At 42.9% G+C, this 71,656-nt stretch overlaps 3 protein-coding genes across 4 annotated transcripts; all 3 read right to left on the reverse strand.

The window, feature by feature from the left end:
* Positions 1–34,273: 34,273 nt before the first annotated feature.
* LOC148002877 (ral guanine nucleotide dissociation stimulator-like) lies at positions 34,274–36,220 on the reverse strand. Of its 2 annotated transcripts, XM_087575104.1 has the most exons (3): positions 35,998–36,220; positions 35,730–35,881; positions 34,274–35,031 (listed from the first exon to the last, which is right to left on the reverse strand). In XM_087575104.1, exons 2-3 carry the CDS (start codon positions 35,849–35,851, stop codon positions 34,728–34,730), a joined length of 426 nt encoding a protein of 141 aa, XP_087431230.1. In that variant the 5' UTR covers positions 35,852–35,881; positions 35,998–36,220; the 3' UTR covers positions 34,274–34,727. The 2 variants fall into 2 exon arrangements, with proteins under 2 accessions (XP_087431230.1, XP_087431229.1); XM_087575103.1 differs by having other exon boundaries at positions 35,730–36,196.
* Positions 36,221–39,559: 3,339 nt separating this feature from the next.
* On the reverse strand, positions 39,560–41,640 carry Ralgdsl7 (ral guanine nucleotide dissociation stimulator like 7). The gene is made up of 3 exons (XM_087575105.1): positions 41,375–41,640; positions 41,089–41,243; positions 39,560–40,316 (listed from the first exon to the last, which is right to left on the reverse strand). The coding sequence occupies exons 2-3, from the start codon at positions 41,217–41,219 to the stop codon at positions 40,025–40,027; spliced, it is 423 nt and encodes a 140-aa protein (XP_087431231.1). The 5' UTR covers positions 41,220–41,243; positions 41,375–41,640; the 3' UTR covers positions 39,560–40,024.
* A 9,652-nt stretch (positions 41,641–51,292) lies between these two features.
* LOC120095104 (ral guanine nucleotide dissociation stimulator-like) lies at positions 51,293–53,507 on the reverse strand. The gene is made up of 3 exons (XM_087575106.1): positions 53,241–53,507; positions 52,955–53,109; positions 51,293–52,051 (listed from the first exon to the last, which is right to left on the reverse strand). The coding sequence occupies exons 1-3, from the start codon at positions 53,409–53,411 to the stop codon at positions 51,748–51,750; spliced, it is 630 nt and encodes a 209-aa protein (XP_087431232.1). The 5' UTR covers positions 53,412–53,507; the 3' UTR covers positions 51,293–51,747.
* Between the last annotated feature and the right edge of the window lie 18,149 nt (positions 53,508–71,656).

The raw sequence follows: 71,656 nt of genomic DNA on the forward strand, positions 1-71,656 counted from the left end.
CTGAATGTTGGGAATCAACAGTTCACACAGTCAGGAAGATGGTTAGAAAACTGAACTAAGCTGATTGAAAGACACAGGGGAGTCTGAGTGCTTGGGCAGTGAGTTATTCCTGCAGGTCAGTATGCTACGGTTTAGAACGAGGCTGCTATCTCTATCCCACTTGCATTGTGGCTGGCAGGTGACTCACTCATCTTGGAAAAGTAAAAGACATAATCCCTGGCTGGACTAGAAGAGACATAGGAAGGGCATCTTAGTCTCTGTGTGTATCTGTGTAGAGATTATTACATTTTTTTGCAATTGGCTTTCCTTTTGTGAGCCACCATCCATCCTGGCCACGAGTTAGTATGGGGGAAGATGCTCAACAAAGGTATTTGGGTAAATGGACAAAGAGGAACCTGCTGCTGATATTACCCAGACTGCATGGATGCAAAGACTTGGAATCAACCTTGATTAGCAAACCTGCTTCTTCAGTCCAGTTGGGGTTATTTACTGCACTCTATGTCTTCAGAGTGTACATCTGCATTGTTAGAGGAAGATACCAACCTTGATATGCTATTCAAATAAGAATATGAACCAACAATAAATTCCCTTAAATCTATGCAGGGATCTATTTCCCAAACCCGGTGGTATTTATTTAATGGAAAAAATTAGTGGAAAGTCAGGAACTTAAAGGGATGGAAATGTTTACTTAGTGTTACTCACTGTCAATACTAGTTATTGTAAAGAATATTTAACTGTCAAGTAGGGTGCTTCCTAAGCCGGTAGTTCTCTCCCATCCTCAAGAAAACAGACAGACCATTCATAAAGTCAGTATGCAAGAGAAGAGCTTTTGCAAGTGTGCTGGATAGAGCCATTCAATGGCTTAGCCTAATGCCTAGCAGTGAAGATGACAGCTTAGGCTGTGACTACTCTGCCTTTATGATGCTCAAGCTATTTCCCGCTCAGAACCTGTACCCAGGAAGAAAACGAATCCAGGCAGAACACAGGGTGATAAAGGCGTCACAGCCCGGAGTTTAAAAACTATAAAGATTAAAAGCAGATTAGATGAGGTTTATAGCCAGGCATCAGCACAGCTCTGCCTTCTTTTGTTCTTTAAATTGCTTCCAGTAGCAATTTCTCATGTGCTCGAACAGAGTGGCGCAGGCACATCACATCAGAACTCTTACAGGAAGGCCTACTGTAGCTGTGCCTCCCGGATCTGTGCATGGACAGGTGAGAGGCTACAGAGACAGCAGCTGCTTATGAGATCTGTGCAAGCCCAGCTCAGGATGGATGAGAAGCCAATCCCGGGAGCTCCTGGTTCACAAAGAGATCGTCCCTGAATGGCTGTAGGACAGGACAGTAAGGACTGTATCCTGTGTTCTCAGTGGGGCAGAAAGCCCGCTGCAAGCTTTGAAGGCTGGCCTCAGCCAGGCGTTTAGTTCCTGTTCTAAGGATCACATGGCATTTATACGTGAAGAAAATGAGAGAGTCACTATGGAGAGGAAGAGCAGGAGCTCAGCCATTGACTTCTGGTGTCTGAGGGAAATAACTCATTTTCCATTTATTCTGAAAGGTCTTGCCCCCACTTCTGTTCCTGTAAGGGTCCAGGTCTCAAATGAGTATATTTTTCTTTCCTTTTCTTCTTTAGTGCCTTAAAATTCTATGTCACCTTGATTCTCAGAACGGATTCTGAAAAGCTCTCCCCCAGCCCGCCCCTTTGGAGTGAGGGACTAAAGTCTTGAGGTTTTTCCAGTTGCTCACTTTTATCGCCTTAACAGCTTTCCTCTAGGGTGGAAATATTTCAATTTTGGGGGTGCAGGATTCTACACAACGATCTCCGACAATTTTCACTTTAAATTTCTAGAGGCTGAATAGTGAGTAGCCTGCCCCCCTCTCCAGACAGAGCTAACGTGATAGATATAGACATGGATATAGGTGTATTGAGTGCAACCATGGTGGAGATGATGCTTGCGGGACTGGATATCTAGTGGGCTCTTGGATACATTTAGTGGAAGGAGCTTCCACTAAAGTCATGTGTGTACCATGGATCACTGAGGACTAACCACACCCCCTGAATACTGTGTTTAATTAGCAAGATTACTGTGCCTGGTGGCACTTTCTGAGATAAAGATGCTCAGTTATTTTGACAGAAGGATGGAGAGGGGTAGATGAACCAAGTGCTTCTAAGAAGGAAGGGGGAAGCATCCTAAGGGGTACAGGGGATGGCTGCCATCTTCCCAGCGGGGACAAGAATCTTTGTGCAGAGCGGGTTTGCAGAGGAGAGGGTGCAAGAATCCAGTCTGGTTAAAGGTTATGACTTCCCTTCATTATACTGGTGACAGTGCCCAGGGCAGCTTATGAATGGGAAGGGCTGCGTGCCTCACAGACCTGACATTTCTGCCCTCAGGAACTTGACTTATCGGTTCATTTTCAAAAAGCCACATCATGTTACTTAGCTGTTTAAGGACATGCATTTTTCTGAGTGATCAACTGCACATCTCCTGTAAGACTGATTTGAAGTGAAGTATACGTGACAGATTTAATTTATGTGTAGCTAAATATTTCTATCCATCAAGCAGCTGCATCAAAATCTTTGATATTGGGCTAGGGAAATGGCTCAGTCGATAAGGCTTCTGCCAAAAAAAAAAAAAAAAAAAAAAAAAAGAGAATGAGGACTTCAGTTTGGACCTCCAGCATCTATGTAAATGCTGACATGATTAACAGCCCACTTGTAATCCCAGCACTTAGTGGGCAAAGACAAGGGACTCTTGTAGCAATCTGGCAAATTAGGCCAGCTAGGTACAAGTGAAAGACCTTGTCTTAACATATAATGAAAGCAGCAGAGGGAGACACCAGACATGAACCTTTGGCTTCTATACATGCTCATGCTTGGGCAATATATGCTCATGTACATGCATGTATGTGTGTACTCATACACACACACATGCATGCAAAAATATTTATAATTTTGTTCTACTTAAATATCCCTAATCTGATACAGCTAACCTCTGTTCTGGCTTTAGTTATGTATCTATATCAGTAAAATGCATCTCTTACACGCGTTTCATAGGCATAGTACATACGAATAACAAGAAACATCATTCTATGAAGAGATTTGTCATACATAGAGCAGAGAAAAAGATAGTTTTGATAAAACAAAAACAAAACAAAAAAGCCTTTGTGGAAGATGGGTTTCTTCCCTCTCCTCTGGCCCAGACTTAGGGAACTCTGAGGAGATGATCATGTTATGTTTGGTGATGTTGAGTGCATCGTGTCACTGGGTTGGTCTAGGACAAGAAAAGTAGGGCGTTCCATGTGGCAGCAGAGTTGTGCTCTCACGTGCTTGCATGCAAAGTCTCAGAAGGAGTAAACGCTACTAGGCTAGCGGTTGGGGTTTTTCAGCTGAGTCAGTTCAGGACTCAAGAATGATTTCACCTCACACCAGTGAGAATGGCTAAGATCAAAAACTCAGGTGACAGCAAATGCTGGCGAGGATGTGGAGAAAGAGGAACACTCCTCCATTGTTGGTGGGATTGCAGACTGGTACAACCATTCTGGAAATCAGTCTGGAGGTTCCTCAGAAAATTGGACATTGAACTGCCTGAGGATCCAGCTATACCTCTCTTGGGCATATACCCAAAAGATGCCCCAACATATAAAAAAGACACATGCTCCACTATGTTCATTGCAGTCTTATTTATAATAGCCAGAAGCTGGAAAGAACCCAGATGCCCTTCAACAGAGGAATGGATACAGAAAATGTGGTACATCTACACAATGGAATATTACTCAGCTATCAAAAACAATGACTTTATGAAATTCATAGGCAAATGGTTGGAACTGGAAAATATCATCCTGAGTGAGGTAACCCAATCACAGAAAAACACACATGGTATGCACTCATTGATAAGTGGCTATTAGCCCAAATGCTTGAATTACCTTAGATGCCTAGAACACATGAAACTCAAGACGGATGATCAAAGTGTGAATGCTTCAGTCCTTCTTTAAAAGGGGAACAAGAATACCCTTGGCAAGGAATAGAGAGGAAAAGATTAAAACAGACACAGAAGGAACACCCATTCAGAGCCTGCCCCACATGTGGCCCATACATATACAGCCATCCAATTAGACAAGATGGATGAAGCAAAGAAGGGCAGGCTGACAGGAACCGGATCTCTCCTGAGAGACACAGCCAGAATACAGCAAATACAGAGGCGAATGCCAGCAACAAACCACTGAACTGAGAACAGGACCCCCGTTGAAGGAATCAGAGAAAGAACTGGAAAGCTTGAAGGGGCTCGAGACCCCATATGAACAACAATGCCAAGCAACCAGAGCTTCCAGGGACTAAGCCACTACCTAAAGACTATACATGGACTGACCCTGGACTCTGACCTCATAGGTAGCATTGAATATCCTAGTAAGATCACCAGTGTAAGGAGAAGCCCTGGGTCCTGCTAAGACTGAACCGCCAGTGAACGTGATTGTTGGGGGGAGGGCGGCAATGGGGGGAGGATGGGGAGGGGAACACCCATAAAGAAGGAAAGGGGAGAGGTTAGGGGGATGTTGGCCCGTAAACCAGGAAAGGGAATAACACTCGAAATGTAAATAAGAAATACTCAAGTTAATAATAATAATAAAAAAAGAATGGGCAACTTATTGGACAGCATGGATGTGCCAGATCTAATTCCCCGAGTCCTAAAAGATGTAAACCTTTCTGGCTGTGGCTGGAAAGAACTATGGTAAGGCAAGTGAGAACCAGGGACGTGGAGTCTCAGGAAGGATTATGCAGAGGACTTGTGGCCATGAATAGAGACACCTGGAACAGCTTCTAATTGGGAGCCTCAGGAAAGGACACAGAGCCAGGTGAGAACCGTTTTGACTTTGGGCATAATCATCTGCAAAGTAAGTTTTCTGTGTTGTTCAAGTCACCAGCTTTATGGTCATTGATCGTGCTCATAGGAAACTGTCATCCACTGTGCTGGGGCAGGGCTAAGGATTTCTTCTGGAAAAAGTCTCCACTTAGGAGCTTCTCTGGTCCTTGAATTGCTGTTCCGTAGAGCAAGCTGGTTAGCCACGTTAGCCAAATTGGCCAGTTCTTGCTTCATATAAGAGGTCCCGCCTCAACACGAGGTGGACGGTGACACCTGATGTCAGACTCTGGTTTCAACACACATATGCACGTATACCCTTGTGCACTTATGCTTATACAGGGGATCACATTTGTACTACACAAGAGGCAAAAAGAGAACAGTGTCGTTTCTTGTGGCATAGAAGAAGCAAGAGCAACCAGGGGATGTTGCTAGTACTGTCCCTTAGTTCTCAGGTCTGGGTGAGCTTGTGAATAGCACGTGGGGGTGGGGCAGGGGCGGGTGGGAGGTGTTTGAAGGAGGGCATATTCTGATGATCAGTCATAAGCATGCTGAAACTGTTAGAATGAATCTCCATTGTCTGCCTAGCAGCAGTAGCTCATTAACGGGCTTATTAGGTATGGGTAGCCACTTAGCCTGTAAATGAAAGCCATGGGGAGGGAGCAAAGCAGTAGGCAGCATCCCTCCATGGCATCTCCATTGTTCCTTCCTTCAGGTTTCTGCTTGAATTCCTTCCCTGGCTTTTCCTTAGTGATGGGCTGTGATGTGGAAGTGTAAGTTGCCATAAATCCTTTCCTCCCCAACTCACTTTTGCTCATGTTGTTTTATCACCTAGAAAACCTTACCATGCAAGTTTTTGTTTTTTGAAGTAAAAAATGGTAGAAGGGAGGGGTGGTACTTGATTACAGATGGTAAGAGTCCTATTAGAGCCAGGCACTTTAAACTTTAACCTTCCAGTGACTTGGAATGTTCAGGAGATTGTTGCTTCAATGGATGGATAGATTTGCTCATGAATACAGCTGCAGTTCAGGGGTACCTGGTGAAGCATGGGTGCAGGTACCAGGAGTGTGTGATTGTGTGTGTATGTGTGTGTGTGTGTGTGTGTGTGTGTGTGTGTGTGTGAATGCATGTGTGAGCATGTGTGTGTATGAGTGTGAATGCATATGTGAGTATGTGTGTGAGTGCATGTGTGTGTGTTTGTGTGTGAATGTGTGAGTGAGTGTATGTGAGTGAGTGTGCACACATGTGTGTGAGTGTGTGTGAAAGCATGTGTGAGTGCCTGTGTGTGTATGTGTGTATGTGTGTGTGAATATGTGTGAGTATGTGTAAGTGCATGAGTGTGAGTGTGGGAGTGCATATGAGTGTCTGTGTGTGAAAGTGTGTGTGAGTGCCTGTGTGTGTGTGTATGTGTGAAAGCATGTGTGAGTGCACGTGTGTGAGTGCGCGCACGCGTGTGTGTGTGTGTGTTTCTGGCTAGGTTCTAATTGGATTTTATTCCATTGTGAGAGATTCCCCCACAACCTCCTCAGGGTGTCCTTGGTCCAGACATTCTTTCTGATATTGTGCCCTGCTACAGTTCTTTCAAATTCAGGCCCAAAGGAGTCTGAGATGTTGGAGCATTAACATTTAGATTAATTTCTCCTGGCTGTTATGTTATTGGATGGCTCCCTCCTGCTTCCTCACTTTAAGTTGCTGCAGCTACTGCGGTCTCCTGTGAACCTCTGAGGCATAAAGCATGGTATAATAATGTCGTCTGAAAAGGATCGCATCAATTCAGACTGTCCATACCACCCCGCACAAACCCTAGCCATGCTCAGCCGAACCAGAATACATCTGTAAAGATGTTGGTATTTATGTACCTGGGACCTTTGAAGATCATTTGGTCCTTCCAGGTCCCAGGGCAGAACAATTGCATGGCCCAGTCAGAGATATAATTGTCATGATATATGTGAGACAAAATTTTCTCATTTCTGCCTCAGCCCCTTCTGTTGAAATCAAATACATATGCCATTGCCCAGATAAAACCTTTTAAGGGTGAGGGTTGGAGAGACTTAGGGACTTGGACTTTTACTGTTAGATGAACCATTTGGAAATGTGTAATTGAACAGAGATTTGTTTCTAATGTTTAAATGTATACCACATCGTCAAATGTCTCTGTATCAGATTGAGTCTTCATTTTCTAGATGCTCGGATTAGAGATAGCCTTCACTTGCCTTCTTTTCTCAATGATCAAGATATCCTCTGTGGAGACATGCCTAAAGGATGATCAGAAAGTCCAACTAATCTCAGTGCTCACTGTCCAAACTCTCGGTTCATTTGGAGACGTTGAGTTTATTTTTGACAATCTAGTGTAAGCCTGGCCTCCTTTGGGGCATCTTCCAAGCATCGAGGGAAGCCATGATAGTGCTAACCCCAAAGTACACTCTTTCTCTGAGCTCATCTGATGTTTTTGATTCTCACATCTATAACCCAGTATGAGGCGGCTTGAGCAGGTGGTGACATAGGATGCAGCAGCACAGGAACTTCAAAGCACAGTGAGGGTGAGGCTGGGGAGTGATCATCCGGTGACTTTTTTGTATTCCCATGTCCTGTGCTATTTCCTCAGATATGTAACATTCCCTCCTAGAGGGAGGCCCTTAAGATCCAAGAAACAACTAGATAGAAGGCTTGGGAAGCATAGAAAGGTTCACGATACCCACAACACGGGCAAACAAGCTTGCATAGGTATAACAATCACTGGGATGATGTGACTCTCTGGCGGAACTGCCTGCAAGTTGGGTACCAGAGCTGCAGGGACTCAGCGAGTCCTCACCTTTGCTGGAGTGGGCTTCTCAGCGGCCCACTTCCACTTCACTTCCTTTGAGTCAGTCTAGAAGTTAGCCCCTGTTCACTGAGTTAGTTATGTTTCTATTGTTGTGAGGAAACATCACAAGCAAAACAACTGAGGGAAGAGAGGTTTTATTTTAGGAAGGGCAGAGCCCATCCTAGTGAGGGAGGCGTGGCAATGCCCAGAGAAAGCATAGTGGCAGCTTGCTGACTGACAGCACTTAATCCACTCACAAGAGCAGGAGCAAGGAGCAGGAGGAGGAGGAGGGAGAAAAGGAAGTGGGGAGAGGCTCTAAATCCTGAAAAGTCTACCCCCTAGTGGTATACTTCCTCTAGGCTCCACTTCATGAAGGGCCCCCAACCTATCCAAATAGCACCACCAACCTCAGATCAAATCAACCTGTAGGGGAACATTTCTCATTCAGACCATCGCACCCCTGCTCCTGTAACCCCAGTACATACTGATGGGGTGTTTTTCTTGGTATGCGGTTAGTGTCCTATGTAGAAAGAATACAGACTTCTTCCCTTAGAAAAAAACCAGACAAGCAGAGACTGCTACTCTCCCTCATTTTCTGTCGTCTGAGGGCCTCTTCTCCCTTAGTGTGCCAGAGTATTGATTCTCTTAATTGAAGCCAATATGTTTCATGATTATGCCAGTTTCCTGGCATACTGACAAGGCTTTGTAAAATGTCAACTGCCTCAAAACATCTCTCTCTCTCTCTCTCTCTCTCTCTCTCTCTCTCTCTCTGTGTGTGTGTGTGTGTGTGTGTCTGTCTGTCTGTCTGTTTCTGTCTTTTTTTGCCTCTCTGTCTCCCTCCCCCACCGTGTGTGTGTGTGTGTGTGTGTGTGTGTGTGTGTGTGTGTGTGTGTGTGTGTGTCTGTATCTCTGCAATTAGGGACATTTCTGGTTACCTTCATTGTTCTATTTTGAGAAAAAATTGAATGTTACAGAAATTGTGGTGGCATTTGAAGCTGAAGGCCAGGAACTAGGGTATTTATTCTACTGAATTTAGAAACTTCCATGTGTATTTATGCACTGCCTTGAGTGTACTTCTTCCCTGTACTGTAAAGGATGCTGGAATTCTGTAACCTTTCAGTATCTTTTGGGGGACACAGAAACATAAAGAAATATACTTCAAAATAGTAGCTGTCATCAGTAAAATGACATCAACTGAGATATAACAACAACAACATCATCTCCTGTGAGCCAATTAGAAAGAAAAAACTGAGGTCTAAGATCCTGTTTCCACCATTATGATGGAAAGACAGGCTTAAACCAACCATTTTATCACGGTGTATATAAAGAGATCTGCATCAAAGATCTGGACATACAGCGCTCTAAAGTAGTGCTGTAGAATGAGGAACAAAATCCCTCAACCACAGAAGTGTCCGAGACACGAGGAGTGGAGCCCAGAGTAGAGAGGACCAATCAAGCTGGGTTGTCTCTGCTAGGTGTATTCATTTTCTAATGCAGTTGACAAGTCACAAGGCACACCTGTAAATGCCTAGAACAATGCTTCTTGATCCTGGCTTCTTCAGTGGGTGAGAGCTCAGAGTTCCAGGAATGCCTTCTCAGCAGGCCCTCACCAGGCTTCAGAAGGATGCAGCCTCCAGAGTCCTTTAAATCCCTTCTAAGCATAGGGATGGTGGGTTGAGTGTCCTCTTTTGTACGACTGAGGCTTCACTTCCAGCTGACTGTCTGCAGTAGCCAGTCTCACCTCCTAGAGGCCTCAAGGCTCCTTTCCTCAGGATCCTCTCCAGGGGGTGTGTCAGGTTAGTCTTTTTTAAAAGCCCTTTTAATAATATTTGTAATTATTACTTGACAATTTCACATGTGTATACGATGAAATATGATCATGCTCACTCTAGGTTTCTTCCCTCCAATCCTCTCAAGGTCCCTCTAACATGTCCACCCCTCCCAACTTCATGTCCCTTCCTTTTTGTCTTTATTTTTAATGATTCACTAAGTCCATTAGTACTGCCTGGACGAACATAGACATGGAACCTTTCACTGGACTGAGCAATCCTGTGGCCACACCTGCCCAAAATAACAACATTTGAGGAGGGTGGGTCACTTCCATTCATCTTTTAAAATTCTGCTGTGAAACCAGGCATGGTGGCACATGTCCACAATCTCACCACTTGGGAGGTAGAAGCACGAGGATCAGGAGTTCAAAGCCAGCCTCAGCTACACAGCTATTGCGAGGTCAGCCTGGTCTCTATGAGACCCCTGTCATAGAACAAACAAATTAAAACCAAACAGAAGACCTGCTTTGTGTTTCGTTTTCTAAGCTGTTATTTATTTATTTTTCTGTTTCGTTTATATCTGACCCTTTGCATTTGTGTGTGTGTGTGTGTGTGTGTGTGTGTGTGTGTGTGTGTGTGTGTGTGTGTGGTTGAGTTTAATTTGTCTATATTCCTATCATTTCTCTGGCTCGAGCTAATGCTACGCATTATTGATACCTCTCTCCTTTTGCTATAGTGATTTCGGTCCGTGTGTCTCTCAGTAGCCACTGTTTGAGTTGTCTTCATCACATTTCACTGTCAACTTATTCACATTTCTCTGAGGTTTCTTTGAACTCCTGAGCTATTTCCCTGTGTCCTGTTTCCCCAGATAGAGTGAGCTTTTAAGTAACAATCTGCTGATTTTTCATTCTATTCCACTCTGGTCCGACCGTACATTCATTGATAGAGACATTTTTTAAAACTTAAAAAAAATTAAAAAGTGCATTTGTTTGTTTATTTTGTGTGTTGGGGTGTACGGATATGGAGGTCAGAAGACAACTTGAGAAAATCATTTCTTTCTTTCTACCATATGAGTCCCAGGGATTGAACTCAGATCACTGGTTTAGTGGCCATCATGTTCCCACTGAGCCGTTCTTCACGTGCTGGGGAATATTTAAAAGTTACATTTGCATTACTGGCCTCCTTGGAAACTTTTGGTGAACTTGAACTTGAACCTGAGAAGAATGTAACCCTGCAGTAGTCGGCTGTGGAGGGCTGTCAGTGTTACCTAGGTTGGAGCAGCTGTGATGCTCCTGCTCTCTTCCTAATGCCTTTATTTGGTTGTCCTGAGAGTTACACGTAAAGGCCCATAAAAGTTGCTGACAGGTGTTGTCTACTGGTCTATTTTTCCATAGGCCTTTCCACTTTAAAAGATTTTAAAATAGTCACGTGCATTTATAATTTATCTTGCCAAAAAAACAACAGTTCTATCATGACGAAACATTTATCGTGATTTCTTGTATCCCTTGACTTAAATCCGATTTTCTTTGTGTCCTTATAGTAAATCTGGTTTGTGTTTTTATTGCATGAATATCAGTTGGGGGTTCTCAGCTTCTCTCCTTTTATTTTAGATTGCCCTTGCCTTTAAATGGCATTGACTATAGACACAGCATAATTGCTTTTACTTTTAATAGCCAGTCTGATAATCTTTGACCTTTAATGGGAACATTCAGCCCATTTTTTTGCTTAATGTCCTGCTGATACATTGGTTGTAAGCTGAACTAATTTTGTTCTTTGTTGTCACTTGTTTGGGCCGTCTGCCGTGAACATAGTTTTGGTAATCATCCACATGCATTTTAAACTTACTATAATCTACTTAATGGCTTACCAGTCCTTGTCAAATAATAGGAATGTCAACGGCGTCCCGGTTTCTTCGCTACCTAGGACAGGATGCTGAGGGCAGAGCTCAAGTGTGAAAGGCATCCTGTAATTAACTCTCCGTGTCTCTAAAAGCAGAGGGAACCATTGGATTTTCATCATTTACCCATCTCTGTAATTTATAGAGCTCTGCCTTTGTTTCCGGAGTCCTGACTGTCAACCTCACAAGCGTCTTCCTCAGTCTGAACACGACACTTAAGAGATTCCCAAGAAGCTGATCTGCTGGCCGTAAATGACCACAACTCTACTTAACTTGAAACATCCCTCTCTTGCCTTCTACTCAATGGCTGTTTTCACTGGGTGTGGTGTTTTGCCTAGAATTCCTTTCCTTCCAGCAGTTTGGTTGCTGTTCCCACACCTCCAACCTCTTTTGTTTCCAGTGATGAATTAGCTATCTCTAGCACTAGAGGTAGCATAGCTTTGCTCTGTTTCTCTGCTGCGTTTGGAACGGTCTGTCTCTCTCTGATTCCCAGAAGTTAGACTTCGATGTTCTAGGTGTGGCTTTCTTTGTAGTCATCATGCCTCAGGTTTAGTGAGCTTCTTAGAATTGTAAAGTGTTGTTGTATTTTTTTTTCTCCTCATTTTTCTCTTCACATTTCACAGCCATTTATGCTATGAACTCTTTTGGCTTCTATTGTCTCTATAATAAATACCATTGGTTATTTAAAATATTCTTCTCATATGTTGACATTATGAGTTTTAAAATATATTTTTAGCTAGCCTATAAAGTAATCGGCATTAATATGACATATTAATACATATATATCATTATACTTGCTCATGTAGAAACCTTGAGTATTAAGATAAGGGGGTGTGTGACACAAAAGATCAAGTCCTCCCTGGATGGAATCCAAGCCCTTAGACAGTTGGACTCAGCCTTACCTCATCCCACACTGAGTCAGACATCTGATAACAATATGTTGCTACAGCCAACATGCACACCAAGGGGAATCTGTGCAGCTTCATTCTCTACTCAATGTCAGGAAATTTGTCCACACAAATGATTTGCTTTTGTTGATAGTCACAAGACCTGAAAGGATACCCACTCCTTGGCCTACATCTGGCCCTGGTCCCTTCCTCATAGGCTGTATAGAATAGTGTGTGATAGAGTCTGCTTAATCTGAACTCTATAGTAGAATGATGAGCCCCCTATTGACCATAACTAGAGAAGGCTGCAGGTCCCTTCTTTTCTTGTATGCTTCCTTTCTTTAGAGAATAAACTTTATCTCTTAGATTTACCCTTTGGGCTACATCTTCAATGACTCAGCCAAAATTAGTTCTTAGTCCTTTTACAGGAAAGGATAACATCACATACACACACACACACACACACACACACACACACACACACACACACACAAAGAGAGAGAGAGAGGGAGAGAGAGAGAGAGAGAGAGAGAGAGAGAGAGAGAGAGAGAGATGCATGCATGCACAGGATCCAGTCTCTCTTTCTTTGTAACTCAGCTTGGCAGAAGCATAAGCTGAGTGATGAACAGGGCCAGTCCTAGAACCAGAATTTAGTTTAGCACTATCCTCTAAATTGTCTCTTCCTGGGACATGGGCAAACGGATGGAGGTCCCTGTCCTCAGACCTTTATGGCCTTTACAGACAATGACTATTAAACTAGATGCTGTCAATTGTGCCCTGTTTAGCTGATCCATTCTTATATGCAGATTTCCTTTAACTTTTATACTGTTTGCCTTAGGTCAGTTTCTGTGTGGAATGAAAGTAAGGGCAATTTGATCTTATTGTAAAATGGAGTTTTATATACTCTGAAGAATGTCAGACCAAGACCTCTTTTTTTGGTAGTTTTACATGGGGTGGGGGACATGGTTTCTAGAAGAGGAGATTGAAACATACAATTGAACAACCTAATATCAGGTTACGTCCCAGGTCCTTGACTCTCATGAAATACCTAGATTTCAGTTGCTCTGAACTAGGGGCGAGTACTTGTGTTGTGACTACAGTTTAAAACTCATTCCTTCTGACTCTCTACTATAGAGAGGACAGATGATCTGAGCCCAGCCTTCTTTTACTAGAGCAGTGAGTCTCACATCTAAGCTCATGACAGGACTCCCTATCTTTGCCTGAATGCCATTATAACTTCCTACTTATGGCCTACATACACAACAACAATGTTTGTACAGGAGTCTCTGGTAAACTGGATGAACATGTGTCAGTTTTCAGGTACCCAACACCATTGAAGAGGAGAAATAAAGATGTTGGTGGGAGATTATACAAGTGAGCGTGGGTGGCAGCAGAGAAAGAAAGGTACAGAGAGCAGAGGTTGCAAAGTGGTATCTAAAAGGAGACACTGGCCATCTAAATATATTTCGGATCTACAGATGTGATCATAGATGAGACAACTTCTGAGAGTTGGTTAATCATAACAATGTCACACACAGATATCTCTTCTGCCTCTGCTGAGGATGAGAGTGGCTTAGGACACTGGACCGTTTTGTCCATAGGCTAATCTCCCCTTGGGCAAGTCTTTATGTGTCTATCAAAAAGGATATGAAAATTTCTGATGAGTTTTCTGTCTTCAGCACCTAAGCTGCTCATGGGTCTTAGAAAACAAAGGAGTAAATAGACCAAAGTAGCCACACGGTGGGTCAATCTAGCGAGTCTTTCTTCGAACTCAGCATTCAGCTTCAAGTGGCTGTCCAGGTAAAGTACTGGACCACCCCTTCCAGACCAGACTGTAAGATATCACACTCCATTTAGATCAAGTAAAACATAATTTCTATGGTGAACTATAGCCAGTAAGATTAGCTGCTATTCATACCAACTTAATCCTTTCCTCGGCTTATCAGCCCTGATTCACCCACCAACATACAGAACAAGGATGTTGGGCTCATAGATTAGGTTTACAGGCTAATTTTTATGTCAACTTGACTCAAACTAGAGTCATCTAGACAGAAGGAATCTCAACTGACAAAATGTCCCCATAGGCTTGGCCTCTAGGCAAGTCTGTAAGGCGTTTTCTGAAGTGCTGATTGATGTAAGCAGTCACTGTGGTTGGTGACATCCCTACACAGGTGGCCCTGGGGCTTATAAGAAAGTAGACTGAACAAACCATGAGGAGCAAGCCTATAAGCAGTACTCTTCCATGACCTCTGCTTCAGCACCTATATCCAGACCCTGCCCCTACTTCCCTTAGTGATAATGTGACCTAATAGTTGTAAGCTTAAACTCTCTTCTCCCCAAGTTGTTTTGGTTGTGGTCTTTATCACAGCAATAGAAACCCAACTAAGTAATGGGAGCTGCCTCTTTCCTTAGTCAAAAGAACTTACTAAAGAAAGAGATAGCCCTGCCCCATTGCAACTTTTATTACATTATAAGTCCATATTCTTCAAGTAGAATGAAACCAGTTAGGCAAAAAGTTAGATATGATGTAATGAAAGAAAACTGCAGCTTCATCTCCTGTGTGTGTGTGTGTGTGTGTGTGTGTGTGTGTGTGTGTGTGTGTGTGATATGTACATTCATGTATGTGCATCCAAAAGGTCATACCTGTAAATGCAAGCATGTCTGTTTCACATCTTGTGTTTGGCAATTGGAGGACAGTGTCAGCTGTTGGGCTTAGCCTTCCAACTTGTTTGGAGACAGAGCTTGTTTTCACTGCACACACGGAGCTCACTGTGATCCTCTATCTCTCCTTTCTTCTAGCAGGAGTGCAGGAATCTCAGATGTTTGTGCTTAATACACACATATAAATGTTTCAACCCAGAACCCCATGCTTGCATGGCAAGTACTTTCAACCACTGAGCTTTCTCCCTAGCCCTCCAGGTTCATCTTGGTGGCTGTGTGTCTTGGTTAGTCAAGGAGTAAAGTAAGACACGAGGGAACCAAGGAAACTGCAGGTGTAGCTTGGAGCTGTGTCTTCTTAGCGTCAAATGCCCCTTTACAGTTAAGAATTCTTGAGGCCAACATTGAGTGGTGCTTGCTGGATCAGGGACTCACACACCGGGGTACTCTCCTAATTGTTACATGCCTACTAATAAAGAACCCATGCCCTCAATGATCTTGGCTTCACTATTATATCATTTGCATCATGGTTTTGACCTTTCCTCTGTGCTGTTTTTAGACAATCATGGGAAGGAGCAACTCTAAGAGGGAGATGCAATCCCCCAACACATGGACGAGGAAAGGCTCACCTTACCCTCAGGAATATACCACTACCCTTCTTCATAAAAATCCACAGTGCACAACACACTGTGTTGCTACCGCTCTCCTTGGAGCAGCCATTCTGATTTCTTCTTGGGATATGTGCTTGTTTTGATAACAAACTTTTTTTGACTTTCTGTACCTCTTAGTTGAATTCTTTCCTTGGAGAAGATAGGACCAGGGAGAAGGCTTCACTCCATTTTGCTGGAATCTTAAGTTTAACTTCAAAGGAATTAAAGGCAATTTGGATGGAACTACTTTTATTTTGGAGCAGTAGAAGAAATGGATGCTTCGTTTTAATATTTTCGAAGTTATGAAAAGAATATTTCTAAACTTTTCACCAAAGATCTCGTTAATGGCGAAGGCAGATTGGCTCACAAGCTGTGCATCATGTGTGTGCTGAATCTGTCAGCATATTACTAATTTTAATAGGACACTTTGTTCCTTCTTCTATGAACTTGTCCTTTTGGGATTCGTATTTAATAATATCCAGTTATGAAAGCCCAGGACTTTGAAGAGTTCTTTTTGTTGACTAAATAATTACACTAACAATGCTGCTGGTTTGAAAAGCATCTTTTGGTATTGTGATTATAATTGCCTGCATTCCCAAGACAGAAATGTGTCTGTACTGGCTTATCTAAAGCCACAGCTCTGTGACACAGTGGGGCTCTCATAAACCATGACTGTACTGGTAGAAAATGTATCCTGAACCCGAGCTTCCTTGGCACCCTGTTGGAGTGGGTGTTATGTTGACAGCCTGTCAACTCCAGAGACTCATCCAAGTGTTCTAGAGTCTTGAAGCTGTGTCTGATTGATCCTACTTGTGCTTAATTACATCCATGAGAAAACAAAGAACGAAGGAAGAGGAGGAGGGAGAGAGGGAGAAAAAGCTGTGGGGGGAAAGGAAGGGGAGGAGAGAGTGGAGAAGGAGGGGGAGGAGGAGGAAGAAGAAAAGGGAAAGGAGGATGGGAGGAGGAAAAGGGAGAGGAGAAGGAGGAGAAGGAGAAGGGAGGAAGAGGAGGGAAAGAGAAGGAGAAGAGGAAATAGAATTATCGTCAATTGCTTAACCTGCAAAGTTCTACAATTCCAGAACTGTAAGTCAAGAAACTTTAACAAGGATGACCAAGGATAGTGATGCAGTTTGTATGTTCTTGGTGGGGCTGAATGTCACGCACATGCTATAGATGTGGCTAAATAACACAATAGCAGGAGAAAGGGTAGACAAAATAGTTAAAGCAGCGACATGGTCCCTTAATCCATGTGTCAAAATAGGGATCACATAATCAGGGAAGAAGTCCAAACTTAGCTCCAGTAGTGCTGACTCTGCAGACCCCAGGGAATGGGACATCATTTATCTGCTATATCTCTCCCACTCACTTCATTTACTGTGTAACATGAAGAGATCATGTTTTGTGAATACAGTTGAACGCACTAATTGAAAGCCCTTTCCTCAAATAAGAGGGCACTGGCTAAAAAGCCAGGCGAAGGGTAAGCATTTAAATCTATTTTCCTGACTACTTGTAAGGAAGCAAATGTGAGGCCTAGAAAGTGGCTTCCTGGACTCTACCTGAAAGCATGAGGTAGGGTAGATGTCACCAATCTGATGTAGTGTTAAGTACTGTGGTAAGTGCCCAACAAGGGGTCATCTCTTGGCTGCCTGTGAATTGTCTTCTGTTCACATGTCAAATAGAACAGGTAGACTTTAACAGCCGCAATAGCAGCCCATTTACAGACCAACAGTTAAAGAAAATGAGCCCATGGAGCTAAGAGATGAAAGATTATGACTTTAAAGTAAAGTGTCTACATTTCAAGTTGACAAGGTGTGGGCTCGAGCTGGCTTGTGTTGATTGACAGCTTGACTGGATCTAGAATCACCAAGGAGACATGTCTGGGAAAGAGTTTCCAGGTCGGATTAATAGAGCACCCTATATGTGGGCAGTGCCATTCCATGGGCTGCTGTTCTTGGTAAGCTTGTGTGTGTGTGTGTGTGTGTGTGTGTGTGTGTGTGTGTGTGTGTGTGTGTGTGTGTGCATGCTACAGCTCTCTGTGTCAGACTGGATACAATGCAGACATGCCTTAGGCTCTTGATTCTATGCCTTTCTTCATGGATGTCTGTGTCACTTTGAACAAGTGAGTAAGCTAAAGTAAACCCTTCCCCTTTAAGTTGCTTTTTGTCATAGGCAATGCACAATGAGGTATCATTTGACCACAAAGGCATGGAACTTTGTTGCTTTCAGGGAAGCTGACAGAGGAGGTTAAAAAGAAGCCATTCTCAGAAAGACAAGCATAGGGTGCTTTCTTTCAGGAGTAGAATCTAGGCTTAAACCACCCTCTCTCTCTCTCTCTCTCTCTCAGACACACACACACACACACACACACAAACACACACACACACACACACGATTATTATTTAGGGAAAGGGATTTTAGAGAAGAAGTAGCTAAGCAAGTGTGTGTGTAGGGGGTTGGCCAGTAAGACTGCAGCATGCACACATAGAAAAGGTCACAGAAAAGGCCATTATTTTAAACAAGTGATTTGTACCAAGAAAGCCCCTGATCCGTGCATTCATGGCTCTGCTGCTACAATGGAAAATTAGTTTTATTGCTCACAGACTGTACTGCCTCCGTCTAACGCAATGCTCTGACTTCAGAATTCCCGAGGCACGTTCTGTCTTCCACACCTGAGACTTCAGTAGTTTTAGGCTTGTACAGGTTGTTTAAGGAGTGTATTATTTTAAATATTGAGGATTTTAGATAAAATGATCTGAGCCCAGAGGAAGGGAGGGAATGATCTAGATGCCAGTAGGTACCATGATCCCTTCCCCCTTTAGATATTAGTCATTTCTTTCCATCAGACTCCATTGGCTTTGTAGAGGCCCCATCCCCTCTCTCTATAGCTCCAACTGAGCGACTCTTACTGGGGAAACAGGCTTGGCAGAACTTTAGAGTCTGTATCAAGTCAGGATGCCAGAAAGTTCTGAACTGTCCTGCAGGTGTGGAGTGGAAAGTTCTGAACGAGCGGAGATTACCCAGGGGCCTGTGCAGATTACCATCAAATTGCCATCTGGCCTGGGTAGGGTGGGGGACTGGCCAGGCTAGCTTTCCGTGTTAGCCATCATTTTTCATTAAGTATCAGGCTCAGACGCTGCTGGAGGGAAATTAATATTTCAGAATCACAGACCTGCAGGGCTTTTTAGTGTGCCTATCTTCTTCCCCAGATAATAAATAAACCCCACTTCAATATCCTGACAAATAGGGCCAGCTAGAGTCTCTTCCGGGAGACTTTCCCTGCATCCTCTCTCCTACTGTTTGTTATGACACTAAATAAAACTGAAGACAACTCCCCTTTGCAAAGGACGGCTTGGTTCGTGGATGGAGAGAGACATATTACTGGGAATAACGAGAATCAGACTCTCTTTCTTGTACAGTTTTGCTGCCTACTCTCGGTTCAGGAAACTCACCACTGCCCTCTCATGGCAGGAAATGCATTAGATCCCGGAATATTCCAGAATCTCTGTGGGTTAATGATGATAAATCTCTTCCTTCCGCGGTATTAGAATTTGTTCCTCTTGTGCTTCTGCAAACCTGTTCCCCATTATGTCTTTGCAGTATGTGGGTGCAAATGAGACTATTCCCACACACCAGACTTCGCAAAGGATGGAAAGAACTTCCCCTGTCATGTCTACTTCCTCTCTTCCTCCAATTGCATGTCCCCATTTCTCTCTATCACTGTCTCCAAGGAGGCATCACACTGCAAACGAATCTCAAAGTGAGGCTGTGGACTGAGGACCTGGCTCAGTGGGGAAGGCATTTGCGTGAGTCCTGGAGTTTAGATCCGCAGCATTTATATAATATATAAACGCCTGGGATCCCACCTCTGGGGAGATAGAGACAGAGACTTTCCAAAGCAAGCTGTTGTAGCTAAGCTAATGAAATTGGTGAGCCCTGGGTTCAAGCAAGAGACTTTCTCCCAAATACATAAAGTGAAGAGCAGCCAAGGAGGACCCTTGACATCAGCCTCCCACCTCCACATACATGCAAAGGTTCCCACACATGCATACATGTACACCACACATACAAACGAGCGTGCATATGCACACACACCATACCCAAGCATGCACATGCTGAAAGAAGTGTGAGATTTGTATTTCACTGAAATCGGAGATTGGGTGGAATGTCTTATTTAGGGACAAAAGACTCCAGTACTGTGGTTTGGGTAACAGCTTCCTGCTGCATGTGGAGTTACAGGCAGTGTAGAGAGGCTGACAGCCCTGCTCTGGGTCTTCAGCACAGGCTCATGGGGCCTCCATCATCCTCACGTCTAGCCTGCAGAGTGAAAGCCCATATCATCTGTGTAAAGTAGCCCAGTCTCCACAGACATGCTTGGAAGCTTGTACATCACTTCTAATCTTGTTCAGGTGACCCACTAGCTAAAAAGAAGATAAGAAGTGTCACCTCACCCTGTGTGGTCACAAAAACAGGAAGCCCCCAAGAGCCCCCACTACTGGAAGGGTGATGAAGAGAGATGGCTTCTAGAGAGAAGAGTAGACTCTGTCACATGAAGTAAGGAAGACTTAAAGAACAAATGTCAAGGAGACAGACCTCATTAACCAGAGGACAAGAACAGTAAGCGTCAGGTCCCTGAATGACTTCACCTCCATCAAGCCACTTCATAAATGGTGTTTACAGTTAGTTTCTTTCTCCCTTCAGCACAGAGATACGGTGCTTCAGTTACAAGGGATCACATTTATCAAACCAGATGGCTTTGCAGTGTGACTAGAGCCGATGTGGTTACCTCTGAAGCTTAAGATATTTACATTTTCATTATCTGTCTCAGGTAGATGGACTGTGAGTAAAAAGAAAATCATATTATTCCCTACTGGGGCCTTCTTAACCATTTCAAACTATTGTCCTCTTTATCCCTGAGAGAAACAGGTTGTGACATGGAACTATGGGCAAAACAAACCCTTTCTCCCCCAAGTTACTTTTGTCAGAGTCTTTTGTCACGATACCAAGGCAGCTGGGCAACACAATGACATTTTAGTTACTCTTGCTACACTGTCTGGGACCTCTTGCTCGTCTCTTGACATCCAGTCCACCGGGAGGATTCTGGGAGGACTCTGATGGAGCATTAAGTTTTGCTGTTGCCCTCAGCTGGGCTCTGTTATTGGCTAAGTACTTTAGGGTGTGTGGAAGGGGCTGAGACTGACCGTCCTTACTGTGCTGTGTCTCACCAATTAAGTTGGGGAGTCTATGGGGAGGTTTGCTCTATTAATACATAGGAACCTCAGGATAAGACCACGTGTTGGTCTGCAGAGCTGGTGGTGACACTAGGAGAGAAGCCTGAAACAAGAATCAAATTTACTATTAAACTTTCACTCTGAATAAGTGAGCCACAATGGCTCTTCGGGTCTCGGGATATCTGCCTTAATCTACCTGTGTCCTCCAGCTCTCAGAAGAACAGAACAGTCTTTACCCAGCTCTTGGCATGCAAACTCCTATCTGGGAACATGGTCAGGACGTGTGATTTCCCACTGGGATGCTCAATTACATTGCTGCTCAGATACAGTGTGTTACTGCAGCTAGAACACAGTGGCCAGGTACCGGAGCTGTCTGCTGACTGGGAAAGTGGGCCGGGTGTCCTTTCTACAGTCCCGTGCTGCCCCCTGGTGTCCAGACTTGGCTATTGCTCTTGGCTCTCATCTCCCACAGCTTCTTAGATAACACAGACTTGCCAATGTTTCTGCCACTGACAGTCAACCAGAGACGCTCATGATCTGTAGAAAATTCTGGTGATCCTTCATGGCTCTCTGGTGACTCTTGATGGCTCATTCTTCACCCACAGAAACTTCTCTGAGCTTTTCTGAGTAATACATCCGGTAGGTTGTTTTTCTAATCCCTATTCTAATATTAGAAACTGTCTGGGTAACCACTTCCTAAGCCCTTTGACAGCATGATCCAGTTTTCCAAGTCTGACATCTAACTCCGATATAATTACTTCACTTACTGCTGGCCATTTGTCTAAGCTTCTGTGAGTGAGAACAATTGATCCTTTTCCAGAATCTTAAATCTTGCTTAAAAAGAGTGTCCTATGCCAGCAAGAACTCCCTCAACCATCCTTGATCCAGGACTAGGATTGTTTCTCTGGCATATTCTCCAGGTTTCTGACATCATATATAGCCTCGATTTGCAGAGACATCGACATGAAGCCTCCTGTCTCTGAAGGAATCCTTCCCTGTACCCTTACCCTGTGGCATCTGTTTTTGTTCATCTCTGTAGTCCTTCCTTCTTCCTGGGGTCTCTGACTACCAGCCCATGAAGATAAAGGGAATAGGGTTTTGGACTGCCCATGAGTAAGACAGAAATAACAAACTTTTCTGAGGGATCAGCTTCAGGGAGTCAGGTCAAATTTGATCGGGGTGAACCAAGGATTATATTGTTTTGGGGAAAGGTATGAGTATCCCGAGTGGGCAATGGTCATTAGCTGAAGGCTAAGGCACTGAGATGCCTCATTAGCATGGGGAGACCCAGGTATCACAGGTGCTTGCTGAACAAGCAAAGGAAGGTGCTTTCTTAGCAAAGGAAGCTGTAATCTAACCAAGGCTATGTGACATTCCACAAGTAGAGGGTTACACGTGTGTGTGTGTGTGTGTGTGTGTGTGTGTGTGTGTGTGTGTGTGTGTGTGGGTGTGTGTGTTTCAAGCTCCCCAGACAAGGTCATAGAAGGAGAAACCCTGCTGGTAAAGCGAGTCTCCAATTTTGCAGTCAACTCAGGAATTTCCAGCAATGTTGGACTTTGACCTTCATTAGCAGGGCACCACCTCCCACTTCGTATAGTCACACAATGCCAGTTCCATTCTCTTGGCCTAGACACTGGGCCATGAATTTGTATAGCCATAAGTCAGCTTCAGGACAGTTCTGTCACTGATGAGACAGTACACGTCAGGGCTGAAAGAGTGGCTCAGTCAGCAAAGAGCTTGCTGTGCAAGCCTGAGGACCTGTTCAATCTCTAAGACCCACGTTTGTATTTGTGTTTGCTCTGCTCTTTAAGCTGGGTGTGGTGCCAAAGCTTGTAGTTCCTGTTGTGGGAGGCGATAACACCTGGTCCTCTGAGGTTTGCTGGCCAGACAGTCCTGCCTAATCTGTGAATTCCAGGCCTCAAGCAAACAACCCCGAAGCCCAAATCCAAAGTGGATAGCACCTTAGTTAGTAATGGCATCTGAAGTTGACAATGGCCTCTATGTGCACATGCACAGACATTTATACAGACAGACAGACAGACAGACACACACACACACATGAACACACACACACACAGATCACACCTAGTTATTAGGTAATGGCTGCACTTAGCCATTAACACACACAAACACACAATACTGACACAGTGGTATAAACACATACACAAATATATGTACATAATATATGCACAGATGCATATATGTACATACCACATGTACACATATATAAATATACACATGTACATATATGCATACATATATATACAAATACACAAACACACTCCCCCATAAACAAACACACATATAAACACATACATATATAACATGCACATATGCATATATATACACAAACATGAACACATTTATGCAGACATATACACATAAACTTACACATATATACATTTATACAAACACAAATACATACAATATACACATGTCTGCACACATATCTACACACACAGACACACACACACTTAGACCACAACAAACCAGTTCTGTGGACACAGTTCCTACTTGTGTTGTTCAGTACCCAGCACTCCAGAGAAGAAGGCATATTCATCCACTCTCCTGACTCCCTCCCCTTCTCTTTTGTCTTAGGGTCTCCATTGTTTCAGTGAAACACCATGAGCAAAAAGCAAGTTTTGGAGGAAAGGGTTTATTTGGCTTAAACTTCCACATTGTACTTCATCACTGGACGATGTCAGAACAGAAAAACAGGACAGGAACCTGGAGGCAGGAGCTGATGCAGAGGCCACGGAGTGGTTCTTCCTTACTGGCTTGCTTCTCAGGGCTTGCTCTGCCTGCTTTCTTATAGACCCCAGGACCACCAGGCCGGGGATGGTATCACCTACAGATAGGCTGGGCCCACCCCATTGACTGCTAATTAAGAAAATACCCTACTGGTTTGCCTGCATCAAGATCTTATGGAGGCATTTTCTTAATGGAGGCTCCCTCCTCTCAGATGACTTTAGCGTGTGTCTAGTTGATATAAACTAGCACACCTCTGCAGCTCATTTCCCCACTAGGAGCTCTCTCCTCACCAAAAGTCCTGACATGGGTTCTCTCCCATGGACTTAGTTACTTCCGTGTTCTTTGTTCAGAAGGTTCTTCTCCCCCTCACCTCTGTGGCTTCCTTCTTCCCTTCATCTGTTATTAGCCATCGCCCCATCGCCTTCTCCCTCAAGTGTTCCCTCTCTGGCCTCCTCCTTGTTCTCTTCAGCCCATCGCCTTCTCCCTCAAGTGTTCCCTCTCTGGCCTCCTCCTTGTTCTCTTCAGCACCAGCATTCTTACCCTCCTGCACACTTTGTGAATGTTTCTCACTGTGTGTTTTATCAGTTAGAGCGACAATCAAAACTGCCAGTTCTGGGTGCTCAGAGATCCCTAGAACCAAGGGTGAAGTGCACTCTTTGTTAGCCCGCCTGTCCCTCCACTCACGGTGTGCACTGGTGTGGCCGGGACATTCTTCCCAGGAGATCAGAAGCACACCGGGTTTCCAGGAGTGACTGTCACTGCATTCCGTTTGCAATCCCGCTTTGGTCATGAGCCTTTGCCTCTAGGGATCAGGGCATGGAGGGCAGTCATGGACCTTAGATACGTCCAGTTCAGTTTACAAGAACGGGAAAGCAAGGCTGAAGGTCGAGAGGTGACTTTACAAAGCAAGCCGCATCTGCTGATGACAAGCAGTTGTGTTCTCTCAGCCACACCCTTCTTGGTTTACATATAAAGTAACAGTTTGGGGGGTAATTCTTGAATTATCATAAAACAATTAACACCATTTTGTTGAGAAGAGAAATAGTTTGTATTTGCCAGAATGTCACCTCGCCTTCCTAACCTAATGGCTTCACACCCAATAAGTGAATGTTATAATAGCCCTGTATGTTCACATAGATAATACATCACACTGGCATAATGTGTGTTAATAAACATGATACATGATTACTAAGACAGCCCTTTATGTCAGTGCACATACTTTGACTTCATATGAGGTTCAGAAGTCCCAGCCAGCTCAGGCAAGGTGCCTGAGTTTTGAAGATCCTGAAAGGCAGAGACTCCACACTATGTTCATCCATCTATTCATTAAGCACTTACTGAATAGTCCTGTGTGCTGTCAATTGTCCTGGGCCCCTAGATTCCAATGACAAATAATGTAATCAAGGCCTTTATAAGATAGAAAGATGGCAAATGCTCAAAAAGTAATTTCAGATACTATTGCATTTGGAAAAAGAGGCACAGAGTAAAAAGTGGATCAGGAAAAATAATTTTCGAGATGACATTCGATCAGGGGACCTGAAAGAAAAGGATAAGTCAGCCATATACCGTGTGGACAGAGTGGTGCAGATTGAGACACAAAGTCCAGAATTCCTTGTGGTAGAACAGGCTAGTTGTGTGCAAGAGAAATTAAGTGGCACAGGACAAAAGAAAGGGGGATAAAGGGTGCAGTAAAGACAGCAAGGGTCTACCCCCTAGCATCATCACTCTGCTGAAGACGGTGGGCCATTAATTGGGGGAATCAGGTTGACTCTTTGAACATACATGATAGCTGATAAGTGCAGAACACAACTCAAAGAGTCAAATGAGGAGGGCTGGAAAGATGGCTCAGAGCTTAAAGCACTTGTCACCCAAGCACGAGGACCAGAGTTCATGTCCCACAAAACCAGTAAACGCTGGATGGGCATGGAGGCAGAGATAGGAGTCACCAGTTAGATCTTGGTGGCAAGTGAGACAAGCTATGACAATGAGCTCTGGGTTTGATTGAGAGGCCCTTCCTCAATGAATAAGGTGGAAGAAAGATTGAGGGTGATGGATGAGTCTGGACATCAACCTGGGACCCCCATTCACATGTACATACATTCACCATGCATGTGGACCTGCCCACCCACATGTAAACATGCTTACTCCCATATGCATGTGCACTCATGCATGTGTGTGAACACATACGATTGAAAAAGAAACCAAAGAATGTTTTCATATAAAGAATTTGAAGAATTGTTTTATTTAATTGTGTGTACATATGCATGTGTGTCTGAGTGTGGGTATATGCATTTGAGTACAGGTGCTCTTGAAGGCAAGAGGAGTGGATCTTCTTGAACTGGAATTACAGGCACTTGGGACCCATCTGAAGTGCATCCTCTGCAAGAGCAATATGCAGTCTTCACTCAGCCATCTTTCCAGCCTGGTTGGAATGTTTGGTTGTAATTATGATGTAACTGTCTCTTACTATAGGGGTCTGTATGTGTGTTGATTATAGCTTTGAAAAATGCACGGGCAGCACTGATTTTTCAGAGAGGTTGCTCAGCCGTGGAATCTGCAGCATCAGAGGCTGAGACCCTGCGTGCTTTCATGCTGGGAATGTAGGAAAAAAGACCACAAGCCTTGAGGCTTTGAAGAGAAGTGGGACTGTCGCCATCTAGTGGATCTTGGATTAACTTCAACGGAAGCAGCGAGTCTTGGTTTAATGAAACTCCTCTAAGAGGAGAAGAGCATTAGTGGGTAATTGACCTAGGTACACAACAGAACTCTGACTCAGCTCTGAGCAATGGTCTAGATGAATTCTGAGTTGGCAAATAGCCCTGGCAGAACTAAAAGGCTTTCTGGAAATTGTGGTGTGTAGGATGTGAGCATACAGGAGAATGTGAGCATGTGCAGTGCTAGGAATGTCAGTGCTGCCTCCTTTAGGCTCATGTGGATATGATGATGTGAACCTAGGCCACCCAAAGCCACATACGAAGCTTAGGCTCTCATGCTCTGTGGTAAAGCAGGACATTGTCTCTCTACATAAACAAAAGGAAATCTGGGGGCTCCACAGCTGGCTCAGAATCCTGCAGAGCAAACGTGAGGACATGAGTTAGAATCTTTTGTGCCCAAGTAAAGTGAGGCTCAATGCTGTGGGAGTGCTGGTCTGTGATCTCATCCCTGTAGAGGCAGAGACAGGGGGATTCTCACTGTCTGAACTGAATCCTGTGAGAGCTTAGAAGTGGAGAGACACACAGAATAGCAGATAGCAGCCTCACCAACATGTGAGTACACATGTGTGCACATGCATCAACACACACACACATGCACACACTCACTCAAACACACACACTCATAAACACATGTGCACATGCGTGTGCATGTGCACACACAGACAGACAAATAGACACACACACAATCTACCATAAACAGACACACACACACACACACAAATCTACCATAAACATACCCTAGGCATGTTTCCTTCCTTTTATGTGACCTTGTATGTGTTCTGTGTGGATGAGAGCACAGGCACACCTGTGACAGCCAGCAGCCGCACAATGTCAGTGTTCCTGCATAGGAATTGTCTTTGTCCGAATCAGTTTCCACCCCCATGATCATTTTAGGGCTTAAGCCCAGAGGTTTACAGTCCTTTGTAAACAGCTGGCTGAGGCACATCCACCAGCTTACAGGATGGAAGGTGGCGTCCTAGCCCTCTTTCAGAGGGGATTCATCCTCCACCAATTATTTCAATTCTTGCTGAATCCTTGATCTGAGTCCCTCCAGTGATGGACTGTGACCTGTCACCTTCACGAAAACTTTCTCTTTCCTTAGTACCGTTTAGTCCTGGTGCTTGTCACAGCGACTGAATGAAAGTTGAACAGGAAATACTACACTTCCTCTGTCCTCATTTGTGTTATTTGGCAGCCAATCTCTTCTCTAGTGACTCCTCTCATTCCGTGATATCCCATCTCTTCCTCCACACTCTGTTTGCTTTTTCTGCTGTTCCCAGTGGGTTTTGCTCCAAAGTCATTCACTGTTCATCCTGTGGTCTTCTCTCTCCTTCAAACAGAGTGTCTGTTCCACACATTAGTAAGCCTGTGAGCTGAGGAGTCCACGTCATGTGCATGTGCTCAGAGTTCCCTGCTTCTCCACAATGGTGGGCAGTGTTACAGTAAATTACTATCTTGCCTCCCTTGCCACATGAAGTGGAGTTGTGTTCATTGCTCTTTTACTGTCCCCTGTGATGTTTTCTTTGTTTCTTTTGCTCCATTTCTCGAAAGTTGTTCAGAAACTCATGCATGTGCACATGCATGTGCATGCTACTTCCTCCCAGTACATTGGAGGAGGTTATGCACATGAGAACATTCTTACATATGTTATCTGTATTTGTGCATGTGCATGCATGAAGGTACATGGGAGTGCTTACATGTATACTTGCTAACATACATGTGCATCTCTCTGTGTGTACATGTGTTTTTTTGAGTGTGTGTGTGTGTGTGTGTGTGTGTGTGTGTGTGTGTTGGTAGATTTTAACATTTCTTTACTGGTTAAGGCAAAGCTTAGAATTCCTTAAAAGTGACTTGGTACACAGATAATTTTGGGAACTTACTCTCCTTTCAAAGAAACCTAGTTCCACATCATGGTGCTGAGCTGTATCCCCTGTTTGGACAAAATAAAAGGCAATGGATAAGCTCTGGGACTCTTGGTGGCTGTATGGCTACAACTAGGTAAGATGTTGAATTTGTTGGTAATGGGAACAGGGACATCTAAGTTCAGAGGATACATCTTTGAAAAGGCCACGTCCACTTGATACATTGGAAATTATCAAGACATGGAAAACCTATAAGGAGAAGGATTATGCAACACAAGAATCATGTTTCAAGCATCTAGGAGGATGATCATGTCACCAAGATGAAGCCACAAAATTCCCCTAGCTTCCTGCATGAAGCTAGGCATGCAGCACAGGCATGGATCAGGTGGAGGCACCACAGCACTAGAATTTATAAATACAATTGTGATACAAAAGCAGTGGAAGAGTAAAGATTACCACTGACCCAGCAAGAGTAGGAGTTACAAACACTGACTTAAGGCAGAGAGTTCAGTAGCGCAGCCATGGAATTAACAAACCTGTGGACTTTGAAGGTGACTGGCTTCTTCTTCATTGTCTTGACCTGCATAACACTTGGAAGTTTAACACAAAGGACTGGTAAAACTTTTCTCCATCGGTACTGCTCAACATCCCCATCTTCCTGATGTTTGAGCCTGAGCTAGTTCAAATCCTGATCACCACATCAAGGTTTTTGCTTTGTTATTTTTCCTTTTTTATATTTTATTTATTTTGGATATTTTATGTATGTAGATTTCAAATGTTATTGCCTTTCCATCCTCGCCCATATTCCAGCCCTAATTCCCTGATTTTATTAGGATGCTCCCACTCCCACTCACCCACTCCACCCTCAACACCCTGGTATTAACCTACATTGAGGAATTGAATCTTCATAGAACCAAGGGTCTTACCTTCTATTGATGCTGGACAATGCAATCCTCTGCAATGTATGTGGCTGGAGTCATGGGTACGTCCATGTGTACTGATTGGTTGGTGATTTGTGCCTGGGAACTCTGGTGGGATCTGGTTGGTTGATATTGTTCTTCTATGGTGTTGCAAAGCCCTCCAGCTTCCTCATTCTTTTTCCTAACTCTTCCATTGTGGTCCCCTGGTTCAGTCCAATGGTTAGCTGCAACCATCCTCATGTGCATCAGTCGGGCTACAGCAGAGCCTCTCAGGAGTCACCCATCTCTGGCTTGTCTCAGGTAGCACTTCTTGGCATCAGCAATAGTGACTGGTTTTGGCGGCTGCATATGTGATGGATCCCCAGGTGGGGCATCTCTGAATGACCTTCTCTTCAGTCCCAGTTCCACTCCTTGATTCTGTATTTCCACCCATAAGTATTTTGTTCCCACTTCTAAGAAGGAATGAAGCATTTACATTTTGGACTTCCTTCTTGAGCTTCATATGATCTGTGAATTTTTTCTTGGTATTCCAAGCTTTTGGGCTAATATCCACTTCTCAGTGAGTACATACCTTGTGCGTTCTTTGGTGACTAGTTTACCTCACTCAGAAAAGTATTTTTTAGTTTTATCCATTTGCCTAAGAATTTCATGTAGTCATTTTTAATAGCTGAGTATTACTCCATTGTGTAGATGTACCACATTTTCTGTATCCATTCCTCTTTTGAAGGACATCTGGTTCTTTCCAGCTTCTGGCTACTATAAATAAGGCTGCTATGAACATAGTGGAGCATGTATCTTTGTTATATGTTGGAGCATCTTTTGGGTGTATGTCCAGGAGTGGTATAGCTAGGTCCTCAGTTTGTATTATGTCCAATATTTTGAGAAGCCACCAGACTAATTTCCAGAGTGGTTGTACTAGCTTTCAATTTCACCTACAATGGAGGAGTGTTCCTATTTCTCCACATCCTGTGCAGCATCTACTGTCACCTGAGTTTTTTAACTTAGTCATTCTGACTGTAAGGTGTGAGCTGGTATCTCAGGGTTGTTTACATTTGTCATTCCCTGATGACTAAAAATGTTTAACATTTCTTTTTTAAAATTAACTTATTTATTCATTTTTATACTCCAGATTTTATTCTGCTCAATTCCAACACCCGAGGGTTCTACAACCTACACCTCATCTCCTCTTCTCTGCTCTGCCCCCCAGCCATCTGTACAAGGTTGTCCCCACCCTACCCACCTAACCAACCTCTAAATTTCCTGGGGGCCTCCTATCTCCTGAGGGCTAGGTGCATTTTCTATGAATGAACCCAGACCAAGGAGTCCTCTTCTATATATGTATTGGAGGCCTCATCTCTGCTGGTGTATGCTGCCTTGTTGGTGATCCAGTGTCTAAGAGATCTAGGGTCCAGGATAATTGAGTCTTCTGGTCCTCCTACAGGGTTGCCTTCCTCCTTCTCTTCCTCCAGCTTTTCCCTAATTCAACTAGAGGGGTCAGCACCTTTTGTACGTTGGTTGGGTATACTTTTCTTGGGAATTCTCAGACATTCAGGATTCCTCTCTTGAGAATTCTTTGTTTAGCTCTGTACCCCATTTTTCATAGGATTATTTGATTCTCTGGAGTCTAATTTCTTCAGTTCTTTGTATAGATTAGATATTAGCCCTCTATCAGATGTAGGATTGGCAAAGAACTTTTCCCAATCTGTTGGTTGCCATTTTGTCCTATTGACCATGTCCTTTCCCTTACAGAGGGTTGGCAATTTCGTGAGGTTCCATTTGTTGGTTCTTGGTGAGCCATTGGTGTTCTGTTCAGGAAAATTTCCCCTATGTCTATGTGTTCAAGGCTCTTCCCCCTTTCTCTTCTAATAGTTTCAGTGTATCTGGTATTATGTGGAGGTCTTTGATCCACTTGGACTAGAGCTTTATACAAGCAGAAAAGAATGGGTCAATTTGCAGCTCAGAATCCTGCAGTATAAATGTTAGGACATGAGTTAGCATCCTTAGTGCCCAAGTAAAAGTGAGGATCAGTGTTGGGTTGGTGCTGGCCTGTCAGCTAATCCCTGTAGAGGCAGAGACAGGGGGATTCTTACGGTTCAGTGAGAGCCCTTAGAATTTGAGAGATATGCAGAATAGCAGATATCAGCATCACCAACAGGAGAGTGCACATGTGTGTACATGCATCAACACACACACACACACACACACAAACACACACACAACATACAGACAAGAAAAAAGGAGAAAGAAAAGATCACACATTTCAAATATTTCTGACTCACTACAGAAATGTCACTCTGCCTGTTTCCCACACTTAGTGGTGTGTACCTCTTATTCTGATGTTAGAGTACACACACACACACACACACACACACACACACACACACACACGACCTGGTACACACCCCTGTGGGCCCTGTGCTTACTGATTCTGTCTCTGTGAGTTCATATGAACTTTCCACAGTTGATTTAGAGGCTCTTTTTTTCTGGTGTTCTCTATCCCTCTGGCTCTATCTGCACTTACCTCCATGGAGTTTCTTGAACTCTGAGGGGGAGGGATTTCATAGAGACATCCCATTTAGAGCTGTGTGTTCCAAAGTCTCTCTATCTATGTAGCATCTGATTATGAGTCTTTGTATTTATCATCATCTGCTTCAGGAGGAAGCTTCTCTGATGATGGCTCAATAAGGCACTGTTCTATAAGTAGCAGAAGGTCATGAGCAGTCATTTATTGTTATTTTTTATATCAGTAGCATTTGGTTATATTTAGACCACTGGTTTTAGTTATATGCCTAAGAAACACATGAATGCATTGTTCAACATCTTTAGCCATCAGGGAAATGCAAATAAAAACCACTTTGAGATTCCTTCTTACATGGGCAAAATGGCATAGCACAATCAATCACGAAGAATGATCAATAACACAAGTGACAGCTCATGCTGGGGAAGACATGGAATAGGAGAAACCTCCATTTCTGGTGGGAGTGACAACTTGTGCAGGCACTATGACAATCAGTATGGTGGTTCCTCAGAGAGATGGGAATGGGTCTAACTCAAGGCTATTGGGCATGTGCCCAAGGGACACTCCATCCTACCACAATGACACTTGCACAACCATTTTCACTTTCTCTTTATAATAGCTGGAAACACCCTAAATGTCCCTCAAGAGAAAAATGGATCAAGAAAATGTGGTAAATTTAAAACTGTTTTACTGAACTATTAAAAAAATGACATCATGAAATTTGTAGGCAAATGTATGGAACTAGAAAAAAATCATCCTGAGTGAGGTAAACCAGACTCAGGAAGATAAATATGGCGTGTGTTTTCTTATATTGGGACACTAGCCATTAAATAAATGACGACCAAGTTACAATCCATAGATGAAGGAAGGTTAGGTGAGAGGAAGGGATCTGGGGTGACACATAGATCTCTCTGTGAGGGGGATGTAGAACAGAATTTGTTGATGGACTGAGGACTAGAGATATAGGAACAAGGGGATCAGGTTGGGAGGAGGTGAGGCGATGGTTTTGATGAGGGAATGTGGGAAGAGATAGCTACAACTGAGGGGCATTTGGGGATGGTATGGAAACATAGTGCAGTGGAGGTGTCCTAAAAGATATGAAGGTTATCCTAATGAAGTCCCCAAATAATGAGACAGTACCAACTGGCATCTTTTGCCACCAAAATACTGGTTGTTGGGAACTGGGTTATTATCCTATTGAGTTGTTGGCCAAAGGGTTTCCCATGGAAATCCCAACCAACCTAAGGTGTTGCCAAGACAATAGGTTGCTCTTCAAAAACAAACAGAAAGACACCCTAGCCCATTACTGAAGACAACACCCACACAACTCATTGAACATGGACAGGTGGAGCTGGTGTCTACATAGAGCCCTCACTCCTGTGTTGCAGTGTCTTTAGTACAGAGAGGTACTCTGCACACTACCAAAGCAGAAATGTAAACACCAAAGCAGCCACAAGCCCTCTGATCTACAATGCTCCATTGCCTGCAAATTATGGTAATAGTGGGATAAGGCGTTTGAGAGTGAACAAGAAATTTCTGATTTGTCTAAAAACCCACTCCAGGAGATGGAACCCAGACCCAATGCTGCTTGGGTAACCAAGAACCAGAGACGAGGTAGCCTGGAAACCTAGGGTAAAACCAAATAAGATTTATTCTTCTTAAAAGATTTATCTTTGGTGTGTGTGTGTGTGTGTGTGTGTGTGTGTGTGTGTGTGTGTGTGGTGTGTGTGTGGTGTGTGTGTGTGTGTGGTGTGTGTGTGTGTGGTGTGTGTGTGTGTGTGGTGTGTGTGTGTGGTATGTGTGTGTGTGTGTGTGCGTGTGTGTGTATTTGTGTTTGTGTATGCATGTGCACATTTGAATGTGCTTTCCTGCAGAGCCAAAAGAAATCAGATTCCTTAGAGTGAGGTACTGGGAACCTACTCTAAGTTCTCTGCAGAAAGCAGTGTTGGGTATGACTTCCATATTCTGGAGTGGCCCCTTATAAGAGGCAAACCAGACATTGGTTAGTTTCTTCCACAGAATTTGTGTCACCATTGACCTTTTAGCTAATGATGCCATGTCCACATGGTGGTATACAACACCTCCAACTACAGTTCTAGAGTTGGTAGCACCCTTTCCTGGCCTTTTCAGGCATCCACCAGGCATTCATGTGCTACAAAGACACATAGACACACATGCCAGCAAAATACTCATACACATGGAATAAATAGAGTAAATAACATTTAAAATACATTTTTTAAAAAGAACAATGGAAAGTGACTAGACTACAGTCACAGGACTGACAGGATTTTACATGCATTCAAATAGATCTCCAGGTGGAAATGACCAGGGGTGAACTGAGAGACCAGGTTGACTGCTGCTTTGGTGGTTGTGGAGAGAAGGTAGGGGTGAGGGGAGAGAGATGGTACCAACCTCTCTGGAATATCTTGGTGTATAGTATAGCCACTTCTATGTGAACTGAATAGTTACCACTGGATGAAAGTGGTTCTTCTCAGGTTTAGTTTGAGGTTTACTGAAAGGTAATGTTGAACATTATTACATGTGATTTATTAGTGATGTGAATACATTCTTTAGAAAAAAGATTCTTTAAGATGTTTACCCTTTACAAATTAAGCTTGTCATTTGTTTGAAACGCTTGTTTATCTTTTTAAAATTATTTTCATTTTCTAAACAACTTTGAATAAACTTAAAATAATTTACCAAATAGAATATTCATAATTTTCAGATATGTCCTCTCACTATTAGACAGCATTTTAGAAAATGTAAACCAAACACTAACAATTTATTAAAACCAATACTTAAAATAAAGACAACATTGAAAACATCAGGAGGAGTAAAATGGCTATTTCTCAGGGGAGGGGAAGGCTGACTGTGGGGTTGGAAAGAGTGCTGGATTGAGATCAACTGCTGATCATGAGCGGCAGGAGCAGCACCTCAGATGCAGGACAGACTCAAATTGATGACCAGAGGTGACAGGGTCATTCTCTCAATAGGCAGTCCTATTGTAGCAAGCAGGAGAAGACTGAAAGACACATTGTATCTACAGACATACTGAGACACAGGTTCCACAGCTGCTATCATGTGTGTTGTCTGGGCTGCTGCTGCCACATCCGGCTGAAACTTCTCATTCCTCACAGAAACTTCTGGAGGTTTTGTGCCCTCCAGTTCTGGTGCACAAGTTGGTTCTGGCCCCAGAGTGGCTCTTTTCCCTGCTGATTTACACACATTCAATCTGTGGATCTGAGGATGTGTGTCTTCTCAGATCTGAATCTTCCTCATGCTTGGCCTGTAAATCCTTGGCATGTTCTTCCTGCAACTGGGTCAGGAGGATCTTGACCCGGACAATAAGATCAGAGTTGGGTATGTACACACTCAAGTAGGCCTCCAGGTATTGCAGAGGCAACAGGTCTGATGGGTCACAAAAGTCCTCAGGGTTCTTGTCCATCCATGTTTCCAGGAAGCTCCAGAGGGTGTTCTTTACTTGTTCATCCTCTTTAGAGTAAGGGCTGAGGTATGAGTGCCTAGAGCAGATGAGAGACAGAGTCACCTGTAAAGTCCCAGGCCCCTCACCAAATACTGGCAATTCTGTCTGCTCTCAGAATTATTAGTTCACCTGTACACAATAGGGGCTTCCAATGTATCTGTGCAAAGGGTGAACACAGGCGTCTCTGTCCTGACATCTCCTTGGTCACATGATTTCCTGGATTATCCTTCATGAATCTCTACTTTGGACACATCTCTACTGGGTACTCCAATATTTCTAGAACCTCCTTTCTCTATGAGAGAAATGCATTCACTAAGGACTAAGAAATATTACGTGAAGTATAAAGTGCCTTTTCAAGGTAGAGGGGTTAGTTACATCCATTTTAATGTCTCAGCTCTGGACAGCCCAATCCCTTGGACCAAGCCTGGGAGAAGGATTTTATTAATGCATGTAATGTGTTCTGAAAATTATGTAGATAAAAAATAGATGGAGACACAGACTCAGATGGAGACAGAGCTAGAGACTTAGAAGAAGAGGTAGAGTGAGAATAGAGGGTGACGGAAAGGGAAGAGTAAGGTAGATTCAGAAAGACAGAGAAAGAGAGAGAGGAGAGAGGGGAGAGAGAGAGAGAGAGAGAGAGAGAGAGAGAGAGAGAGAGAGAGAGAGAGAGAGAGAGAGAAATTTCTGGAGCCAGGAAGAGGATCTGAGAACTGTGGGCTTGGAGATGGCACTCACCTCACAAACAGCAGGTCCAATATCTGTAGAGGGGTGGCAAAACGTCGGTATGCAGACAGCGGAGGCACCAGGGTGTCCATGTGCTCAGCTGCCCTGATGCTTGACTCTCTCTGTGACTCCATCAGGTCCTGTCAAGCAGAAGCATCCTCAGCCTGAAAAGAAAGTGTTCAACATGGCCCAGATCTGCAATCTTCTGACTGGTTCTCCTCATTCCAAGTTTTCCTGAATTATTTCTCTTCAAAACACACAGAGAAAACAGAGTGGTTACCTGGTCTGTGAGGCCTTGGCTTGCCTTGGTCAAATTTTTTCCTTTTTGGGAAAATGACCAGAGGCTTTGAAGGCAGGAGAGAACCCTGTGCCTCCAGACACCATCATGGCCTTTCTTGTTGTCTTTCTTAAGGCCTGAGCCTCTAGTAGTCCGAAGACAGCAAGAGAACATCCTGCCCTCTCTACTGTCTCTGACAAGTGAGCCTGCAGGCCTTGCTCTAACCAGTGGGTTGCCTGGTTACCAAGGTTCTACATTATTAGGTCATCAGGCTCTTCTTCAACAGGACTTTCCTTAAAGGCCCCCATGTCCCCTCTCATTTCCTAGGTATACAATAAAACACAGGTATACATGTTTCCCTCTCTACTGTTACCAGAGATATCTGGATATAGACAGCACGTCTGCCTAATGTCTGGTTGTGTGTCTGCATTTGTTTCCATCATTTTCTTAGTGAAGCTTTTCTGTTGACAATTGGGTTAGGACCAATCTCTGAGTATATCAGAATATTATTAGAAATCATTTTGTTGGCATTTTTCTATTCATTTTTCCCCCTATCCTGTCACCTGTGCCTCTGGGTGGTGCAGTCTCTGGTTCTTGGTATTCCAGTCATTTTGAGAGGTGGACACACTCTCATGGGATTGGTCTCAAATGTGTCAAGGTATTGGTTAGACACTTTTGCAATTTCTGAGCCACCTTTACACAGACTGTGTAGAATGTAAGTGAAATATTTTGTGACTTGGCTGATATCCTGATGTGTCTACTGGAAGTCTTTCTGGTTACAGTTTTTATATTTTCCCAGTGATACCCTCTAATTCTAATTTATTCTCCCAACGTTCTCTGCCCTTTTCGATCCCTACCCTTAATTAATACCCCTCACTCAACCACACCCAACACACCCAAGAGAGATTTCTATTTTGTTTCCCTTCACAGTGAGATGCATGCATGTGTATCTTGGGTCTTCTTATTCCTTAGCTTCTCTGGGTCTGTGGATTGTAGCATAGTTGTTCTTTATTTAGCAGTAATTTCCACATACAAGGTATTTTATATTATATTTGTGTTTTTGTTGCATTCATTTGCATGGATGGAAGAAGATGTTGATTTTAGCAGCTTCTGAATACTCCAGTGTGTGAATGTAAATATTTTCTTTCTCCATACTTCAGTGGAAGGACTTGAGGTTGTTACTAGCCATTAACAATAACGTTTCTATGACAATAGTTTAGCAAGTGACCTTCTAGTATTTATTTATTTTTTCTGAAAAGCCAGTGTTCACTTTCAAATTGTTTAACAAGTTTTCACTTGACCCAAAAATGGAAAAGTGTTCCCCTTCCACTACACCCCTGTTAGCATAAGCTATCATTAGTGTTTTGGATTTAGTCATTCTGATAAGTGAGATGGAATCTCAAAGTCATTTTATTTGCATTTCCCTGATAACTAAGGATGGTCTTAGTGCATTTTCTTAAGTGAGAGTATTCTCTTGAGAATTCTCTTTAGATCTTTAGTGTTGGTTCATGTCCCCCCAGCCTTTGGGCATGTCCACTGGAGAGGTAAAACATGGAGTGTTTAACTGCATTCATCAGAAGAGCTTACACTGAGACCGTGGATGCTCCAGGAGTGGAAAGTGCAGTCTGAGATGTGAGAAAGCCAAAGCTGGGATCCCTTGGCTTTCAGGCATCTTGTCACCCCTAGAAAAGTCTGCATGTTTCTAATAAAAAAAGGTACAAACGCTAACCATACTACAAAACCTTTGACTTACAATGGTGTCAGGTCAGTTAGATATGCGTGTGCTACGGTGGCACACATATTATGGGAGCAACCAACTGACTTGATTTAAGACTTACTCCCTGACATGGACCCTGCTTAGCTGACCAAGATCCTGAGACTAGATAGTTTAGAGATCTAGAGAAATTGTTAATAAGGCTGTTCTACGAAAGAAAGAGAAAACACTGATTCTTAGTGATCTGTTATACTCACAGAAGACCAGTGCCTTGCTCAACCAACATCAGAGAAGCTTCCTCCTGAAGCAGATTACAAAACATCCTGAGACCCATAAGCAGACCTTATGTAGAGTGAGACACCTTGCAACACTCACTCCTTAATTGGAGAAGTGGCCTCATGCACCCATCCTCAATCCAGGATTATCTACACTTGATAACCCGTTGCAATTGAAAGTTTAATTTTTTCTAAGAGGGTCTCTAGGGAATCAAACTCCTCTCAATTGCAGTCCTCATGTTTATGAGCAAATTGCCAACAGAAAATAAATGCATTCACATCTATGGAAGAGCTCCTGGTTTCATAATATCCAATCAGGACTTCTTGCATTTTGCTTTTTATATTTCACTACTATTTATATATTGATTTTTTCTTTTTAGCTCTTCATGTCCTTTGTGTATATAATATGGACACGATGTTACTGTTTTTAAGGTATTTTTTGCCAGTTCTTAGCCTTGGAGAAGGTGTTTCTGACATCCTCACACTTGCTGAAATGCTGAATGCAGTTGCTGTCTCTGGAGAGGGATAATCATTTTGGTTTAAGGACATGACCAGTGGTAGACTGACTGTATTTGTGCACTAAGGCAGCATCCACATCCCTGTTCCTATATGCTGCACATTAACTGGAGGCAGAGAATGAATAAAATTGGAATATTAAATCATCAAGTACTAACATAAATAATTGAATAAATAAATATAATTTATTAATTATTACCAGAAGGGAGTGTTGTTGGCAAGTTATGGGCTGAGGAGATGGGAGGTCATAAGGTGTAGCCATTATGAAAATGCATGATAGACTTTTAGAAAATGTTTTCTTCATTTGAAGAGCACCATCCTTCCCATTCAAACCCCGTTTCTCTGTCAAATGGTCGTGGGAATCCAACTTTCAGCCGTCTGTATGAATAGATCTATTTGTTATGGAAACTGTTGCTTTATCCTAGACTCTATTTGCCTTTTTCACTTAGTACAGTAACTTCGAACCTGGCCTATGCTATAGCATGAATTAGCACACACTACAGTTAATGCTAATCTACAGGAGACCATTTGTGCAGGTTGGATTTCTGCTTTTAATTCTTTGGGGGGTTTACACATCCTTAGAGAACAAAGTCTAATTGGTTGCCTTTACATTTTTGAAGAACAGACAAAGTATTTCTGAAAGTAGGTAAGGCATTCTATAGGTGCCCTAGAAATATGTCATGATTCAGTGATTCCCCATCCTTGACAACCCTTGGAATATCTGGGTGTAAAGTAGTCACTTCTGTGTGAATTGAATTGTTACCATGGGATGAAAGTGGTTTCCCTTCTCAGGTTTAGATTGAAGTTTACTGAAAGGTGACGTTGAACATGATTACGTGTGATTTATTAGTGATGTGAATACATTCTTTAGAAAAAATAATATTTAGGACATTTACCCTTTATAATTTAAGCTTGTCACTTAAATGTTTGAAATGCTTATGTTAACTTCTTAAAATTTTTTGTTCCTTATACACCTTTGAATAAACTTAAAATCATTTACCAAATAGAATATAAATAATGTGCAGATATTTTCTCTCATCAGACAGCATTTAAGAAAAAGTAAACCAAATACTAACAATTTATTAAAACAAATACTTAAAATAAACACAACATTGAAAATATCAGAAGGAGTAAAACGGCTATTTCTCAGGGGAGGGGAAGGCTGGCTGTGGAGTTGGAACTAGTGATGAATTGAAATAGGCAGCTGATCATGAGGGGCAGGAACAGCAGCTCAGAGGCAGGACAGACTCAAATTGATGACCAGAGGTGACAGGGCCATTATCTTAATAGGTAGGCCCAGTGTAGCAAGCAGGAGATGACTGAAAGACACATTGTATCTACAGACAAACTGAGACACAGGTTCCACAGCTGCTATCATGTCTGCTGTCTGGACTGCTGCTGTCACATCTGGCTGAAACGTCTCATGCATCACAGAAACTTCTGGAGGTTTTTGTGCCCTCCAGCTCTGGTGCACAAGTTGGTTCTGGCTCCAGAGTGGCTCTTTTCCCTGCTGATTTACACACATTCAATCTGTTGATCTGAGGATGTGTCTCTCCAGATCTGAATCTTCCTCATCTTTGGCCTGTGAATCCTTGGCATGTTCTTCCTGCAACTGGGTCAGGAGGTTCTTGACCCGGACAATAATATCAGAGTTGGGTATGTACACACTCAAGTATGCCTCCAGGTATTGCAGAGGCAACATGTCTGATGGGTCACAAAAGTCCTCAGGGTTCTTGTCCATCCATGTTTCCAGGAAGCTCCAGAGGGTGTTCTCTACTTGTTCATCCTCTTTAGAGTAAGGGCTGAGGTATGAGTGCCTAGAGCAGATGAGAGACAGAGTCACCTGTAAAGTCCCAGGCCCCTCACCTAATACTGGCAGTTCTGGCTGCTGTCAGAACTATTAGTTCACCTGTAAACAATAGGGGCTTCCAATGTATCTGTGCAAAGGGTGAACACAGGCGTCTCTGTCCTGAAATCTCCTTCGTCTCATGGTTTCCAGGATTATCCTTCATTGATCTTTACTTTGGACACATCTCTACCCAGTAATAAAATATTTCTAGAACTTCCTGTCTCTATGAGAGAATTGCATTCACTAAGGACTCAGAAATATTACGTGAAGGATAAAGTGCCTTTTCAGGTAGATGGGTTAGTTACATCCATTTTAGTGTCTCAGCTCTGGACCACCCAATCCCTTGGACCAAGCCTGGGAGAAGGATTTGCTTAATGCATACTAATGGGTTCTGACAAAAGTGTAGACAATATACAGATAGAGACAGAGACTCAGGTGGAGAAAGAATTAGAGACTGAGAAGAAGAGGGAGAGTGAGAATAGAGGGTGAGGGAAACGAAAAGTAAAGTTAGATGTAGAAAGGCAGAGAGAGAAAAAGAGAAAGAGACAGAGAGAGAGACAGTGACAGACCCAGAGAGAGGGAAAGAGAGGGAGAGATGAAGAGAGAGGGGGAAGAGAGAGAGAGAGAGAGAGAGAGAGAGAGAGAGAGAGAGAGAGAGAGAGAGAGAGAGAGAGAGAGAGAGAGATTTTTGGAGCCAGGAAGAGGATCTGAGAACTGTGGGCTTGCAGATGGGTGCTCACCTCACAAACAGCAGGTCCAATATCTGTAGAGGGGTGGCAATACGTCGGTATGCAGACAGCGGAGGCACCAGGATGTTCATGTGCTCAACTGCAGTCTGTGCCCTGATGCTTGACTCTCTCTGGGGCTCCATCTGGTCCTTTTGAGCAGAAGTGTGCTGAAAGTTAAAGAGATCAAAGTGGATGGTTGAAACTGGCAGCGATCTTCAACCTTCTTATTCGTTTCCCTCATTCCAAGTTTTTGTGAAATATTTTTCTTCATTAGCAACATAGAAAACAGGTTGGTTACCTGGTCTGTGTTGCCTTGGCTGGCCTTGGTCAAATTTTTTCCCTTTTTGGAAAATGGCCGGAGGCATTGAAGGCAGGAGAGAACCCTGCCCCTCCAGACACCATCATGGCCTTTCCTGTTGTCTTTCTTGAGGCCTGAGCCTCTAGTAGTACGAAGTCAGCAAGAGAACATCCTGCCCTCTCTACTGTCTCTGACAAGTGAGCCTGCAGTTCTTGCTCTAACCAGTGGGTTGCCTGGTTACCAAGGTTCTGCATTGTTAGGTCATCAGGCTCTTCTTCAACAGGACTTTCCTTAAAGGCTCCCATGTCCCCTCCCCTTTCCCAGGTATACAATTAAACACAGGTATACATGTTTCCCTCTCCACTGTTCTCAGAGATATCTTTTTATAGGCAACACCTCAACCCAGCAAGGTGAGTCCCTATTGTTAAACTGCATCTGTAACCATTATCACAAATTCAGCTCCAATTATCCCAATCTGCTGTGAAGATACCCTTGGCATGTTTCCTTGCTTTTATTTGGCCTTGTGTGTGTTCTGAGTGGATGAGAGCACATGTATACCTGTTATGTCCAGCAGCCCCACAATGTCAGTGTTCCGGCATAGGAATTGTCTTATCCAGAATCAATTTCCACCCCCATGATCATTTTAGGGCTCACACCCAGAGGTTTACATTCCTTTGTAAACAGCTGGCTGAGGCACATCCACCAGCTTACAGGATGGAAGGTGGCGTCCTAGCCCTCTTCCAGAGGGGATTCATCCTCCACCACTTCTTTCCATTCCTGCTTGAATCCTTGACCTGAGTCCCTCCAGTGATGGACTGTGACCTATCACCTTTGAGAAAACGTTCTCTTTCCTTAGTACCGTTTAGTCCTGGTGCCTGTCACAGCAACTGAATGAAAGTTGAACAGACAATATTACACTTTGTCTGTCCCCATTTTGTGTTATGTGGCAGCCAATCTCTTCTCTATTTCCTCATCCCCCCTCATTCCATGATATTCTGTCTCTCCCTCTATAGTCTGTTTTTTCTGCTGTTTTCAGTGTATTTTGTTCCAAAGTCATTCACTCTTCATCCCGTGGTCATCTCTCTCCTTCAAACATAGTGTCTGGGTCACTCGTTAGTAATCCAGTGCTCTGAGGAGGCCACACCATGTGCCTGTGCTCAGAGTTTCCTTCTACTCCACAATGGTGGGCAGTGTTACAGTAAATTACTATCTTGTCTCCTTTGCCAAATGAAGTAGAGTTGTGTTTATTGTGTCTTTACTGTTCCCTGTGATGTTTTCTTTGTTTCTTTTGTTCCAATCCCAAAAGTTGTTCAGGATCTCCTGTATGTTCATATGCATTGCATGCTAGTTCCTCCCAGTAGGCTCCAGTATGTTTGAGCAGGGCATGCACATGAGTTCCTTCTTCTATATGTTATGTGCATTTGTGCGTGTACATGCATAAAAGTACATGGGCATGTTTACATGTATACATGCTAACATTCATGTGTATCTGTGTGTGCCCATGTGTGTTTTTGTTGTGTGTGTGTGTGTGTGTGTGTGTGTGTGTGTGTGTGTGTGTGTGTGTGTGTTTTGGTAGACTTTAACATTCCTTTACTGGTTAAGGCAAAAGCTAGAATTCCTAAAATGTGACTTGGTTCACAAATCATAGTGGGAACAAACTTTCCTTTCAGGGAACCTAGTTCTACATCACGGTCTTGAGCTGCACCAGTGTTGAGACGAAATAAAAGACAACACATAAACTCTGGGGTCCTTGGTGGTTGTATGCATACAACTAGGTGAGTTGTGGAATCTATTGGTAATGGGAACAAGGACACCTCAGGTCAGAGGATACATCTTTGAGGAGGCAAATCCACTTGATAGGGTGGAAATTATCAGGACATGAACAGCCTATAAGGTGAAGTATTATGCAACACGAAGATCAGGTCCCAAGCATTTAGGAAGCTGATCATGTCACCAAGAAGTTACAAAATTCCCATAGCTTCCTTACAGCAGCACAGGCATGAATCTGGTAGAGGCACCACCATATTAGAATTTATAAATACAATTGTGATACAAAAGCAGTGGAAGACTAAATATGACCACTGACCCAGCAAGATTAGGAGTTAGAAACATTGACTGTAAGGCAGAGAGCTCAGTAGAGCAGCCATAGAATTAACAAAATTGTGGATTGTAAGGCAGCTGGCACCTTCTTCATTGTCTTGCCCTGCATAAAACTTGGTAGTTTAACACAAAGGACTGGTAAATTTTCTCCTTCATTAAGAGTTCAACATTCCCATTTTCCTGCTGTGTGAGTCTAAACTAGTTCAAGCCCTGAGCAGCACATCCTTTTTTGCTTTTATTTTATTTTATTTTTCTTGGATATTTTATGTATTTACATTTCAAATGACATCCCCTTTCTCGCTAACTCATATCTCCTCCCCATCCCCCTGCTTCTGTGAGGATGCTCCCAATGCAACCAACCAACTCCACCCTCCACACCCTGGCATCATCTTACATTGGGGAATCAATCTTCACAGCACCAAGGGCTTTTCCTCCTATTGGTGTTGGACACTGCCATCTTCTGCTACATATGTGGCTGGGTCATGGGTCCCTCCATGTGTACTGATTGCTTCGTGATTTTGTCCCTGGGATCTCTGGCGAGAACTGGTTGGCTGATATTGTTCTTCCTATTGGTTTGCAAACCCCTTGACCTCCCTCATTTTTTTCTTTAACTCCTCCATTTTGGTCCCCTTGTTCAGTCCAATGGTTAGTTGCAATCATCCTCATCTGTATCAGTAGGGCTCCAGCAAAGCCTCTCAGGAATAATCCATATCTGGGTCCTGTCAGCTAGCACTTCTTGGCATTAGCAGGAGTGACTGGTTTTATTGGCTGCATATGGGATGGATCCCTAGGTGGGGCAGTCTCTGAATGACCTTCTCTTCAGTCCTAGCTCCACTGTTTAGTTTCTGTATTTCCTGCCCTGAGTATTTTGCTCTCCCTTCTATGAAGGAATGAAGCATTTCATTTTGGACTTTCTTCTTTTTGAGCTTCCTATCATCTATGGATTTCTTCTTAGGTATTCCAAGCTTTTGGGCTAATATCTACTTTTCAGTGAGTTTATACCTTGTGTGTTCTTTTTGTGACTGGGTTACCTTACTCAGGATGGTATTTTCTAGTTCCCTCCATTTGCCTCAGAATTTCATGTAGTCAGTGTTTTAAAATAACTGAGTAGTATCCCAGAGTGTAAATGGACCACATTTTATGTATTCATTTCTTTATTTAAGGACATCTGATCCTTTTCAGCTTTGGACTATTATAAATAAGGCTGATAGGAACATAGTAGAACATGTGTTTTTGTTATATGTTGGAGCATCTTTTGGGTGTATGTCCAGGAGTGGTATAGCTGGGTCCTCAGTTAGTACTATGTCCAATTCTTTGAGAAGCTGCCAAACTGATTTCCAGAGTGGTTGTACCAGCTTTCAATTTCACCAACAATGGAAGAGTGTTCCTTTTTCTTCACATCCTCGCCAGCATCTACTGTCACCTGAGATTTTGATCTTAGCAATTCTGACTGTGAGATGTGAGCTGGTATCTCAGAGTTGTTTCCATTTTCCATTCCCTATGACTAAGGATCTTGAACATTTCTCTTTTTTGATTAAATAATTTAATTAATTAATTTATTTTTATACCTCCCAATTTATTCCTCTCAGGTCCAACACCCGAGGGTTCCATACCATATACCTCCTCCCTACCTTCCTGGTCTGCTCCACACCCATCTCCACAAGGAAATCCCCACCCTACCCACCCCACCCAACCTCTACAATTTCTGTTGCCTCAAGTACTTTGAGGATTAGGTGCATCTTCTATGAATGAACCCAGACCGAGTAGGCCTCTTCTATACATGTGTTGGAAACTTCATCTCTGCTGGTGTATGATGCCTGGTTGGAGATCCAGTCTCTAAGAGATCTCAGGCGTCCAGATTATTTGAGACTGTTTGTCCTCCTACAGAGTTTCCTTCCTTCTTAGTTTCCTCCAGCTTTTCCCTAATTCAGCTAGAGGGGTCAGAATCTTCTGTTCTTTGGTTGTATGTAGATTTCTTAGGTGCTTCTCGGCCTTTCAAGATTCCTCTGTTGAGAATTCTTTGTTTAGCTCTGTATCCCATTTTTAAAAATATTTTAGATTCTCTGGAGTCTAATTTCTTGAGTTCTTTGTATAGATTAGATATTAGCCATCTATCAGCTGTAGTATTGGTAAAGACCTTTCCCAATGTGTTGGTTGCCATTTTGTCCTATTGACCATGTCCTTTCCCTTACAGAGGGATGACAATTATATGAGTTTCCGTTTGTTGATTCTTGATCTTAAAGCATGAGCCATTGGTGTTGTTTTCAAGAAATTTTCCTCTGTGTCCATGTGTTCAAGGTCCTTCTCCCTTTCTCTTCTAAGTTTCAGTGTATCTAGTTTCATGTGTAGGTCTTTGATCCACTTGGACTAGAGCTTTGTACAAGGAGATAGGAATGGGTCAGCTTGCATTCTTCTCCATGGTGACCTCCAGTTGAATCAGCACCATATGTTGAAAATGCTGTCTTTTTCCCATTGGATAGTTTTAGCTCTTTTGTGTAAGATCATGTGACCATAGGTGTGTGGGTTCTTTTCTGGATCTTCAATTCTATTACATTGATCTACCTGCCTGTCTCTGTACCAATACCATGCAGTTTGTTTTAATAACAATTGCTCTGTAATACAGCTCAAAGTCAGGGATGGTGATATCCCCAGAAGTTCTTTTATTGTTGAGAACATTTTTCCTATATGATTTTTTGTTTTGTTTTTTGTTTGTTTTTGATTTTCCAAATGATTTTTGCAAATTCCTCTTTCTAATTCTATGAAGAATTGAGTTGGAATTTTAATGGGGATTGCATTGAATCCTTATTTTGCTCTGAGAAAGATGGCCATTTTTACTACATCATTCCTGCCAACTATGAGTAAGGGAGAACTTTCCATTTTCTGAGATGTTCATCAATTTCTTTTTTCAGAGACATGAAGTTTTTGTGATACAAATCTTAAGGAATTATATTGAATATTTATGGAGAGAGTGAGCAGCCTTGTCCAGTCCCTGATTTTAGTGGCATTGCTTCAAATTTCTCTCCATTTAATGTGATGTGCACTACTCATTTGCTGTAAACTGCTTTTACTATGTTTTGGTATGGGCATTGCATGCTGGCTGATCAGGACATGTTTATGTGAAACCTATATGCCAGTCACAGATATAGTCTTTTTCAAAACTGACCAATCTTAAATACAGTAGGTAAACTTCTTAAAGATCCTTAAAATAACATTCATGTTGACAACCCCTTACTTTTGGGTTCTCAAATGCTTCTTCTGTTCTCCTCTGTTTCTGTGTGAATCTACCTGTTGCTGTGTGTCTCTGTGTGTCTTTGTGTCTCTCTACTTTGTACTCTATCTGTCTCTTTGTATTTCTGTCTGTCTCTTTTGTCCCTGTCTCTGTCTCTTGCTGTCTCTGTCTCTGTCTCTCTGTCTCTCTGTCTCTGTCTCTGTCTCTCTCTCTCTCTCTCTCTCTCTCTCTCTCTCTCTCTCTCTCTCTCTCTCTCCAGCACTATTCTTGTCATCTCCAGCAGTTCCTCCTTCATTCCTCTTCAGAATACTGCAGGCCTCCCAAATATAAGTAGCTGTCATGACTTATCAGTTTGCATTAAGTCAGGGCACCTCCTTTTCTATTAAGGCTAGAGCATGCAACCCAGTGAGGGGAGACGCTCCAGTGGACAGGCAACAGAGTCAGAGACAGCCAATATTCCCACTGTTAAGACTTTACAAAATGGGAATGCTTCACTCCTTCTTTACAAGGGGAACAAGAATACCCTTGGGAGGGAATAGGGAGGCAAAGTTTTGAACAGAGGCAGAAGGAACACCTATTCAGAGCCTGCCCCACATGTGGCCCATACATATACAGCCACCAAACTAGATAAGATGGATGAAGGAAAGAAGTGCAGGCCAACAGGAACCGGATGTAGATCTCTCCCAAGAGACACTGCCAGAATACAGAAAATACAGAGGCGAATGCCATCATTAAACCACTGAATTGAGAACGGGACCCCTGTTGAAGGAATCTTAGAAAAGATTGAAAGAGTTTGAGGGGGCTTGAGACCCCATATGAACAACAATGCCAACCAACCAGAGCTTCCAGGGACTAAGCCACTACCCAAAGACTATACATGGACTGACCCTGGACTCTGACCTCATAGGTAGCAATGAATAGCCTAGTAAGAGCACCAGTGGAAGGGGAAGCCCTTGGTCCTGCCAAGACTGAACCCCCAGTGAACGTGATTGTTGGGGGGCGGGCAGTAATGGGGGGGAGGATGGGGAGGGGAATACCCATGTAGAAGGGGAGTGGGGGGGGTTAGGGGGATGTTGGCCCAGAAACCGGGAAGGGGAATAACAGTCGAAATGTAAATAAGAAATACACAATTTAATAAAGATAAAAAAAATACTTTACAAAAAGATGAAGGTACACAAGCTTTGCAAGGTGCTGAGTGCTTAGGTCAGTCCAATGTAGACTACCGTGTCTCCATGCAAGTTCTTTGGTTGACAGTTCATTCCCTGTATCCTATGGTCTTAGTTTGGCTGGATCTTATTTTTTTCTTGTGGTGTCCTTTACTCCCCAGCTCCAACAAAGATTCCTTTAACTCTTCCACAAGGTTTTCAAAGCTCTGCCTAATGTGTGACTGTGAGTCTGCATTTGTTTCCATCATTTTCTAAGTGAAGCTTTCTGATAACAATTGGATTAGGAGCAATCTCTGAGTATATCAGAATATTATTAGAAATCATTTCATTGGCATTTTTCTAACCTTTTTTTTTGTATCATGTCATCTGTGCCTCTGGGTTGTCCAGGCTTTGGTTCTTGGTATTCCAGTCATTTTGAGAGGTGGACACACTCTCATGGGATTGGTCTCAAATGTGTCAAGGCATTGGTTAGACACTTTTACAATTTCTGAGCCATTTTTACACAGGCTGTGCAAAATGTAAGTGAAATGTTTTGTGACTGGGCTGATATCCTAATGTGTCCACTGGAAGTCTTTCTGGTTACAGTTTCTAGTTTTTCCCAGAGATACCCCCAATTCTAATTTATTCTCCCAACACTCTCTCCCATTTTCCTCCCCATTGATTCCTCCTTTTTCCATGCCTATTCTTAATACCCCTCACTCAACCACACCCAACACACCCAAGAGAGATGTCTATTTTGTTTCCCCTTCACAGTGAGCTGCATGCATGTGTATCTTGGGTCTTCTTATTCCTTAGCTTCTCTGGGTCTGTGGATTGTAGCATAGTTGTTCTTTATTTAGCAGTAATTTCCACATATAAGGTATTTTATATTATATTTGTGTTTTTGTTGCATTCATTTGCATGGATGGAAGAAGATGTTGATTTTAGCAGCTTCTGAATACTCAGTGTGTGAATGTAAATATTTTCTTTCTCCATACTTCAGTGGAAGGCCTTGAGGTTGTTACTAGCCATTAACAATAACGTTTCTATGACAATAGTTTAGCAAGCAACCTTCTAGTATTTATTTATTTTTTTCTGAAAAACTGAAGTCTTCACTTCCAAAGTTGTTTTACAAGTTTTCACTTGAACCAACAAAGGAAAAGTGTTCCCCTTGCACTGCATCCTTGTTAGCATAAGCTATCACTTGTTTTTTGGTTTTAGCCATTCTGACAGGTGAGATGGTATCTCAAAGTCATTTTATTTGCTTTCCTGTATAAATAAGGATGTTGAACATGTCTCTATTGCATTTTCTTAAGTGAGAGTATTCTGTTGAGAATTCTGTTTAGATCTGTAGTGTTGGTTCATGTCCCCCCAGGCTTTGGGTATGTCCACTGGAGAGGTAAAACATGGACTGTTTGACTGTGCTCATTGCAAGGGCTTACATTGAGACAATGGATGCTGTAGGAGTGGAAAGTGCAATCGGAGATGTGAGAAAGCCAAAGCTGGGATCCCTTGGCTTTCAGGCATCTCATCACTCCTAGAGAAGTCTACATATTTCTAAGACAAAAAGACATAAATGCTAACCATACTACAATCCTTTGACTTACAATGGTGTCAGGTCAGTTAGATATGCATATACTACTCTGGCACACTTATTATGGGAGTAACCAACAGATTGCTGACTTGACTTAAGATTTACTCCCTGACATGAACCCTGCTTAGCTGACCAAAACCCTGAGACTAGATAGTTTAGAGACTTGGAGAAATTCTAATAAGGCTGTTCTACAAAAAAAAGAGTAAAAAGTAATTCCTAATGATCTGTTATACTCACAGACCAGTGCCTTGCTCAACCAACACCAGAGAAGCTTCCTCCGGAAGCAGATCACAAGACATCCTGAGACCCATCAGCAGACCTTGTATAGAGTGAGACACCTTGCAACACTCACTCCTTAATTGGAGAAGTGGCCTCATGCACCCATCCTCAATCCAGGATTATCTACACTTGATAACCCCTTGCATTTGAAAACTTAGTTTTTCTAACAGGCTCTCTAGGGAATCAAACTCCTCTCAAGGGCAGTCCTCATGTTCATCAGCAAATTGCCAACAGAAAATTAACCCATTCACATCTATGGAGGAGGCTCCTTTTTTCATAATGTCCTATCAGGACATTTGCAATTTATTTTTTATATTTCACTATTATTTATTGATTGATTTTTTCTTTTTAACTACGCATGTCCTTTTTGTATATAATATGGACTCGATGTTATTGTTTTTAAGGTATTCTTTGCCTATTTTTAGCCATGGAGAAGGGGTTTCTGACATCCTCACTCTTGCTGAAATGCTGCATGCAGTTGCTCTCTCTGGGAAGGGAGAATCATTTCGGTTTGACGACATGACCAGTGGTTGACTGACTGTATTTGTCCACTAAGGCCGCGGCCACATCCCTGTTCCTACATGATCCATATTAACTGGATGCAGAGAAAGAATAAAATTGGAATATAAATCATAAAATATTACCATAAATAAATGAATAAATAAATAAAATAGTTTATTAATTAATTATTACCAGAAGGGAGTGTGGTCGGCAAGTCATGGGCTGAGAGATGGGAGGTCATGGGGTGTAGCCATTATGAAAATGCATTGTATACATTTAAAAAATGTTTTCTTCATTTGAAGAGTACCTTCCTATCCATTAAAACCCATTTTCTCCTTCCAAAATGTTATGGGAAGCCAACTTTCAGTCACCTGCATGAATAGATCTGTTTATTACGGAAACTGTTGCCTAATTCTAGAGTCTATTTGGCTTCTTGGCTTAGCACAGTAACTTTGAACCTTGCCTATGCTGTAGCATGAATTAGCACATACTACTATTAATCTTTTCATCTACAGCAGACCATTTGTGCAGTCTTAAGTCCTGATTTTAATTCTTTGGGGGATTTACCCAACATTAGAGAACAAAGTCTAATTAGTTGCCTTTATATTTTTGAAGGACTGACAAAGTATTTCTGAAAGTAGGTAAGGCATTGTATAGGTGACCTAGAAATATGTCATGATTCAATGATTCCCCATCCTCAATAACCCTTGGAATATCTGGGTGTAAAATAGCTACTTCTATGTGAATTGAACAGTTACGACTGGATAAAAGATGTTCCCCTTGTAAGGTTTAGTTTGTAGTTTACTGAAATATAATGTTGAACATGACTATGTGTGATTTATTAGTGATGTTAATACCTTCTTTAGAAAAAAGACTATTTAAGACATTTACCCTTTATAATTTAAGCTTATCACTTATTATTTCCAATGCTTATGTTAACTTTTTAAAATTATTTTCATTCCTTATGCACCTTTGAATAAAATTAAAATCATTTACCAATAGAATATTCACAATTTGCAGATATTTTCACTCATTGTCAGACAGCACTTTAGAAAATTTAAATGAAACACTAACAATTTATTAAAACCAATACTTAAAATAAACACAGCACTGAAAACATCAGAAGGAGTAAAATAACTATTTCTCAGGGGAGGGGAAGGCTGGCTGTGGGGTTGGGACTACTGCTGGACTGAAATCAACTGCTGATCATGAGGAGCAGGAACAGCAGCTCAGAGGCAGGACAGACTCAAATTGATGACCAGAGGTGACCAATTATCTGTAGGGGCCATTATCTTAATAGGTAGGCCCACTGTATCAGGCAGGAGATGACTGAAAGACACATTGTATCTACAGACAAACTGAGACACAGGTTCCACAGCTGCTATCATGTCTGCTGTCTGGACTGCTGCTGCCACATCTGGCTGAAACTACTCATGCATCACAGAAACTTCTGGAGGTTTTTGTGCCCTCCAGCTCTGGTGCACAAGTTGGTTCTGGCTCCAGAGTGGCTCTTTTCCCTGCTGATTTACACACATTCAATCTGTGGATCTGAGGATGTGTGTCTCCCCAGACCTGAATCTTCCTCATCCTTGGCCTGTAAATCCTTGGCATGTTCTTCCTGCAACTGGGTCAGGAGGTTCTTGACCCGGACAATAATATCAGAGTTGGGTATGTACACACTCAAGTAGGCCTCCAGGTATTGCAGAGGCAACATGTCTGATGGGTCACAAAAGTCCTCAGGGTTCTTGTCCATCCATGTTTCCAGGAAGCTCCAGAGGGTGTTCTTTACTTGTTCATCCTCTTTAGAGTAAGGGCTGAAGTATGAGTCTCTAGAGAAGATGAGAGACAGAATCACCTGTAAAGTCCCAGGCCCCTCACCGAATACTGGCAGTTCTGTCTGCTCTCAGAATTATTAGTTCACCTGTACACAATAGGTGCTTCCAATGTATCTGTGCAAAGGTTAAACACAGGCGTCTCTGTCCTGACATCTCCTTGGTCTCCTGGTGTCCTGGATTATCCTTCATGGATCTCGACTTTGGACACATCTCTATTGCATACTCCAATATTTCTAGAGCCTCCTTTCCATATGAGAGAATTGCGTTCACTAAGGCCTCAGAAATATTGTGTGAAGAATAAAGTGCCTTTTCAAGTTTGAGGGGTTAGTTACATCCTTTATAGCATCTCAGCTCCGGACACCCCAATTGCTTTGACTAAGCCTGGGAGAAGGAATTGCTTAATGCATTCTAATGGGCTCTGACAATAGTGTAGACAAGAAACAGACGGAGACAGAGACTGAGATGGAGACAGTGATAGAGACTCAGAAGAAGAGGGAGAGTGAGAGGGAAACGAAAAGGAAAGGTTAGAGAAAGGCAGAGAGAGCAAAAGAGAGAGAGAGAGACCCAGAGAGAGAGACCCAGAGAGAGAGACCCAGAGAGAGAGAGAGAGACCCAGAGAGAGAGAGAGAGAGACCCAGAAAGAGAGAGAGAGAGACCCAGAGAGAGAGAGAGAGACCCAGAGAGAGCAAAAGAGAGTGAGAGATACAGAAAGAGAGTGGGGGAGAGAGAGAGAGGCAGAGAGGGGGAGAGAGAGAGAGACAGAGAGAGAGAGAGAGAGAGAGAGAGAGACAGAGAGAGAGAGAGAGAGAGAGAGAGAGAGAGAGAGAGAGAGAGAGAGAGAGATTTCTGGAGCCAGAAAAAGGATCTGAGAACTGTGGGCTTGGAGATCGCACTCACCTCACAAACAGCAGGTCCAATATCTGTAGAGGGGTGGCAAAACATCGGTATGCAGACAGAGGAGGCACCAGGGTGTCCATGTGCTCAACTGCACTCTGTGCCCTGATGCTTGACTCTCTCTGGGGCTCCATCTGGTCCTTTTGAGCAGAAGTGTGCTGAAAGTTAAAGAGATCAAAGTGGAGGGTTGAAACTGGCAGCGATCTTCAACCTTCTGATTGGTTCTCATCATTCCAAATTTTCCTGAATTATTTCTCTTCAAAACACACAGAGAAAACAGAGTGGTTACCTGGTCTGTGTGGCCTTGGTTAGCCTTGTTCAATTTTTTCCCTTTTTGGGAAAATGGCCAGAGGCGTTGAAGGCATGAGAGAACCCTGTGCCTCCAGACACCATCATGGCCTTTCCTGTTGTCTTTCTTGAGGCCTGAGCCTCTAGTAGTACGAAGACAGCAAGAGAACATCCTGCCCTCTCTACTGTCTCTGACAAGTGAGCCTGCAGGCCTTGCTCTAACCAGTGGGTTGCCTGGTTACCAAGGTTCTGCATTGTTAGGTCATCAGGCTCTTCTTCAACAGGACTTTCCTTAAAGGCTCCCATGTCCCCTCCCCTTTCCCAGGTATACAATTAAACACAGGTATACATGTTTCCCTCTCCACTGTTCTCAGAGATATCTTGATATAGACAGCACCTCAGCCAAGCAATTGGAGTCCCTACTGTTGCACTGCATCTGTAACCATAATCATAAATTCAACCCTAATTATCCCAATCTATTGTAAACACACCCTAGGCATGTTTCCTTGCTTTTATGTGGCCATGTATGTGTTCTGTGTGGAAGGTGACCAACTACATACCTGTGACAGCCAGCAGCCCCACAGTTTCTGTGTTTCCTTATGGGAATTTTCTTATCCATAATCCGTTTCCACCCCCATGATCATTTTAGGGCTCACGCCCAGAGGTTTACAGTCCTTTGTAAACAGCTGGCTGAGGCACATCCACCAGCTTACAGGATGGAAGGTGGCACCCTAGCCCTCTTCCAGAGGGGATTCATCCTCCACCACTTCTTTCCATTCCTGCTTGAATCCTTGATCTGAGTCCCTCCAGTGATGAACCGTGTCCTATCACTTTCAAGAAACCTTTCTCTCTCCTTAGGGCCATTTAGTCCTGACGCTTGTTACAGCAACTGAATCAGAAGTGAACAGGAAACATTACACTTTCTCTGTCCCCATTTTGTGTTATGTGGCAGCCAATCTCTTCTCTATTTCATCTCCCTCGTTCTGTGATATCCCATCTCTCCCTCTATACTCTGTTTTTTATTCTCTTCCCTGTGGGTTTTGCTCCCAAGTCGTTCACTGATCATCCAGTGGTCTTCTCCATCTCCTTCAGACAGAGTGTCTGTTTCATATATGAGTAAGCCAGTGATCTGAGGAGTCGACATCATGTGCCTGTGCTCAGAGTTTCCTTCTACTCCACAATGGTGGGCAGTGTTGTAGTAAATTACTATCTTGTCTCACTTGCCACATGAAGTAGAGTTGTGTTCATTGCTCCTTTACTGTTCCCTGTGATTTTTTCTTGTTTCTTTTGTTCCAATTCCAAAAAGTTGTTCAATATCTCCTGTATGTTCACATGCATGTGCATGCTACTTCCTCCCAGTATATTCGAGTAGGACACGCACATGAGATCATTCTTATATATGTTTTCTGCATTTGTGTATGGGCATGCATGAAATTACATGGGAATGTTTACATGTATACATGCTAACATACATATGCATCTCTCTGTGTGTGTGTGTGTGTGTGTGTGTGTGTGTGTTGGTAGACTTTAACTTTCTTTTATTGGTTAAGGCAAAAGCTAGAGTTCCTTAAAAATTATTTGGTAGACAAAGAATTTTGGGAAGTAACTCTTATTTCAAAGGAACCCTCTTCCACATCATGGTGCTGAGCTGTATCCCCTGTTTGGACAAAATAAAAGAGAATAGATAAATTCTGGGACACTTCGTATCTGTACACATACAACCAGGTGAGTTGTGGAATCTATTGGTAATGGGAACAGGAACATCTAAATTCAGAGGATACATATTTGAAGAGGCCAGTTCACTTGATAAGTTGGAAATTATCAAGACATGAAAAGTCTGTAAGGAGAAGGATTATGCCACATGAGGATCATGTCCCAATCAAGCCCTCAGGTGATTGATCATGTCACCAATTGATCAAGCCACAAATCTCCCATAGCTTCCTTACAGCAGCCCAGGCATGATTCAGGTAGAGGCACCACTGCAGTAGAATTTATAAATATAATTGTGATACAAAAGCAGTAGAAGAGTAAATGTTATCACTGACCCAGCAAGAGTAGGAGTTAAAAACATGGACTGTAAGGCAGAGTGTTCAGTAGAGCAGCAATAGAATTAACAAAATTCTGGATGACCAAGGTGTCTGGCTTCTTCTTCATTCTCTTCACCTGCATAAAACTTGTTGGTTTAACACAAAGGACTGGTAAAGCTTTTCTCTGTCAGTAGCCACTCAACATCCCCATCTCCTTGCTGCTTGAGCTTGAAACAGTTCATGTCCTGATCAACACATCAAGTTTTTTTGCTTTGTTATTTTTCTTATTTTTTTACTTTTATTTTTCTTAGATATTTTATGTACGTATCTTTCAAATGTTATCGCCTTCCCCCTCATATATCCTCCCCCACTTTCCTGAGTCTATTAGTATGTTCCCACTCCCACCCAACTACTCCACCTTCAACACCCTGGCATTATCCTACATTGGGAAATTGAATCTTCCCAGGACCAAGGGCTATTTCTCCTATTGATACTTGACAATGCCATCCTCTGCTACATATGTGGCTGGAGTCATGGGTCCCTCCATGTATAGTGATTGGTTGGTGGTTTGTTGCCTGGAAGCTCTGGTGTGATCTGATTGGTTGATATTGCTCTTCCTATGGGGTTGCAAACCCCTTTCCTTCCCTCAGTCTTTCTCTAACTCCTCCATTGTGGTCCTCTACTTTAGCCCAATGTTTAAGTGCAAAAATCTTCATCTGTATAGTTGGGCTACAGCAGGGAAACCATGCAGACACATTGGAGCCAGGAGTCCCAGAAGGCACACTCTGTTGGTAAGTGGGGATCTTCAGGTGTGGCTTAAGCCCACGTCAGCTGCAGTGCTTGCAAGAGCCTTAAGGTTTTAAACCGTAGTTGCTGTCAGCCTTTGCCTGGGGCAGCCCTAGCTGCTCCTCTTGCTTAGCTAACAGCTTCCAAACAGCTCCACCCCACCTGCATCTCCCAACCCTCCCTGCCTTACTGCCTGTCTGCCTGTCTGCCTGCCGGTCTGTCTGTCTGTCTCCTTTCATTTGAATTCGGAGATTCCTTATAAGGCCTTCTAGACCCTGGGTTGTGTGTAACAACCCAGTGTACTGATGCTGTGAATATTTTCATTGACATATATTCTAAATTAGATGATACATCCTAGGACCACCCTAAGAGTGTACAACTAGCGGTACATTTTATTATAATGATAGATGAGAGTACATACATTTAGGAAGATGTCTCGATAATCCTGGACGAAATGTTAGCAATGTGAAGAGGTGGCAGCAAGGAGGAAGATAATGCATGCTCCATTAACAGCCACCTGGGCTTCCAATGGGGCGATTCTTCAAGCAGAGTCAATGATATTCCCAAACTTTCCAGAGAATATCAGGATGAATCTATTTTATCTAACTAGAAAAAGCTCTCTCTCTCTTTCTCTCTCTCTCTCTCTCTCTCTCTCTCTCTCTCTTTTTCTCTCTCTCTCTCTCTCTGTGTGTGTGTGTGTGTGTGTGTGTGTGTGTCTGTGCAGTCTACAGCATATGAATGGAGGTCAGAGGAAAACTTCCCATATTGGTCCTTGCCTTCTGCCATGTTGGTTACAGGATTTCTTGTTCTCTGCTGCATATGTCTAACTAACTGGCCTGAAAACTTTGGGCAATTTTTTCATCTCCACCTTTCACCATAGTAGTGCCAGTGTTAGACATGTGCACTACTGTGTCCAGCTATATATGGGCTCTAAAGACCTCTAAGCAGATCCTCATGCTTGTGTAGCAAGAGCTAAATAATTTGAAGAATCTAGGACCAAATTTTCAGGAGAATATCAGGGTTTGGGTTTGGAAGTCTTTCTTTTGAGCTGTACTTTGTCATCCTGTAGAGATATGGAGTCGTCTGTGAATGCATCAGGAGTTTGGGGAGGAGTGCCGAGCAAATACATTGATGTGCATGTGCTGTTCTCGAGATGCCGTATTTTATAAATCCATAGTTCGTTCTCTTTCCAAACTACTAACCAGACACAGTCATGATGGAAGCTTACATTGCAACACTGAGTAGCCAAGGACTAATGTTATCCTATTTTGATTCAGTAATCATTTCTTATGCGTGCAAGATGCTCTTTATAAAGAAACTTTTCATTTTTATTCATGTGTTTGCATCTATCTCTGTGTGTGCCACGTGTGTCCTTGTTGCACAAAAGACACAAAGTGGCCTTGAATCTTTGAGGCTAGAGATAGAAGTGATTATAAGCAGCCATGTAGGTGCTGGGAATCCATCCCATGTCCCCTGCATGAGCAGCTCATGCTGTGCAGTATGAGTTGCTGAGAAAGAAGCTCCAGTCCTCTGTGAGAGCAATCTGCTCCCTTAGCCACGGATCCTTCTTTCCAGAAGCTTGCCACATGCTATTCTAAAGTCTAATATTTGTGGTAATCTTTATATTTTCCCAGAAAATTGACAAACTGTTGAGCACCCAGAGAACCAGCCTCTGGCCTTCATTCTAACTCACTCTCCACTGGTAGGTGGATAGTATTTTTGATTGTTAGTTTTTGTTCCCCTCAGAAGAACAGTTATTCACAAAGTCACCCATTATCTACTCCCTTCACATTTATAATTTCTTGGATCATATTTATTTTTTTTAAATTCATGCCATGCATGGTTTTTTTGAGCCCACTCTCTGTGTCAATGACCACTTTTTGTGAATTCCAGGTCTGCTTTCTGAAGCTCTTCTTTCTCTGGGCCGTGAATGTCAGTATTATTTCACTCTGATAGTTTTCATCATGTGTTGGAATTCTGTCTCCTGGTCTAGAATATCCACATTCTCTCAGTTTTTCTTCTTATGATGCAAACATATGCAGTTGATGCAGTTTCCTTCCCATCTCTTTTAAGCCATATCTCTCTTCATTTCTGCGGTTATATGTAGTTATGTTCCCAGCTAACTCATTCATAAGAATGGCCATTCTATTTGGATTAAAGAAGTCTATATGGCTTGTGAATGAACTGGACTGTGTAGCCTTATATAGAAAGTAAGTTTGTCCTTTCTGCACCCGTAGAACCTGTCCTGTGTCAAACCTCCTTGGTTTAACTTTGATGTTTGGTAGCTGGTCATCTTTCAATAAGATGAGAGGACCTTGAAGATGGATTCTGCTCTTGGAATTTGCACTTTCATTGCCAAGGATCATAGCTGCAGCACCCACAACACTGGTCAGATGGATGATATTGTGTCCTTTCTGATCCTGGGATGAGATATGACATGCTGAACCACCCAGAACATCATTATCAGAGAGATAGCAAACCTAGTTCTGGGAGTCCCCAAACTCATCAGATTACCATATGGAGGGTTTCTCATAAAGGAGGGCATATCACCACCACTCCTCAAAGCCAACCCATAGACCTGTCAATCTACTAGACAGGCAAACTCTTAGGGTAACTTCTCTGTTCCAGAGAGATTTTAAAACAGCATGGAGTATGCCTAAATTGTAAACAGGCACAGTGACCCTTCAGGCCATTGTCTTTTCCTACCCCTTGAGAGAGCGTTCAAATCTCCCATTTTCCCCTCTGTCAAAATACTGGCACCCATGCCTGTCTTTCACACTGATGGGACTTTAGAATGCTTTCCTGACTCCATGCTGGAATCTTTGCCTGGCTTAGTCTAGTGCAGGCAGCTACAGCTGCTGTGGGCATTTGAATGCAAATGTCATGTTCAGAGGAGAGATTTTCACAGCATTCATCATCCTCTGGCTCTAACACACTTTCCTTCCCCTCTTCTGTGATGTCCCCTGAGTCCTGGGGCTTGCAATGATCTAGATGGTCCATCTCTAGCCCAGTGCTCACAGCCACTCATCTTCAGAACATTGCTGACTTATACTCACAAGCTTCTCTGACTAAAGTGAGCTTGGCACAAATCAATAAAGACATGTGTATTTAGAAGGGAGATTGACATGTCCCCTTATCAAATCAGCATCAAAAGATTCATTCCATCGAGCCCATGAGTTCTCTAGTCATGGGTTTTGACCATATTTGTAATATTAGGTATGGCTTCTGTCCTATGAGCAGGCTTCAGATGTAATTTTGAGACAGTTTGCCCCATCCCCCATCTTAGTCAGTGTTCTGTTGCTGTGAGGAGACACTTTAACCATCATAACTCTTATTTTTTAAAAAAAAGCATTTAGTTGGGGCTTGCTTACAGTTCCTGAGGCTTGGTCTATTGTCTTTAGGGTGGGAAGAATGGTGGCAGACAGGCAGACAGACATAGTGGTGAAGAAGGAGCTTAGAGTGCTATATCAGGAGAGAGAGAGAGAGAGAGAGAGAGAGAGAGAGAGAGAGAGAGAGAGAGAGCCTGCCTCTCAGTTTGGTGTGGGATTTTTGAAACCTCTAATGATAGTTCCTTCAACAAGGTCACACTTACTAGTCCCTCACAAGTAGTGCCTCTCCCTTATGACCAAGTATTCAAATACATGAGCCTTTGGGTGCCATTTTTATTCCAGCTATCATATCCCATTAAAGAATCTCATCAAAGTTGCACCAGTGGCAGAGTTTTGCCTGACAGGTGGGTGCTGTTTGCAGACTTCAGCTTTGGGTCAGGGCATCAAGATCTTCACTCCCTCAGCAGCCTGCATAGCACTTTCCACATTGTGAGAGGCGGTCAGCATGGTTGCAGCTTCCTGGTTACTTCAATGGAAGTATGTGGTATCTTCAGCAATGTTTCTTAATATCCAGTTACCGAGGACAACCACGGGAGCGATGGCAACAGCTTCTGTTGTTTGTTTGAGATGCTTCTGAAGCCTCTCTGACTAATCACTTTTGGATAATACTTTTATTTAAAGATTCCGCATGGATGTGCATAGCAGTTGGGGCAGGTATGATAACCAAAAACTGAGGAGGTGTGAGGACTTTGATCAAAGGCATTCACATTAGTCAAAATGCTGCTCCCAGAAGGTGTGGGTTTATTAAATGAAAACCTTAGTGTAGAGGACAGGTCACTCTTCTGGTGGACGTGTTTAAATGGGAAATCCTGACACGTTGGCATCAGAAATGCAAGGTTAATTTTTCATGTTCGTTTGTGGATGACATGGGAGAACATGACTGAAAGGACCACTTTACTCCCATAATTAAAGCATATTAGGCAAATGAGGCCAGAGAGAAATAGTCTTGCCTATTCTTTAGGGGTTAATAAGCAGGCATGAAATTGGAGGTCATTGCAAGCTCTGCACCTGGTTCATCTGACCTTTGACCTTTCCTTCTTAGAACAGCGCTCTATGCATTCACACATTTGTGTTTTTCATAGTGTAGAGGGGATGCTGCTCATTTGATGTCACCTACTTCTTTTTAGATGAGCAGAGAATTACCTCTAAAGTACACAATTTGCAAACATTGTAAGGAATAACCACCAGATGGCGATCTAGAGTAGGGTATGAAATAGTTTTTTTAATTTTGCAGAGCCAAATTTGAGGGGTGATTGGGTGAGGGGGGTGCTATCAGACTGAAATTACTCATCATTGTGTCTTGTAAGATGTCTGAGCCATGTTAGAGTAGGCAGATGACTGTAGAACAAAATACAAGACAAAGCTTGCTAGACCCTCCTGGCCATCACAGGTTAGTATAGTAAGTGAAGTCACATGTGTACAAAATTAGGACATGCCACCTGAACCTCTTTGCTTGCAAGTGAAATAGGCCGAGCAATATGCATTGGGGGAGGGAGTTGTGATGGCACTGTGGGAGGAAATCTTGCAAGAATGTGGATGGATATTTCTGGCTGTAGTTGAGAGTATAGGATATTAGAAGAAGATGCATGGTGGGTTAGGATATATGAGGAGGGAGTGGAGGATGATAGTAAACAGCAGGTCCACCCAACATATTCAGTGTGTTGAGAAGACCCAGTAATACTCAAGAAAGGCTGGTCTTAGGAGGCAGGGTGTGAGGCCTGCTTTTAAACCCAGTCATGGCAGTTACAGGGAAAGTCTGTGCCAGTCTTTCTGGAAATGGACCATAGTGCTGCACATTCTTCCTCTTGGGACACACACCAGGGTATGTTCTTCATCCTTGTTGTGTGTGTCTCCATTTCCTCAACTCATTCAGGGTGGGGATGATAGAACTCATGGGTTGTAGGAATACTAATTGTTTAGGAAAGGCTGGCATGTCTTAAGTGTTGCGTTTTTTCTGAGTACACACATTTCTGAAGAGAATTGGATCTAAGGATTCAAGTTGACGTTGATGCTGAGCCTTGTCCCACCATAGGATGGGCCTGTTGGGCTTATTTTGGAGAAGTCCATGCTTCCTGAATCCTGGGAGATGCGGGGTGCAGCACCCACTCACTGTGCACTGACCGAGTCTATGAGAGAGCTGTTGCATAAAGCTAAAACCAGGGCCTGGGGACATCACTTAGTGAGTGAGAGTGTTTGTTTTACTTACACAAATACTGGAGTTCAAATCACTAGTACTCAGAAGAAAAGCTGGTCAGCAATGCCAGTTCTGTGGGGAGACTGGGAAGAGACAAAAGTCTTCATGGCCACCAGTCTATCTCCAGGTCCAGTGAGTGACTATCTTAAGGGAATAAGTTAGACAGTGACAGAAGACATGGACTTTCACATATATGTCATGTGAGCATATACCACACACAGAGCATAGACACTCTGTCTCTCCATCTTCCCTCTGTCTTGTATAACACACACACACACACACACACACACACACACAGATAGAGACAGAGACAAACACACACATATACACATGCAAACACACACACATACACACACATACACACACAAACACAGACACACACTACAACATCTGGCCAAAACATTAAACCATGATAGAGTTGACAATAGCTTTGATCTAGTGATATCAAGATACTTAGAACTATGCTAAGTAATTTCAGGGCAGAACTTCAAGTAGTCTTCCTCCCAGATTTGTAAGACCGATTAAGATGGTCTCTATTTTCTAAGTTAAGGAAATGAGACCCAGGGAAATCATGAATCTGTTCAAAGTCCTGTAAAGCAGTATTGGCAAAGCTGAGGCCACCCTGACTCCTGACATTTTACCATTTTACTGCTCAAATTCTTAAGAGCATGGATGCATACCATTCTCTCTCTCTCTCTCTCTCTCTCTCTCTCTCTCTCTCTCTCTCTCTCTCTCCATGTACATTCAACTAACTATCCTAGTTAAAAATCTGGGCAGGGTATGTAGCACCTCATGGCTAGGCAAGCCTGTACTGTCAGTTCAACACAGCCAGATCTGCTATAGAAAATCATATACTATTCCTGGCAATAGGGACCTTAGTGATGCAGTCATATGATACGTAATATCGGACAGTTGCAATAGATCCCACATCACAGCATCATCCAATGACAGGATGGTATGAAACCTTGTAAACTCTGGTCATCATCAGGAAGGACAGGAAGTACATGGTGTGCTGTAGGAAAGGTGGCACAGAATTTGGGAAAGTGTCTAACCAATGCCTTCATTTAGACCCCTCCCTTAACTACACTCCACCCAACACACCCAAGAGAGATGTCTAATTTGTTTCCCCTTGACAGTGAGATGCATGCATCTGTATCTTGGGCCCTCTTATTCCTTAGCCTCTCTGGGTATGTGAATTTTGGCATACTTTTTCTTTATTTTAAAAGTAATTTCCACATATAAGTGAGTTTATATTTTACTTGCTTTCTTGTGCCATTCATTTGCCTGAATGGAAGAAGAAGTTGATTTTAACAGCTGTAGAATACTCCAGTGTGTGAATGTAAAATATTTTCTTTATCCATACTTCAGTTGAAGAACTTAAGGTGGTTTCTAGTCATTATGAATAAAGTTTGTACGGTGACAGTTTAGCAAGTGACCTTCTAGTATGGATTTTTGTTTTTTTTTTTTTCTGAAAAACCAAAGTGATCACTTCCAAAGTTGTTTTACAAGTTTTCACTTTCACCAATAATGGAAAAGTGTTCCCCTTGCACTACATCCCTCTTAGCATAAGCTATCATTCATTTTTTGGTTTTAGCCATTCTGACAGGTGAGATGGAATCTCAAACAATTTATTTGCATTTCCCTGATGCCTAAGGATATTGAACATTTGTCATAGGGCATTACTTTAAGTGAGAGTATTCTGTTGAGAATTCTGTTTAGATCTGTTTTATTGTCCATGCCCCTCCCCCAGTCTTTGGGCATGGCCACTGGAGAGTTTGACTGCACTCATCATAAGAGCTTACACTGGCACAATGCAATCTGTGGAAAGTGCAGTCTGTGACGTGAGAAAGCCAAACCTGGGATTTCTTGCCTTGCAGGCATCTCGTCTGTCCTAGAAAACTCTGCATTTTTCCAAGAAAAAACATAAACACTAACCATACTACAAAACCTTTGACTTATAATGGTATCCGGTCAGTTAGATATGCATGTACTACTGTGGCACACATATCGTGGGAGTAACCCAGAGATATCTGACTTGACTTAAGATTCATTCGCTGACATTGACCCTATACCTGATACTGCCTGGCTGACCATGAACCTGAAACTAGATAATTCAGAGACCTGGGAAAAATCTAAATAGGGTTGTTCTATGAAAGAAAAGAAAGAGTAAAACAGTGATTCCTAATGGTCTGTTATACTCACAGTCCAGTGTCTTGTTCAACAAATATCAGAGAAGCCTTTTCCCTAAGCAGATCACAAGACATTCTGAGACCCATAAGTAAACACTATATAGAGTCAGACACCATGGAAAACTTAGTCTTAATTGGAGAAGTGACATCATGCACCCATCCTTAACCGGGGTTATCTCTACTTGATAACCCCTTGCAATTGAAAGTTTAGTTTTTTCTAAGAGAATCTCTAGGGAAACAAACTCTTGTTAAGTGCAGTCCTCATGTTCATCAGCAAATGGCCAAGAGAAAATGAACTTATTTACATCTACGTTGGTGGCTCCTGGTTTCATAATGTCCTATCAGGTATTTTTTTAGGGTCTCAGCTCTGGACAGCCCATTTGCTTGGACGAAGCCTGGGTGAAGTAATTGCTTAATGCATGCTCATGTGGTCTGATAATTATGTAGACAATAAACAGATTGAGACTGAGAAGGAGACAAAGAGAATGAGACGGAGAGAGGGAGGAGAGGAAAGGGAGAGGGAAACTAAAAGGAAAGGAGATGGAGAAAGGCAGAGAGTAAAAGAGAGAGTCAGAGAGACAGTGAGACTCACACCCCCTTCTCCCCATCCCCCCTCCCAAGAGAGAGGGAGGGAGGGAGGGAGGGAGGGAGGGAGAGAGAGAGAGAGAGAGAAACAGACTCTGGGCTTGGAGATGGACCCTTCGCAAACAGAGGTCCAATACCTGTAGGGGATGGCAAAACTTCTGTAGGTAGACAGATAAGCAAGTGCATCGAAGGGATCATTCATCTGCTCAGCCACAGTTTGTGCCCTGATGCTTGACTCTCTCTGGGGCTCTTTCTGGTCCTGTTGAGCAGAAGCATTCTCAACTAAAAAGAGATCAATGTGGAGGGTTCAAACTGGCACAGATCTGTACCCTTCTGCTTGGTTCTCCTCATTCCAAGTTTTCCTGAATTATTTCTCTTCAAAATGCAGAGAAAAGAGAGTGGTTTCCTGGTCTGTGTGGTCCTGTCCTTGGCTGGCCTTGGTCAAAATTTTTCCCTTTTGGGAAAATGGCCACAGGTGTTGAAGGCTTGAGAGAACCCTGTGCTCCCAGACACCATCATGGCCTCTCCTGTTGTCTTTCTTGAGGCCTGGACCTCGAGTAGTCTGAAGACAGCAAGAGAACATCCTGCCCTCTCTACTGTCTCTGACAAGTGAGCCTGCAGGCCTTGCTCTAACCAGTGGGTTGCCTGGTTACCAAGGTTCTGCATTGTTAGGTCATGTTCAAGTGGGTCATTCTATTACTGTCCCTTCTTCAACAGGACTTTCCTTAAAGGCTCCCATGTCCCATCCCATTTCCTAAGGACACAATCAAACACAGGTATACATTTGTTCCCCACTCCACTGTTCTCAGATATATCTTGATATAGACAGCGCCTCAGCTTTGCAAGCTGAGTCCCTGCTTTTCAACTGCATCTGTAACTATAATCATAAATTCAGCCCTAATTATCCCAGTATACCATAAACATACCCTAGGCACGTTTCCTTGCTTTTATGTGACCTTGTATGTTTTCTGTGTGAATGAGAGCACATGCATACCTGTGAGAGCCAGTAGTCCCACAATGTTGGTGTTCCTGCATAGGAATTGTCTTTTTCAGAATCAGTTTCCACCCCCATGATTGTTTTAATGCTTAAGTTCAGTGGTTTACAGCCCTTTGTAAACAGCTGGCTGAGGCACACCCATCAGCTTACAAGATGGAAACTGGCACCCTACCCCTCTTTCAGAGGTGACTCATCCTCCATTGATTCTTCTTTCAATTCCTGCTTGAGTCCTTGATCTGGTACTCTCCAGTGATGGACTATGACTTGTCACCTGAAAGAAAACCTCTTCCATTAGTAGCATTTAGTTCTGGTGCTTTTCATAGCAAATGAATGAAACTTAAACAGCAAACACTACACTTTCTCTGTCCCCATCCATCCTGTGCTATGCGGCAGCCAATCACTCCTCTGTTTCTCACCTCCCTCATTCCCTGGTATCCCTTCTCTTCCCCTATATTCTGTTGGCTTGTTCTGCTGTTCCCAGTGGTTTTTCCTCCAAAGTCATTCATTGTTCATCCCCTGGTCATCTCCCTCCTTTCACATAGACTGTCTGGGTCACACCTAAGCAAGCCAGTGATCTGAGGAGTCCACACCATGTGGGTGTGTTCAGAGTTCCCTGCTACTCCACAATGGTGGGTAGTGCTATAGTAAAATACTATCATGTCTTCCTTGCCAAATGAAGTAGAGTTGTAATCATTTCTCCTTTACTGTTCCCTGTGATGTTGTCTTATACTTTTGTTCCAATTCCCAAAAGTTTTTTGGGATCTCCTGCATGTGCACATGCATATACATGTCAGTTCCTCCCAATATATGGGAGGAGAGCTTGCACATGAGATCATTCTTACATATGTTATGTGGATTTGTGCATGTGCATGCATGAAAGTACATTGGAGTGCTTACAGGTATACATACTCACATACATGGGCATCTATGGGTGTGTTTTGTTTGGCTGTCTGTCTGTGTGTGTGTGTGTGTGTGTTTGTGGGTGTTGGTAGATTATAACATTCATTTACTGGTTAAGGCAAAAGCCAGAGTTGCTTAAAAGTGACTTGGTGCACAAATAATAATGGGAATTGACTCTAAAAGAACCTAGTTTTTCCTCATGCAATTCACCCGCATCCCCTGTTGAGACAAAATAAAAGACAATAGATAAACTCTGGGATGCCTGGTGGCTGTATGCCTACAACTAGGCGAGTTGTTGAATCTATTGTTAATGGGAACAGGGACGTCTAAGTTCAGAGGATACATCTTTGAAGAGGCCCCGTCCCGTTGATAAGTTTGAAATTATCAAGACTTGAAAAGCCTATAAGGAGAAGGATTATGCTACATGAGGATCATGTCCTAAGTATATAGGAGGATGATCATGGTACAAGGATGAAGCCACAATACTCCAAAAGCCTCCTTACAGCAGCACAGGAATGAGTCAGGTAGAGGCACCACTACAGTAGAATTTATAAGTATAATTTGATACAGAGCAGTGGAAGACTAAATATTACCACTGACCCAGCAATATAGAGAGTTAAAAACTGAAGGGAAGACAGAGAGTTCAGTGAACAGCCATAGAATTAACAAACTTGTGGACTTCCAAGGCGGCTGGTTCTTCTTCATTGTCTTCTTGACCTACATTAAATTTGGTGGTTTAACACAAAGGACTGGTAAAGCTTTTCTCCATCAGTAGTCGCTCAGCATCCCCATTTTCCTGCCAATGAGCCTGAACTAGTCCAAGTCCTGTTCAGGACATATATTTTTCCTTTGTTTTTTTCTTTTTCTTGGATATTTTATGTATTTAGGTTTCAAATGTTTATCTCCTTTCCCTGTCACCCACATCCCTCCCTTGTCCCCATTCTTCAGTGAGGATGCTCTCTCTTTCACCCATCCACTCCAAACTCAACACCCTGGCATTATCCTACATTGGGAATCAAGTCTTCACAGGACCAAGTGCTTTGATCCTATTAAAGTTGGAAAGTGCCATCCTCTGCGACATATGTGGCTGGAGTCATGGGTCCTCCCATGTGTACTGATTGATTGTTGGTTTGGTCCCTGGGAGCTCTGGTGGGATCTAGTTGGTTGATATTCTTTTTTTGCCTGTGAGGTTGCAAACCCTTCAGCTCCCTCAGTCTTTTCTCTAACTCCTCTCTATTGGAGTCCCCTTGTTCAGTCCAATGGTTAGCTGCAACCATCCTCATCTGTATCAGTAGGTCTACAGCAGAGCCTCTCAGGAGTCACCCATCTCTGGCTCCTGTCAGCTAGCACTTCTTGGTATCAGCAATAGTGACTGGGTTTTGTGATACTATATGAGATGGATCCCCGGGTGGGGCAGCCTCTGGATGACCTTCTTTTCAGTCCCAGGTCCACTCTTTGTTTCTGTATTTCTTTACCTAAGTATTTGTTTCCTTTCTAAGAAGGAATGAAGCCTTTACATTTTGGCCCTCCTTCTTGAGCTTCATATTATCTGTGAATTTTTTCCTAGGTATCCCTAGCTTTTGGGCTAATAGCCACTTCTCAGTGAGTGTATACCATGTGCGTTCTTTTGTGACTGGATTGCCTTATTTAGGGTGGCATTTTATAGTTCCATCCATTTGCCTGAGAATTTCATGTAGTCTTTTTTTAAGAGCTGAGTAGTACTCCATTTTGTAAGTATACCACATATCCATTCCTCTGTTGAAGGACATCTGGTTCTTTCCAGCTTCATGCTACTATAAATAATGCTGACAGGAATATAATAGAGCATGTGTCATATATGTATATATATTTGAGCATCTTTTGGGTGTATTCCCAGGAGTGGCATAGTGGTATAGCTGAGTCACCAGTTAGTACTATGTCCAAATTTTGTGAAACTCCAGAATGATTTCCAGAGTGGTTGTTCCAGCTTTCAATTTCACCAACAATGGAGGGATATTCCTATTTTTCCACATCCTTGCCGGCGTCTACTGTCACCTGGCTTTTTGATCTTATCCATTCTGACACTGAGGTGTGAGCTGGTATCTCAGGGTTGTTTGCATTTGCCATTCCTTGATGACTAGCAATGCTTTCCATTTCTTTCTTTAATTAATTAATTAATCAATTTATTCATTATTACACTCCTGATTTTATTCCTTTGAGGTCCTCCCCCGAAGGGTTTCACATCCCATACCTCCTTCCCACTCCCCTGCTCTGCACCTCACCCCTCTCCACAAGGATATCCCCACCCTACCCACCCCATCAAACCTCTAAACTCCTGGGGCCTCCCATCTCCTGAAGGTTAGGTGCACTTTCTATAAATGAACCTAGACCCGGAGTCCTCTGCTATATATATATATATATATATATATATATATATATATATATATATATATATATATATATATATGCTCTAGGTTTCATCTCAGCTGGTGTATGCTGCCTGATTGGTGATCCAGTGTCTAAAAGATCTCGGGGGTTCAGGTTAGTTGAGACTGCTGGTCCTTTTACAGGGGTGATTTCCCCTTTAGCTTCCTCCAGCTTTTCCCTAATTCAACAGAGTGATAATACCTTCTGTTCCTTGGTTGGGTGTACATTTCTTAGGTGCTTCTCAGCCATTCCAGAGTCCTCTGTTTAGAATTCTTTCTTTAGCTCCATACCCCACTTTTAATAGGATTATTTGATTCTCTGGAGTCTAATTTCTTGAGTTCTTTGTATATATTAGATATTAGCCCTCTATCAGATGTAGGATTGGTAAAGAACTTTCCCCAATCCATTGGTTGACATTTTGTCCTATTGGCCATGTCCTTTTCCCTACAGAGGGTTGGCAATATTATGAGGTCCCATTTGTTGATTTTTGATCTTAAAGTATGAGACATTGGTGTTCTGTTCAGTAAAATTTCTCCTGTGTCTATGTGTTCAAGGCTCTTTCCCACTTTCTCTTCTATTAGTTTCAGTGTCTCTGGTATTATGTGAAGGTCTTTGATCCACTTGAGCTAGAGTTTTGTACAAAGAGACAAGAATGGGTCAATTTGTGGCTCAGAATCCTGCAGTGCAAACATAAGGCCATGAGTTAGGATCCTTAGTGCCCAAGTAAAAGTGAGGTTCAGTGTTGGGTTGGTGCTGGCCTGTCAGCTCATCCCTGTGGAGGCAGAGACAGGTGGATTCTCACTGTCTGAATTGAATGCCGTGTTTGGTTCAGTGAGAGACCTTAAAAGTTGAGAGACATGCAGAATAGCAGATATCAGCCTCAAACACACACACACACACACTACACTCCATGCACTCACACATGCAAGTAACATACAGACAAGGAAAAACAAAATGAAAAGAAGACCACACATTTCAAATCTTCTGTCTCACCATAGAAATGACACTCTACCTGTTTCCCACACATAGTGTAGTGCACCTCTTATTCTGATGTTAGAGTTCACATGCACATGCACATGACCTGGTACAGACCCATGTGGGCATTGTGCTTACTGATTCAGTCTTTGTGAGTTCATTTGAGCTTTGCTCAGTGGATTTAGAGGCTCTTCTTTTCCTGGTGTCTTGGATCCCTCTGGTTCTTCCACTCTCTCTGCCTCTTCTTCCATGGAGTTCCTTGAACTCTGGGGGAAGGGATTTGATAGAGACATCCCATTTAGAGCTATGTGTTCTAAAGTCTTTCTATCTGTGTAACATCTGGCTGTGAGTCTCTGTATTTATCCTCATCTGCTACAGGAGGAAGTTTCTTTAATGATGGCTGGATAAGGCACTGATCTATAAATATAGAAGATCATGAGGAGTCATTTATTGTTTTTTTATACCAGTAGCATTTGGTTATATTCATACCACTAGTATTTAATTAAATGGCTGAGAAATACAAATGGATTGTTCAACATCCTTAGTCATCAGGGAAATGTAAATCAAAACCACTAAGAGATTCTATCTTACATCAGCAAAATGTCATAACACAATCAATCATAGAGAAAGATCAATAACACAAGTGACAGCTCATGTTGGGAAAGATAAGAAATAGGAGAAACACACATTTCTGGTGGGAGTGAAAACTTGTACAGCCACCACGAAAATCAGTATGGTGGTTCCTCAGGGAGATGGGAATAGGTATACCTCAATACTCAGCTATGCCACTCTTGGACGTATACCCAAAGGACACTCCATCCTACCACAATGACACTTGCTTAACCATTTTCATTGCTGCTCTCTTTATCATAGCTGGAAACACCCTAAATGTCCCTCAAGAGAAGAATGGATAAAGAACACGTGGTGCATTTACAAAAGAGTATTGCTCACCTGTTCAAAAAAGACATCATGAAATTTGTAGGCAAATGTATGGAACTAGAAAAAAATCATCCTGAGTGAGGTAAACCAGACTCAGCAAGATAAATATGGCATGTGTTTGCTTATATTTGGATGGTAGCAATGAAATAAACGACGAACAAGTTACAATCCATAGATGCAGGAAGGTTAGGTTAGAGGAAGGGATTTGGGGTGACACATATGTCTCCCTGTGAGGGGGAAGAAGAATAGATTTTATTGATGGACTGAGGGCTGGGGAGATAGGTAGAAGGGGATCAGGTTGGGAGGAGGTGGGGAAATGGATTTGATGAAGGGAATGTGGGAAGAGATAACTAGAATTGAGGGGCATTTGGGGATGGTATGGAAACCTAGTGCAGTGGAAGTGTCCTAAAAGATAGGAAGGTTATCCTAATGAAGTTCCCTAATAACAAGACAGTTCCAACTGGTCATCTTTTGCCACCAAAAGACTGGTTTATAGTAACTGGGCTATTATCTAATTGAGTTGTTGGCCAAAGGGTGTCCCATGGAAATCTCCAACCAACTAAGGTGTTGCCAAGATAATAGATTGTTCTTTAAAATCAGACAGAAAGACACCCTACCCCATTACTGAAGACAACACCCACACAACTCATTGAACATGGAGAGGTGGAGCTGGTGTCTACATAGAGCCCTCACTCCTGTGTTGCAGTGTCTTTAGTACAGAGAGGTACTCTGCACACTACCAAAGCAGAAATGTAAACACCAAAGCAGCCACAAGCCCTCTGATCTACAATGCTCCATTGCCTACAAATTATGGTAATAGTTGGACAAGGTGTTTGAGAGTGAACAAGAAATTTCTGATTTGTCTAAAAACCCACTCCAGGAGATGGAACCCAAACCCAATGCTGCTTGGGTAACCAAGAACCAGACACGAGGTAGCCTGGAAACCTAGGGTAAAACCAAATAAGATTTATTCTTCTTAAAAGATTTAACTTGGTATGTGTGTGTGGGGGGGTGGTATGTGTGGTGTATG

This window comes from Rattus norvegicus, chromosome 10 (genome assembly GCF_021556685.1).
Source record: "Rattus norvegicus strain SHRSP/BbbUtx chromosome 10, alternate assembly SHRSP_T2T, whole genome shotgun sequence".
NCBI classification, from domain to species: domain Eukaryota; kingdom Metazoa; phylum Chordata; class Mammalia; order Rodentia; family Muridae; genus Rattus; species Rattus norvegicus.

Excerpts from the sequence above, each read along its gene's own strand:
- LOC148002877 (XM_087575104.1), bottom strand. The coding sequence starts at position 35,851 with ATGGAGTCACAGAGAGAGTCAAGCATCAGGGCAGCTGAGCACATGGAC. Across the intron at positions 35,032-35,729 it reads TTGGACCTGCTGTTTGTGAG|GCACTCATACCTCAGCCCTT; the intron begins GTGAGTGCCATC and ends CATCTGCTCTAG.
- LOC120095104 (XM_087575106.1), bottom strand. The coding sequence starts at position 53,411 with ATGTTCTCTTGCTGTCTTCGTACTACTAGAGGCTCAGGCCTCAAGAAA. Across the intron at positions 53,110-53,240 it reads ACCAAGGCCACACAGACCAG|CACACTTCTGCTCAAAAGGA; the intron begins GTAACCACTCTG and ends TTTAACTTTCAG. Across the intron at positions 52,052-52,954 it reads TTGGACCTGCTGTTTGTGAG|AGACTCATACTTCAGCCCTT; the intron begins GTGAGTGCGATC and ends CATCTTCTCTAG.
- Ralgdsl7 (XM_087575105.1), bottom strand. The coding sequence starts at position 41,219 with ATGGAGCCCCAGAGAGAGTCAAGCATCAGGGCACAGACTGCAGTTGAG. Across the intron at positions 40,317-41,088 it reads TTGGACCTGCTGTTTGTGAG|GCACTCATACCTCAGCCCTT; the intron begins GTGAGCACCCAT and ends CATCTGCTCTAG.